This window comes from Pinus tabuliformis, chromosome 9 (assembly GCF_031772625.1).
Source record: "Pinus tabuliformis cultivar Carrire ecotype Pingquan chromosome 9, CPIR1, whole genome shotgun sequence".
NCBI classification, from domain to species: domain Eukaryota; kingdom Viridiplantae; phylum Streptophyta; class Pinopsida; order Pinales; family Pinaceae; genus Pinus; species Pinus tabuliformis.
The window spans coordinates 1834922505-1834994593 of record NC_142307.1 but is presented as its reverse complement, the minus strand read 5'-3'; the positions used below and the strand labels follow the sequence as shown (position 1 = coordinate 1834994593).

Genomic DNA, 72089 nt, shown 5'->3' with positions numbered 1-72089 from the left:
TTTTTTCCAAGCTAGATTCCTGTGAAATATAACCAGAATAATTAGAGGCTTTGCTCAGCTATTGTTACCATCATTCAAATAGAAAAAATACATTCATTCATTGAAATAGCAAGTATAAAAAGGACACTTATCTTATATGTTATGGGCATATGAGTCTATGACAAGGACTCTCCACCCAACCATAGACAATTGTAGCCAAGCTCACTTGAAACTATCACCCCCGAGCCAAATTCCAGAGACTGAGGGGCTTGCTCAAGGGATTGAAACACCAACTGCCAGCTGAAACAGGGACTCCAAAGAACCTCCTTCCTCCACCCACTAACCACCCAACAGTGAAACAAAGCACAGGTAATGCAGAGGCCAGCTGCCTCCACCTTCTAGCTTCCCAATGACAACCAATCAATACATATAGAGAATCTAGAGGCTTACCGCCTCCACCCAAAACACAAAACGGAATTCAAAGAAGCAAGTCTCCACCCTAAACACAATGGTTCCACCCACTCTAGGGAATCCATAACCCACTGCAAAATCATAACAAGAAAGGCTTCAGAGGTCCTCCCTCCAGGAATCCAAGGACACAATCCTCCACCCATACCATCAAGGGAATCCAGAGAAAACCATATCCACCCTCTAGCTTTACAGGGACCTGAGAGGCATTGTTCCTCACCAAAGAGATACCATCACCATGTTAGTCATTCCAACCGAATTGTTTTCATTGTCTTCTCTTCTCTTGAGTAAATCCTTGCTCTTCTCTCCTCTTCTCCGCTGTGTTGTTCTCTGCTGAATGCTGCTCAAATGGATGCTATGCCTTCATGAAAAATGAATGAGTGAATCGATCCTTCATGAGTCAAAATCCTTTTCCTCTGCAATTTCACAGTCTCCCAACTCCATTAATTCTTGTCCTTTTTTCCTTGTAAGTGTTTCCCAAGACAACATGGGCTTGTGTACCTCTTTTGCAACCCAATTTGATTCAAAAAATAAGTACATTAAGACACACCCGCCAAATTTTAATGGTTGTCCAACAATTTAGATTTTCTGCACAAGAAAACTTTTAAATATCCCAAGCCAACAACCTCCCCAGCTCTGGAATCTGTGTCCCTTGACTCAACCCCTTTTTTTAAACAATATATATATTTTTTTAATACTTACATTGCATTTCATGAGAAGACCATGATTGGGGCTATTACAAACACAACCAAATTAACCTATAAGCTGATGTTCTTGGCTCCATACAACACCACTAACTAATAACAGAGTATACATAATCAAATTAGTGATACCCTCTTATGTCATTGTATGCATCAATAACCACCAATTTAACATATGCTATTATGTTCTATGATTGGTTCTTCATTTTTTTTTTACACTACACTTAGACAATAGCACACTACAATATAATTAGAAAACTACCCACACCACATAATAAAACTACATAAAACCAATGGCCATTGCACCATCTACAACCACTATTGTTCGAACAATCAAATTTTATTTTTTTAAGTTACAAAAAATAAACAATCAAAGCATAATTAAAACCCTTGTCCGATGCAAGCTACATATTTCACTCGAGTGGCAGAGTCAGGTTTTTCATGAGAGTCTTATGGCACCTCTTGCTGGAAGCAGTGCCTGGGGAGATTGGTTGATGAAGCTTGTCACCAATCCTGTATGACGAAGAGGGAGACATCCAACTCAAGAAATTTCATCCAGACAATGGTTATAGTATGGCATTCTTGCTCCAAGTCTCTGAGCTCCAGATGTTGTTTCTCAACATCAACTTTGAATTGATCACAAATTTTGGTGGATTCCTTGGTCTAGGTTTTGAAGTGGTCTCTCCATCTTTCTGTCGACATTGCCAAGCGAGACACGTTGGGCTGCACTTCCACAATTTTCTACACACACTGTGTTAAACACTGATTCAACCCTTAGATCTACACAACGCATCCATCGCTGGTCTTCGAATCAATCAAGTCGACAACTAAAGGCAACTTTTCCTTCAATCCTTATAAGAATAATATGATCGGCATGACAAAAAAGCACTTGCTAAGGCCCCTTCCAAGACGTCTAAACCTACAACACTTGGATGATTTGATTTGATCCATGCCACAACCTAACCACAACAGAGATATAATCCCCTTTAAAAACTCATATATCAACCCTTTGGCTCTTAGATTTGGAGCCCCCTATTTCAAAATAGCTGTGAAAAATTATTTGTCTGTAAGCATGTGACTCTCTAACCCACACATGTACAAGCAGACATTTGAAATCACTGACACAAAACCCTAAACTATTTACTCTCACATAGTAATATCTAGCCTACGCCTACTCTATGTACATATGTGTATCATGGCTAAAATTGCATGATATCAACCCTCTCTCCTGAGAGAGTCTGGGCTAAACCAACTCTCATACCAACTTAGAAATAGAGAGAGTGGATATTTTTACACACAAATCACACACACTATTTTATTAATCACAGTGGTTACATATATATAGGAATAAATGACTCTTCTAGATATTAGAATAATGGATCTAGATTTCTAAAAATAGCTAATACAACTCACACATAAGAAAACAACTACTTCTATAATAACTCCTCGGGACTCACAATAACCTGTAAATCACATGGAAGCATTACTTCCAAGTGCTATACCATTTATAGCCTCAAAACCCAAATATAACGATTGAATCACCAAGCTCGAACAAATTTTATAAAAATAGTTAACCATTCAAACACTACTTTTGAATAAACACTCTCTTTTAGGAAATTGAGACACAATTCCAAAAAATAAAAATAAAATTTTAGCATTTTATAGTACTTGTAAAAGTGATTAAGGTGATTCATTGCGTGAGAAGGTGAATCACATATGAATCTAGACTAAAAAAACCTAGCTTGAATAATAAATAAATGATATAGAGGTTTCAAACAAATCAATTCACTGTAGAATCACAAGTATATATAGATTACAAATTTGTTTCATCGCTTAATAACCAAAATAATCAATTTTTATGAAATTGAGACATGTTTTGATAAAATCAATCAATGAATAGAACCATATATTATTTGAAGAATCCTAAGCAACAATTACATTTTCTCTATATTCTACCTCCAACCATTCAAATAAACTATGATCACACTCACCATATTTTGACTTTTAAATGGAAATAAAAATGCAGAGTATGTAAATTTTTTCAGGGTGTCTGGTGGAGAAATTACACCCGGAGTAATCTCAACAGGTGTACATGAAACCTTAGAAATAGACCATAAAACTTATGGAGAATTAACCCCACACGTAGTCGTTGGACCAAAAGCCTTTAGCTTCAGAATATACAAATTTATTTGCACTTTGCCCATGCAAGTGGTGATAGAATAACTATGAAAAGAAACTTGCTTTGCACTTGGCCCATGCTAGTGGTGGCTGAATAGCTATTTCAATTTAAACTCCAAGCATATAACAAAATCTTTTCGAGAAACAACATACGTAAGGTTTTTCCAAGTGCATGCTACCGTGTAGGAATATACTTATATTTCACACTTTATAAAACGTTACCATTATGTTTATTATATTTGTGCTCAATCCAGAGTTGAACTCAACCCCTTCTTGCTTTGGTAAGGTTGGTGGGAAAATTGATGTTTGGAAGCATTTGATGAAAGAAAGAAAGAAAATTATTTTAACGTCTATAAAGCTAAAGATAGCTTATGGGACATATTGCTTTTTCATCTGGTTGATATATTCGACCCTTTTCCCGTGAAGCCTCACAATAAACGCTCCCATCTTCTTGACAAACCCATCGCTAAATAGATTATCCTAAGAGATAGTTGTGAGAATATCTGCATAACTTTCCATGTTGCCTTTGAATGCCTCACATTCTAAAATGAAATGCTTTTCTATTTCCACTTTTATGGAAGAACAAAAAATACATACTCTTTCCTCCCACACTTCTTTTGGCTTTTTCCAGCGCCCTGTTTCACAATGGAGTTGATGAGAATTAGTCCTTGTTCATCGCATTCATGATTTTATTGTATTGCGAGATTAGTTGTCCAATCTGTAGGGAACCTCTATTGTATGATGTGGTTGAATTTTTTTGCAATATGAGGTGCAAGAATCAATGAGCCCCACTTTAGATACTCTGCGTAGAGTTTAGCTAAGTTTTAGCTAAGTTTTTGGCTTTTCCAACACCCAACTTCTACATGTTTACTGAAAGAAGATAAATGAATACCGCTTGTAGATGACTAACCCTAATTGATTGCCCTTGTAAACACATATCTTTATTTTGATATTTTACTTTAAATTTAAATACTTTTTAACTCCAAAATATAAAAATTTGGTATATTTTTAAATAAATATTTTTATTTTGAGATTTTGCTTTGAATTTAAATATTTGTTTTACTAAACTTTTGATCTCAAGTTAAATATTATTATTATTATTTTATTAATTTTGTAATTTGTTTTGAGGTATAGTTAAAGATATTCATTTTACATTTTATTACGTAAGTTGATATCTTTATTTGGAAATATATATATTATTTTGGAATTATATACTTTTAATTTAAAATTTGTACTTTATATCAGAATTTATATATATATATATATTGATTGTTAGTTAATGTGAGTCCTAAGATGAATGGCAAATTTAACCTGTGGTTTGAGTAGCCACGATCCAAGGGCATCTAAGCCATCAAAATTACCACGGGATCACACTTGTCCTGGGCCACACTAGCTCTTAGCATAGTTGGATTTTTGCAAACTAGCTCTTAGCATAGTTGGATTTTTGCAAACTAGCTCTTAGCATAGTTGGATTTTTGCCCAAGAAATTTCTAACGGATAACCTTCTCACCATACAGTGCCTTAATAAAACACCATCTCACCATCTATTCTACATCCCATAAACTAAATATTTTTATTTTTTGATTTATAATTATATCTTTAATTTTAAATTTATACTTCACATTAAAATAAAATATTTTTATTTTTTAATTTTTAATTTCTTTTCTAATAAAAATTAAAATCCTAACTTTTATTTCTGTAATTTATCATAAAATTTATAAATTTCCATGGCATTAAAGAGTTTGAATTATATATTTTAAATCCAAAATTTTCAATTTTTAGATTATAGATCATTAATTTAAAAATTTTAATTTATATTCCAATTAAATATTTCTATTTTCAAATTTGTAAGTTTCGTCAAATTAAATATTTTTTATTTTAAACTTTATTTTAGAATTATATATATAATCGATTCCTATAATTATTAATATAATTTTTAATTAAAAGTTAGGTCTGTAAGACTTATATATATATATATATATTTTAGTTGAAGGTTAGCTAGGTCAAACTCTCTCTCTATATATAACCAATTTCCACCAGTGCCACTATAATTTTTAGTTGAGGGATGGGGAAGTGGGATACTAAGAGAATTTCTAATGGGTGACCATGACACCAGTGCACCCATGTACCAACTATTCTATATTTTATAGTCAAATATATTTTTTTTTGTTTACTAGGTAATGTGAGTCTAGAGATGACTGGCATGCCTAACTTATCGCTTAGGTAGCCACGATCCAGAGGCATCTAAGCCGTCAAAATCACCTAGGGATCACAAGCAATTTGAGCCATACCAATCCTTAGCATGACTAGATTTTTATCTGTAAATCAAAAGCAATTTGAGCTATACCAATGACTAGATTTTTGTCTGTAAAAATTTTGAACGAGTGACCTTTACATCACAAAAAGCCTTACCAGAAAACCATACCATTGTCTTCTCCATACCCCATAAACCATAATCAAATATCATTATAATTAATTATATATTTATTTTAATTAATAAAAATATAATAATTAGAAAAAAATAAATATAAACTTTTAAAAATTATTTGATATTTTCATACTTTTCATGACGTTTCAAATCAAAATAATTTAGTATGAAATTTAAAAAATATTATAATATTTCATAATAATCAAATATTATTTTATATTAATATAAAAATTTAATTTTTAGAATTCTCATATGTCCGCTCTTCATATTTCCCCATATCTCCTTTACCTTTATATACATTTATTCACATAACTTCTTTAAAAATACCCTTTTTCTTTCTTTTATATATTTTGGGTTTATGACAAACATCTTTTAATTTTTTTCTTTTTTACCACATGATAAATCGGTAATTATTTGGACTAATCTAAGGGAGGCCCAGGATCAACCCTAGTTGTGGCCACTATAACACCAAGAGTATATCCAACAACCTACTACCACTATAACACCAAGAGTAGGACTAATTTAAGGGAGACTCAAGGATTCACTGCCACTATAATGCCAAGAGTATATCCAACAACTTGCTGCCACTATAACACCAAGAGTAAGACTAATCTAAGGGATATCTAGGATCAACCCTAGTTGTTGCCACTATAACACCAAGAGTATATCCGAGTAAGACTAATCTAAGGGATATCTAGGATCAACCCTAGTTGTTGCCACTATAACACCAAGAGTATATCCAACAATCTACTGCCACTATAACACCAAGAGTAGGACTAATCTAAGGGAGATCCAAGATCAACCCTAGTTGCTACCACTATAACACTAAGAGTATATCCAACAACCTGCTGCCACTATAACACCAAGAGTATATCCAACAACCTGCTGCCACTATAACACTAAGAGTATATCCAACAACCTACTGCCATTATAACACCAAGAGTATATCCAACAACCTACTGCCACTATAACACCAAGAGTAACATCAAGAGTATGATTAATCTAAGGGAGATCCATGATCAACCCTAGTTGCTGCTACTATAACACCAAGAGTGTTTCCAACAACCTGCTGCCACTATAACACCAAAAGTAGGACTAATCTAAGGGGGATCCATGATCAACCTTAGTTGCTGCCACTATAACACCAAGAGTATATCACTATAATACCAAGAGTATATCCAACAACCTGCGACTATAACACCAAGAGTATATCCAACAACCTGACAACCTGCAAGCCAGATATACCAAATTCTTATATCCAACAACCTGCGACTATAACACCAAGAGTATATCCAACAACCTGCTGCCACTATAACACCAAGAGTATATCCAACAACCTGACAACTTGCAAGCCAGATATACCAAATTCTTATGATTTAGAAAAAACCGAGACTCAGACAGGTAAAGGAGTCTACTCCTTGAACCGAGATCATAACATGACACTATACTCAATGAAATTTGAACCACGGTCTCATAAGCTTCACCCAACAAAACTTATAATTAAAGCACAAATCACCATATAACCCCTTAATCCTTTTTACACCTCAAAAAATATCGATTTTATACTTCTGTTGTTCGTGTCTGTACCATAGATTACCCGTCTTGAAAAATACGTACCATAAATTTTCGTATGCTTCCTTGGATAACCCCTTACCCCTTAATCCTTTTTACACCTCAAAAATATCGATTTTATACTTCTGTTGTTCGTATCTGTACCATAGATTACCCGTCTTGAAAAATACGTACCATAAATTTTCGCATGCTTCCTTGGATGTATAACCCCTTAACAGGGGTTAAATTTGATGCCCGTCTGCCCGTTTTTAGGTCTTTTACACGTAAAATACGTTCTAATTTCAAATATCCACGTCAGCGGTAACGTGCTATTAATTTTTAATACCGTCAATATGACGGGCATGTTTGAAAATGAAAAGTTTTAAGTTTTTTTTAATAATTTTTTGATATATATATATATATATATATATATATATATATATATATATATATATATATATATAACATCCAAGTCGGGATCGGGATTCGGTATAAATAGTGAAGACTGAAGTGACTGTAGTCTGTGGCTCACTCACTGGCTGTAGGCTGTAAGTTGGCGGCCCGCGGGCGGCGGGGGCAAGTTGCAACTGCCGTTACCCAGAGACTACAAATGCGTGACGCGTCACGCGTCAACCAACTTTCACGAATGGAAATAAATTCTGAGCCTGGAGCATTTTCAAGTCTCAAGATATGGAAAGATATCATATCATGTGCCGACGATTTAGAACCTCGAACCATTAACTGTCAACTTTCAAGTCATATTTTTATACAAGCAAACCATACGTGCGATTTTCTGATATATTGAAAATGTATAGCTCCTACGGTTTGGAGCGAAAAACAAATTGCAATATTACAATTAATAGCGCTTCGGTTTCTAATATGAAGATCCTACTTACTATTCTGGTGTGTCCCTGCAAGGGCTTTTGTACCCCAAATCTGGCGGCCTGTTGCTTATCCCCGGGACCTAAATATTTACATTGACCCTCTGCTTGGCTCGTTGCAAGTTATATGGAAACAAGAAACTTAATTAACAAGTTACAAGCCTCTTACAAGGTGAATCGGGATTCGGAATGTATGCTCGAGCGGCGACTGCGAGGCCGAGTTGATCATAGATGCTACTGTGCTACACAGTGAAAACCAACATCAACCCTGGTCCCCAACAGAGTTCTGGTCGTGTGTCTGGTGCGATTTCTGTTGGGTTTTCAGCTTCTGTCATCAGTTTATATACATCACCGATTCGCCAACGTTGCCAGGTTTTTGAAATCCCTCCCTCTCTCTCTGTACAAATAACAATAACAATTACACCATTCCAAAAACATGCATCCTGAAAGTCCACAATTTCAGTATACATTTAATGGGTATTTTATTCTTATTAGAAGTGAAAAATTTGCAAAATTTTGCCCGGAATGCCAACTATTAATGTTTAGGTTTGTAACAGTTTTCATTATAAATATCTACTAAGTTTGATTTTTTTTTAACCGCTCTTAGATTTAATATATAAAAAAACCAGTACAAACCTCAATCCATGTATCCTACCTGTTGGGAAAGGAGCAAAGGACTTCCCGCATCCTTCATGTAAGATGGTTGGTTCGTCAGAGAAAACGAGCGACCCATCAGCCGCTGTCCCCCAAAATAATGGCACTCAGGGGTTAAATTTGACGCCCACCTGCCCGTTTTTAGGTCTTTTACACGTAAAATACGTTCTAATTTCAAATATCCACGTCAATGGTAACGTGCTATTAATTTTTAATACCGTCAATATGACGGGCATGTTTGAAAATGAAAAGTTTTAAGTTTTTTTTTAATAATTTATATATATATATTTAACATCCAAGTCGGGATCGGGATTCGGTATAAATAGTGAAGACTGAAGTGACTGTAGTCTGTGGCTCACTGGCTGGAGCCTGTAGGCTGTAAGTTGGCGGCCCGCGGGCGGCGGGGGCAAGTTGCAACTGCCGTCGTCCACCAACTTTCACGAATGGAAATAAATTCTGAGCCTGGAGCATTTACCACTGGTGACTGTTCCGCCGCCCGCGTGTTCAAGTCTCAAGATATGGAAAGATATCATATCATGTGCCGACGATTTAGAACCTCGAACCATTAACTGTCAACTTTCAAGTCATATTTTTATACAAGCAAACCATACATGCGATTTTCTGATATATTGAAAATGTATAGCTCCTACGATTTGGAGCGAAAAACAAATTGCAATATTACAATTAATAGTGCTTCGGTTTCTAATATGAAGATCCTACTTACTATTCTGGTGCGTCCCTGCAAGGGCTTTTGTACCCCAAATCTGGCGGCCTGTTGCTTATCCCCGGGACCTAAATATTTACATTGACCCTCTGCTTGGCTCGTTGCAAGTTATATGGAAACAGGAAACTTAATTAACAAGTTACAAGCCTCTTACAAGGTGAATCGGGATTCGGAATGTATGCTCGAGCGGCGACTGCGAGGCCGAGTTGATCATAGATGCTACTGTGCTACACAGTGAAAACCAACATCAACCCTGGTCCCCAACAGAGTTCTGGTCGTGTGTCTGGTGCGATTTCTGTTGGGTTTTCAGCTTCTGTCATCAGTTTATATACATCGCCGATTCGCCAGCGTTGCCAGGTTTTTGAAATCCCTCCCTCTCTCTCTGTACAAATAACAATAACAATTACACCATTCCAAAAACATGCATCCTGAAAGTCCACAATTTCAGTATACATTTAATGGGTATTTTATTCTTATTAGAAGTGAAAAATTTGCAAAATTTTGCCCCGGAATGCCAACTATTAGTGTTTAGGTTTGTAACAGTTTTCATTATAAATATCTACTAAGTTTGATTTTTTTTTAACCGCTCCTAGATTTAATATATAAAAAAACCAGTACAAACCTCAATCCATGTATCCTACCTGTTGGGAAAGGAGCAAAGGACTTCCCGCATCCTTCCTGTAAGATGGTTGGTTCGTCAGAGAAAACGAGCGACCCATCAGCCGCTGTCCCCCAAAATAATGGCACTGATCCATCTCCATCCTGCCAACAAATACAAACCCAAACCAATTGTAGATTTTGGAAAATTTCAAAAATATAATGGAAATCAATTCTCTCAATAACTTATTTCAGTTAGCTTTATCATTTTTTTGAAATATTCCTAAATTTAAAATAGTTATTAGCTTCAATTAATATACAACAAATTTATGAGGCTAGCCCCTGCCCCAACTCAGCCTAGTGAGCCTACCAAAGAGAGAAAACGATGCCATAAAACTTTAAAAGCAGTACTCACCAATTAAAGTTATGTTTTTCTTGGTTGTTTAAGATTTATTTTTCATATAAAAATGAATTTAGTTTTTGAAAAACCTAAAGCATATAATACATACAAAATTCATAAATCAAATTTGGAATGTCAACAAATTTATACTAGAAAACCACCCAGTAGTAGAACAATGAGACCTAGGTAGACTATGGCAAAATTTATAAACAATTACACCAAATTATCAGAACTTATCTTAAATTAATATATTCTGAATACTGATACACTTAACTCATAATAACCTTAAGTAAACAACATCTCCATAAAATGATAGGCATTATAAAATATAGAATTAAGTAGGGTTAAGATAACTCCAAATAGAGGCACACCCCATAGTCACCTAATTTGCCAAAACTGTCCAGGAATAGAACCTGGTTCTAATTCCCTGCAATATTATATGACTCTGTCAGGCGATCAATCTGCATTTTGATTACCATCAGTGATGGCTGTAACTACCTGCGTTCAATCCACTGAGTGGTCTGTCCAGAACGATGCGAATACCACCAAACGTTTCATCAAAGCGTCAGATACCTCTTCGTTATTTCAGATTGTAAAGGCGATTGACGGAGATGGTTACAATCTTTATTTGTGCCCTTGCAATTGCAGACTTGTTTGTAGCCCAGTCGGAATTTACGTTGACGATGGTGGGAACAGATGGCTGCTTATCGGTAATTCAGCGGAGTCTCTGCGAGTCCACTTTCATAAGAATGATTGAATGAGAGACAACCGATTAAAAGAGAGTCGTGGTGTCGTAGAGAGCTGTGTATATGTTGTTAGTGCTATTCCACCAATAAATAATGCGCTCTGCAGTTTTTTTGGGCATGTAAATGTCTAGAGAATGACTGTGTGGTCATTCTCTATTTATCCAATTTACAATAATAAGAAGAGATTTCAATTAAATTTATATGATAATGATTTCTTGTTTTCGTTTTCTTAAACAGTGGGAAACCTATCAGATTTGAGCAGTTTGAGCAGTTAATCTGGCCTAGGAGAAGTAATTTAATGATTTTTATTTATAAATTAAAAAATAATAAACTTAATTAATTTAAAATTAATAATATTTAAACTAAATAAAATAATTTTTTAAATTTGGAAGAGAGATTGAAGCATCCTTGGTACTACCATAACCGTCGAGTAAATGCCCCTCCTAAAGTTGTCATCCTCTGTGAAAAAGCCGCATACAATTGGCAGGGATTCATGATCAACAGGTCTCAAAACAAAGTGTAGCAATGAGACTTGAGCCGAATTGTACAACAAAAAATGAAAAATTTGAACAATTATGAGTACAATTTGAAATTAGATAAAACTTATACAAATAAATTTTAAAAGTCATATGATAGACAATTTAAAAATAAAAACATCATAAAAAAATTCCTTGACAGGTAGGGTCACCCGTAAAATTTAACCCCTGCCCCATAATCCTTTTCACACCTCAAAAAATATCGATTTTATAGGTCTGTTGTTCGTATCTGTACCATAGATTACCCCCCTTGAAAAATACGTACTATAAACTTTTGTATGCTTCCTCTGGATGATAATTTGTTTTTATGTGAACCACTCAACCTAATCTAGAGTCTCATGTTTTTACAACATCTCTTTCTCCGCATGCATTCCCCCATTTCAACCTGGATTTGAGCTTTTCCGGGCTTAAGATTGCGAAATCGTTTAATTCAGCTGTCCAACTAACGTGGAGTGAAGATCCCTTCCCCATTCTGCGCTGCACTGTGATGGCGCTGCTGCCAGGTAACTGTGGAGTGGACAAATTATTCAAAAGGAATGCAATACCTTTTAGTGGTTTGTCGCTTAAACAGCCTGCATCGTTCCTACGGCTCCGCCCTCTGCCAATTGCATGCCTTCCTCCTCCCACAAGTACTAGAAATAACAAGCTCTTCGTTACAGGTAGGCTCGCTGCCGTTTTTCGTTCTGAATTTTTTGGAGATAAACACTGTGCAGGCTTTGATGTAAATCTCTTAATTTGGGCGAATATTTCGCATTGGTGGTTATTTCTCAACATGGTCAAATGATAAGTTTAAATAGTCGAGGCCATGAGGGTGAAGAGAGCTGATGGGTTATAAAATGCTTGAGAGTGAACGGTGGTGTATTTTTGCCTGAAGGATGAGCACATACATTTCTATCTCGAGTTTGCACCACATATAATGATAACTAGCAAGGTCCAATCGATACCTCAGTCAGGACATAGACAAAGTCGTGACTGAATATCTATTGCAGTTAATCGGCATTGTAGACATTTTGTCAAACACTTTGCATAAAATAAACGCTAAACAACTAACCCAGTGAAAAATCAGAAGCAAAATATCACAGCAAACAATTTTATCCAAAATAACACATTTGTTTATTAATACCAATGCAAATGCTAAACAACTAACCCAACGAAAAATCAGAAGCAAAATATCACAGCAAACAATTTTATCCAAAATAGCAGATATGTTTATTAATACCAAAAATACCATAATAGCGGTAAAACCCTTCGAGCACAATGACAATATACCCAAATATTGATATCAGGAACCTGACACGATTTGATTGGAAAAATAGATGGAGATGACAGCAACAGCACTGAAATAGTGAATAGGCTATTAAGTCGTTCTCCAGAAACGATCATTCAAAAAAAGACATTACAATATGTTATCTAGAGACAACTAAATTGAAATCAGAATGTAACATTATAACCAACCAGCATAATCTCTTCCTGTATATTACAAATCTGTTTTAAATGCCAAAATTTCTATGAGTACTGTCTTATCCAATCAATCAATAGCGAGCTTTTGATCCCACTTTGCTGGTAACCAGATGGCAAAGACTATAATCTCGTGTTTTGCCTACCCTGTAAATTAGCTTGGGGGAGAGTAGCGGCTACCAGCCTAAGTAGTACTGCGCTTTGATGTAAGGCCCCCTCTGATTCTAAAACCTATGTACAAAAAAACCATGCATGGATGATTCCTAACTCCCAAACAAATGGGAAAATCCCGAAATGGATCAAACAATAGCACTTTATAAAGGGAAGTACTTCAAATTTTGAAGTCTTGCATTAGCTAACAAGACATTGGAATCCAGACTAAATACCCACAAAATGCTCTTGGCAGGTCATCTGGCTTTCATAGTAATCTGTTAGGGTGGTCCAGGGAAACTTGACTCGGTCAAATTGCCAGTGGTTTCCGGGCAGGTATATGACAACCAATGGTTTTGCCCATGGTATTTATTTTTAATGTAGCCTATTTAAAGACTCAAAAAGCTCCATGTTAAATTGTCCCAATAGCCATTGAGAACACAATGGTGTCTTTAGACACGACCACTTTTCGACCCTAAACTGGTATCCACATTGAGGACAGAAGACATATGAAAGTCATGTGCGAGATCTAAAAGGTGGCTCCAAATGGCGCAAAGACGGCTACTTAGGCCTCGCTATCTAAGCATCAATAGAACTCCCAAGTGGCAAGAGAGAAACACAAGGTTTGAATCGTGGGAGTCATGCGTAGATTGAGCTTTGGACGAAATCTATAGGCACCGACAACGGTGTGCAGAGTCCTTGTAGAGTGCAATTCCTACAAGGCCAGAATCTTGGTGAGCCCGAAGAACGATCGTAGGCATGGTATTGAAATCAAGGGTTGAACAATTTCCATATGGTAGAACCAGCGGATGAACTGGTGTTTTGATTGTGGATTCTGGGAGCCCGACAAGTGTTTGAGGAAAAATGAGGTAACATTCTTGACAGTAGTGATTACAGCACATACAAGTCGAAGCAAGATGCAATTGAGTCTGCTGTCAAGATAGAATGTAGAAGACCTAGTGGTTTTGTTGTCCTGCGTGGAGGCACAGTGTGCAGGAATTGTGGAGTTGACGAATGGTCAGATTTCGTGTAGGAGTCCCCGCGATGGTACTTGGTGAAGGGCAGGCTAGAAGAGGTCATAGCAATTATGAGAGTTGGACCAACAAACTCAAGACAATTGGAAGCGGGAAGTTGAGTACTACGAAGAGATATTTCGAGGAGGCTGTGAATTAGAATGTCGTTGCAAATGACAAATAGAAAGTGATCGAGCTATATGATGGTTGACTCATGGGCATGAGTTGTGCTGATAAGATATTGTGTGGATTTAGTGGTAACAAAGACGATAAGCATGATGATAGTGGTTGATAGCCATGTAAGGAGGACAGTAGTGAGAAAAGCCTAGATCAAGGTATGGATCATGGAAGATATAGTAAAAGAGAGAGGTGGTATGAACAAAATGAAGATGGAGTGGCATAGAGTGATGGAGTTAGTGTGTGATGTGTGAACAACCTAAGGGTTTTGATCCAAGTTGTGAAATCCTGTCATAGGCAAGTGTATTCCCCTAGGCAGTTGTAATACCTAATGTTTGGGCTGTTAAATTTCTTGAAACTCTGTGCTCTACTTAGATGAATTACGAAAAAGAAGGCAACTGAAAACTGAAACCAATTTTATTTTCACCAAGATACAAAGTTTCTTAACTTTCAACATGCAACGGAAAATAATTGAGATAAAAACACATGCACACAAAATTGACACGCTTGTTTTACCTAGGAAACCCAAAAGGGAAAACTTGCTTTCTTTGTTGTGGTATTTTATTGATTGTTCTTTGAGCAAATGGATCTATTACAGTTCACGTTGCTACTGCAGCCATCAATTTGTCACTGAAAAATCGCTAGACTTCTCCTCACTAATATCAATTCTACAATTGATCTCTTCTTGCCTTGATCTCGGCCTTGCACAATTGATCTCTGTTGAAGATAGTGATAGTCTCGACTTGCTCTATGTGAAAATTTCCTTAAATTGCAGCAACTGGAAATTTATTCTTCTAATTGATTAATTATGTAGTTTATTTGCTACGACAAACAACGAATAAATCACGCAATTTTTCACAAATAAAAACATTGCAGAAATAAAATGCAAGAACTAAGAAATATAGAGCACACACACAATGAAATTTGACATAACGATTTTTGGACAAATGTCCTCGAAAAAACCCAATGCAGGAAAACCAGTGCAACAGATGAGGGTTTTATTATTATGCAACAGTGAAAATCTGAGTACAATTTATGGATGCCCCACTGGCTATCCAATCAACAAATTAGTGACAAAAATACTTTGAGAGAAAATTCTCTCTCCACAAGCAATCTAGGCCTCTGGCTCCCTCTGAAAATTGGTCATCCACCCCTTACGTAAGCCCTTTTGCGCTGCTTCTGCACAGACCCTCACACGTGTGGCTCAGATCACCCACATATCAAGCCGTCCCGCCTGTCTCTGTTGCAGGAAGTGACTCTCCGGACCTTTAGAGGTCTTTCTTGGGCTTTGGAGGCTGAATTGACCTCCTCTCGACTAAATCAAACTGCTCTGTTGAATCTATTGCACAACTTCACTGTGGAATACTTCTGTCACTTGCCGCTGCCTCGTCGTAACTAGAAATCTTCCTCTGGACTCACTATCTCTGCCTCTCATTGGCTTTGCGTCCTCTCTGGCTTGAACTCTCTCTGCTGAATCACTGCAACTGGGAAGCTCGATCTCTGCCAAGGAACTCAACCTCTAGTGTCTCAAGTGTATTTTGCTCCAACCCCATCAACCTCCTCTTATAATCTCTCGTTGGCGAACCAATGACCATGATTAAATCCTCATCAATGGCTAAGATTGTCTCTAAGTTGATCCATGTGAGTTTCTAGAGAAATCTCACCTTACTCAATTAATTCTTGTTAATTAATCACTTTTCCTAAGTTAGACTTAAGAAATATTAATTATTTACTAATTAACTTAATTGAGGCATCTTTAGGTGTTTTCTCCTAAAATTTTTCTATGAGTTTTGAAGCTTTATTGTTTCTAAGCCTCTCTCACCAAAGTCGAGACTAGAACACTTGTCCGATGCTACCCAATCATAAAAAACTAACACTCCCTCTTAGCGAGGAAGGTGTTCTAAACGATCTCATAACATCCTCCCATACACGCTGTTGATGTCTGACAACTGTGACAACCTGCCACTGCCCACCAACTACTGTGCAACTTTGATTCATCTGCTACTCTCAGCTGAACCATCCTGCATCTGCGCTGCCGTTGACACTGCACTGTACACCCTGTACTGCTGCCAACTCTGCACAACATTGCAACTGATCTTATGTTATTGTTGCTGCAACTACAACAATTGAGAACTGACTCTCTGAATCAACTGTGCCACTGGAGTGGTTTTGCAGTTGCTTCATGAGTCTCTGATTGCTACGCCTTGTCCACTGAGTAACTGTCTATGTTGCGACTACTCTGCGCCCCTTAGCATCTTACTGCCACTAGCACTGCAATTGTCCCTCAAGAACTAACTGCGCCATCTTGAACACTGATCCATCTGCTATTGAATACTGTGGGCCCTTGTAGCAAGGGTAATGATACAAGAGGAAACATCTGCTTAATGCTCTTCTTGAAGGATCCCGCCCAACTCTGCGTAACGCTGGAGTCTAGAGTTGTTAAAAAAGGCAACTAGGGTCAAACTCCATGTGGGTCATCTTATTTATGGCCATCGATCTTGGACTCCTCTCATCGAGAGGTGTAGGATTAATCTAAAGATCATCCGGTTCCGATAAGTATTCATGGAGTTATGAATTTATTTGTGTTATAAGACAATTCCTCAAGGTTGGCCAGTAACCAAATAACCCACACATGTGCTCAATGTTTTAATATAAAAGGAGGTGACTTGATAGTCATTTCTACACACACTTCACTCTTGATTTCTCTCCACTTATTCTGGGTTTTAGTGGCAAGAGAAATCTAGATGATGAAGCCCTAGACGCAGGAGGAAAGGAGACTACGGAAGTTTCCCTAGGAGGATGCCCTAGCCGCAGTCCTAAGGAGGATGCCCTAGACACAATCCTAAGGAGAATGCCCGGGCCGCAATCCTAGAGTGGAGATCTAACCCTAGACGCAGTGATAGAAAGAGCCCTAATTGCAGACACCTATATGCTACCCAAATAGGTCTTAGCCACAACAAAGTCATGGGTCTTTTGGAGGACCGAGTTGTTGTAAAGGAGGCCGAGGAGATTTTGGGACAGCGTGGGAGAAATCTGTGGTTGAAGGTCGAGTTGCTGAAGGTGCAGTGGATGTATTTTGAGGACTGTTCACACTTGCATGGAGGCCGAGTTAGGAAAGAAGAATTGCGGATTGGTTGAGGGCAGCAAGAGGTAAGGATTGACTGTTTTGGAGGGTTGTTAGGGTGCCGCAGAGATCTGTGGTAGGCCGCAGGCCTAGCCACTCCAAAACAGGGTTGCATGTAGACTTGAGAGGCTGCCATATGCCCAGAACAACATGGTACAACAATGTTACAATGGGACAACAACAATAGCATGATGCTGCAAATATAGTGAGACAACAACAATAGCATGGCGCTGCAAACACAGTGGGATAGTAGCATGGTACAACAATGTTACAATGGGACAACAACAATAGCATGGTGTTGCAAACACATTGGGACAGCAACATGGTACAACAATGTTACAATGGGACAACAACAATAGGATGGTGCTGCAAACACAATGGGATAGCATGGTAAGCATGGTGTTGCAAACACAATGGGATAACATGGTTAGCATGGTGCTGCAAGCTCATTGGGACAATAGTATGGTAAGCAAGGTGCAACAATCACATGGTGGCAAGCATGGTGCAACAAGCACATGGGACAACAGTGACAAATATGGTGCAACAATGGCACATGATGCAGTACAGTGATGGGTACAGTCATGATTGGTGAAGCATGATGAGATGCAGCATAGTGATGATGGGTGCAACATGGTGCAACATGATGATGAGAAGCAGCACAATGATAGGTGCAGCATGGTGATGGAGTCACCTGGGAGAATTAGTTGAAGCAACATGTCTTCAACTGAGTTCAACTACCTCATGTATCATCTACTTAGAGATGATCTATGCTCTTATTTAGATAAGTCAAAGTGTTGACTTCTATTGTAAATGTACTATCTCTCTCTCTCTCTCTGCTGAACTATTGAAGAACATATAAGAAAAATTGATCAAGGGTTTCCCCACATTGGGGTTTGTCCTTGGCTGGCTCCACATCTTGTGTCCTCTTGTCTTCTGCAATTTATGTTTATGTTCTATTTGCAATTTACTATTATGCTGATGTGATTGCTAATTTGGAAAAGATATTGAGCTAACTGTGAAAATTGAAATAAATTGCTCTAAGCATAGAACATACCTAAAATTAACATGGTATCAGAGCTGAGGTGAAGACAATGCTCAAGAAAGAGTGAAAGAGCAATCACCGAAGACAATTGGGAAATGACAAAAGGATCAATGGATTCCTCATCCCTCATCAAATTCACCAAGGGTGAAGTCGAAGTAGAGAATATTATCAGAATGGTGCAACGGAAGCTTCTGATGGCCTACCTAAAGAACACTTCAATGGGAAGTCTGGATCTAAGGGTAGAAGGAAAGGCAGATGCCTTGTTCGTAATAAGTTAGGCCATTATACGAAGGAGTGTCCGAATGGTAGGGACACACACTTGATGATGATAACAATCATTTCAGGGACATCTTCAATGATCGGAGGAATGACATGTAATGCAGGTCATCAAAGAAACGACCGACTCTTCAAGAAAGCAAGGAACCCCAAGCACTTCATCGGATAGAAGGGTGCTCTCTCTAATTTGGTAGAGATGGAAACAATCGTGGGATTATACTTGGAGTCGATGCCACCTATCCTAGAAAGGGTGTAGGGAATGTCACCCCTCAATTGAATGAGGGTAACTCGATTCATTTACAAGAATCTCTTTTATGTACTTGATCGCAAGAAGAACATGGCGTCCATTTCGGCAATGGAAATCAAAGGTTTCAGGGTGGCATTCATCGATAGAAAGGTATGTGTTTGAAAATAGAATTTTCAAAGATGCTTTTATCTTTGAGTTCAGGATTGACAATTTGTATCAAATTGCAGGATAGTCCATTGGGGACCATGTCAGTTGACACATCTCATCTATAGCACCAGAGGTCTGCTTATTATGGGGCCCTACCCAATGTGAGTCAAATATTGACAGGGATGCTTGAATTCAAGAAGAGCATAAAGGTACATGTCCGAGATGTACCGAAGGAAAATCTTACAAGGAGACCATTCCCCTCATGTAGTAGGTCCACAGGTTTGGAACAACCCGAGGGGTTTGAGATTCATGATTGGGAATCTCATGTATGTAGGTGGAAGAAAGCCCTCTAAGGCTTGAAGCAAATCACCCAGGCTTAATATGAGAGGATTGATAGTTGTCTGATGAAGCTGAGATTCACTAGGAGTGAAGCTGATCCAAACCATTGCTTGAAGGTTGTAGATGATAGACCTATCATACTAGCACCTTCTAAGGACGACCTCTTTCTGACAGGTGCAGACCCTCTCATTTGCAAAAGTAAGAGGGAGTTGGATTCCGGAGTTGGACTGGTGAACTGCAAACCCGTGACTACCTCTATGGATCTTAACTTTAAGAAGTTATGTGGTAAGGATACCAGACCTGATTTGGGAAATGCCTCTGAGTTTCACAAACTCATTCTAGCATTGATGTTATTGGTGAACTCCCGTCCGGAAATATGTTTTGCAGTTAGCATGGTGAGCTCATATATGGTTGAGCCTCACTAGATTGGTGACAAGGATCTTCTAAGATATCTTCGAGGCACAATCTCTCATAGATTGAGATACACTGTTAGAAATATGAAGTTGCATTATTATTCGAATGCTGACTGGGCAGGCAGTGTGGGGGATCGCAAGAGCACTTCTGAGTGTTGGTTCTCTTTGGGTTCTGCTTCGATATCCTAGATGAGCAGGAAGCAGAAGTCGGTTGCTATAAGCATCGCTGAGACCGGATATATAGCTACGAGTATGACCTCGTGTGAAGTTGCCTGGTTGCGGAAGCTCTTCAATGAGCTGTTTGACACATGATGGATACCACTGTGATCTTTTGTGTCAACTTGAGGGGGATTCGATTATTGAGGAATCTCGTATTCCTTGATTGCTCCAGCATATAGACATCAGGTACTACCTTATCTGGGATATGGTACATCGATGAGTAAGAAGGCTCCATTGCATTGGGACTGATGTGCAAGTCGCAGACATTTTGTCGAAACCCCAAGGAAAGGTCAAATTTGTGACTTTCCTGAATGACTTGGAGTCGCTGCGAGACCCTCTTATGAGGGTCATGCATGATGCATGCATTGAGCTCTGGGAGCTCCGAGGGGATTGGGGTACTTCTTGGAGCAACAAGCGACCATAGGGCGACTCACCCTCCCCTAATGGTGCATTATGTACAGGGTGAATGGTTTAACCTTCCCTTGTGATACCCTGTGGCGAATTATGGAGAGGATGAGTGGTTCTCCTGTAGAGGCATCCTACCCATGTAGTCTGGGACTCATGGGAAGTACCTCTCATTTGGCCAATGAGTAGGGAACTGGCGTTAGGGACCATAGTAGTACTATCAATGGACACATCATTGTATCTACTGTACTCCCTATGCTAGGATGACCTCGATTGATCTGGGATCAATTAGCACTGATTTCGGGTCAGTAAGAGTATATAGCTCACTCTCTCTTGGAACTGATTTGGGATCAGTATGAGTGGTTTGAGACACTCTCTTGTGATATTGATCGGGGATTAATGAAACTAACTTCGAGTCAGTAAGAGTGACATAATTCGCTCTCTTTTGGAACTGATTTGGGATCAGTAAGAGTGGTATGACACACTCTCTTCATATGGAACTGACTTCGGGTCAATAGAGAATGGTATGAGACATTCTCGATCAATTCTTCTTCTTCATGGTTCAATAGAGCAGAGTAGTGCAGGGCACTGATGGCAGAGATATTACGACCTGGCAGATGGATCATCAGATGGAGTTCTCCCTAGTTGAGAGGGGGTGTTAAAATTGGCAACTAGGCCAAACTCCATGTGGGTCATCTTATTTATGGCAGCTGATATTTTTCTTGGACTCCTCTCATCGAGAGGTGTAGGATTGATCTAAATATCATCTGATTTCGCGAAGTATTCATGGAGCTATGAATTTATTTGTGTTATAACACAATTCGTCAAGGTCGGCCAACAACCAAATAACTCACACATGTGCTTAACCTTTTAGTATAAAAGGAGGTGACTTGATAGTTATTTCTACACACATTTCACTCTTGATTTCTCTCCACTTGTTCTGGGTTTTAGTGGTAAGAGAAATCTAGATGATGAAGTCCTAGACGCAGGAGGAAAGGAGACTAAGGGAGCTGCCCTAGGAGGACACCCTAGTTGCAGTCCTAAGGAGGATGCCCTAGCCACAGTCCTAAGGAGAATTCCCTAGCTGCAGTCCTAGAGGGGAGATCTAACCCTAGATGCAGAGACAGAAGAGCACTAATTGCAGACACCTATACGCTGCCCAAATAGGTCTTAGCAGCAGCAAAGTCATGGGTCTTTTGGAGGACCGAGTTGCTATAAAGGAGGCCGATTAGATTTTGGGACAACGTGGGAGAAATCTGCGGTTGAAGGTTGAGTTGTTGAAGGTGTAGTGGATGTATTTTGAGGACTGTTCACATTTGCATGGAGGCCGAGTTAGAAAAGAAGGATTGCAGATTGATTGAGGGCAGCAAGAGGTAAGGATTGATTGTTTTGGAGGGCTGTTAGGGTGCCACAAAGATCTGTGGTAGGCAGCAGGCCTAGCCACTCCAAAACAGGGCTGCATGTAAACTTGAGAGGCTGCCATATGCCCAAAACAGCAACATGGTACAACAATGTTACAATGGGACAATAACAATAGCATGGTGCTGCAAATACAGTGGGACAACAGCGTGGTACAACAATGTTACAATGGGACAACAACATTAGCATGGCGTTGCAAACACAGTGGGACAACAACATGGTACAACAATGTTACAATGGGACAACAGCAATAGCATGGTGCTGCAAACACATTGGGACAACAGCATGGTACAACAATGTTACAATGGGACAACATGGTAAGTATGGTGCTGCAAGCTCATTGGGACAACAATATGGTAAGAAAGGTGCAACAATCACATGGTGGCAAGCATGGTGCAGCAAGCACATGGGACAACAATGACAAATATGGTGCAGCAATGACACATGATGCAGGACAGTGATGGGTGTAGTCATGATTGGTGAAGCATGATGAGATGCAGCATAGTGATGATGGGTGTAGCATGGTGCAGTATGATAATGAGAAGTAGCACAATGATAGGTGCAACATGGTGATGGAGTCACCTGGGAGAATCAGTTGAAGCAACATGTCTTCAACTGAGTTCAACTACCTCATGTCATTGCTGCAGTACAGTGATGGGTGTAGTCATGATTGGTGAAGCATGATGAGATGCAGCATAGTGATGATGGGTGTAGCATGGTGCAGCATGATAATGAGAAGTAGCACAATGATAGGTGCAACATGGTGATGGAGTCACCTGGGAGAATCAGTTGAAGCAACATGTCTTCAATTGAGTTCAACTACCTCATGTGTCATCTACTTAGAGATGATCTATGCTCTTATTTAGATAAGTCAAAGTGTTGACTTATGTTATAAATGTACTATCTCTCTCTCTCTGTGCTGAACTATTGAAGAACATATAAGAAGAATTGATCAAGGGTTTCCCCACATTAGGGTTTGTCCCTGGCTAGCGCCACATCTTGTGTCCTCTTGTATTGGCTTGTCTTCTTCGATTTATGTTTATGTTCCAACTTCTATCTGCAATTTACTATTATGCCGATGTGATTGCTAATTTGGAAAAGATATTGAGCTAACTGTGAAATTTGAAATAAATTGCTCTAAGCATAGAACATACCTAAAATTAACAAGAGCTCAATGTCGCCCCACCTCTCTCCTGTAGGTATAGTTGCATACAGAGCGAAGTCTTCCTCCAACCTAGAGGACAACTAGTCAATCTCTGTCGAAGTTGCTGCCTGCTCTTGCTTCTCTTTCTTGTCCTTCTTCCTTTGAGGACACTGGGTACTATAGTGACCAAACTCACCACACCTGAAGCATTTGATCTTCGACATATCCTTCTTTTTCTTTCCTCCTCCCTATGAGCCTTGTCTTTGACTGTAACCTTTCTTTGCCTTTCCCTTCGATGCAATGGCTACATTCTCCTCCTCGTTCACACTCTTTGATCCTTTGCTGTTTCCACTGAGATTACTCATGACTAGAGCAAGTCACATCTCCTCTTGCGTGAAATCTGTCCACAATCAATCCCATCTAGGTAGCTGATCTCGTCTAGTAGTACCTTAGATGACAGTAGCCCACTCCTCGATGAAACCGTTGATAACTATATGCAACAGTTCAACTTATTGAGGCGTCTCTCCTATTCCGGCAAGCTCATTCTGAATATCTTGAATCCTGGTGAGGTAGGGGGTAACTCCTCCTCCCTTCTGCATCCTAGTGGTTCTTAGCTTCTCCTTCAGGAACATTTTCTGATTCTCAGAAGGATTCTGGTATAGTGCTACGAGAGCATCCCACATTTCTTTCGTTATATTCTTGACCGCAATATGTGAGACTACAAGATCTCTAACTCCATCGAGAATCAACCGTTTCGCCTTGGCCATCTCCTTATTGCAGTTCTCTAGTTGTTGCGGGTCTGTCGGTACGACTACAAATTTCTCTGCATACGTCTTCAGACCATGCTCATCTAGTAGGAAAGTCATCCTATCTTTCTAGATACAATAATTTGAGGCTCCATCTAGCCTATCTTGATCTCGAAGTCCTGCTGAGGCCATTTCTGCAAAACTCACAACTGGGAAAATAAACAAGAATCTCCTCCTTCCTGCTTAGCTGCTAGCAATGCTACTTGTACTCCCTCCTGGAATGCGTAGATCTGCCTGCTGCTTTTGCTACCTACAACTGGAAATCATGGATTTCCTCCTATAAATTATATCTAGAAACCCTCTAAGAAACTCCTCCGATGTGTGCCTTTTCTCTTCCTTGCCCATCGTTGATCCTGCTCTACGAATCTACTGCAAAAAAAACAGCGCCCAGATCAAGAATATGCTCTGCAAAAACGCTGATCTGCTCACCTACTGCTTGCAGGAATTGCTCCTGGGCAATTCAAATTTCCTACAACTTGCCACTAGAAAATCGAACTTCTGCCCAACAACTTGAACTGCCTGGCTGGATCTACGCAAATCTAGAAGAAATTCATTCAGACTCCCTCTGAATTGTGAAATTTCTCCCTCTTTGTCTCTTCGCTTTGATACCATGTGAAATTTTCCTTAAATTGCAGCAACTAGAAATTTATTCTTCTAATTGATTAATTATGCAGTTTATTTTCTATGACAAAAAACGAATAAATCATATTGCAAATTTTCACAAATAAAACCGCTGTGGAAATGATATGCAGGGACTAAGAAATATAGAGAGCACACACAAAATAAAATTTGACACAGTTATTTTTGGACAAATGTCCCCGGAAAATCCCAATATGGGAAAATCGGTGCAACGGATGAGGGTTTTATTATTATGCAACAGTGAAAATATGAGTACAATCTATGGATGCCCAACTAGCTATCCAATTAGCAAATATTTGAAAAAAATAATTAGAGATAAAATTCTCTCTCCACAAGTAATCTTAGCCTTTGGCTCTCTCTGAAAATTGGTAGTCCAACACTTGCGCGGGCCCTTCTACGCTGTTTCTCCACAAACCGTCACACCTGTGGCTCAGATCAGTGATAGATAAAGTCGTCTTACCTGTCTCTGCTGCTAGAAGTGACTCTCCGGACCTTTGGAAGACTTTCCTGGCCTCTGGAAGCTTAATCGACCTCCTCTCGACTAAATCGAACTGCTTTGTTGAAGCTACTGCACAAATTTATTGTGGAATACTTTTGTCACTTGCTTTTGCCTCTTCGGAACTGGAAATCTTCCTCGGGACTCACTGTCTCTGCCCCTCACTGGCTCTGCGTCCCCTCTGGCTTGAACTCTCTTTGCTGAATCAATGTAATTGGGAAGCTCGATCTCTGCCAAGGAAATCAACCTCTACTCTCTCAAGTTTATTTTTCTCAAACCCCATCGACCTCCTCTTATAATCTCTTGTTGGCGAACCAACGACCATGATTATCCTCATCAATGACTAAGATCATCTCTAAGTCGATCCATGTGAGTTTCTAGAGAAATCTCACCTTTTCCAATTAATTCCTGTTAATTAATCACTTTTTCTAAGTTAAACTCAGGAAATATTTAATTATTGACTAATTAACTTAATTGAGGCATCTCTAGGTGTTTTCTCTTGAAAAGTTTTATGGGTTCTGGAGCTCTAGTGTTTCTAAGCCTCTTTGACCAAAGTCGAGACTAGAATACTTGTCCAATGCTACCCAATCACCAAAAACTAACACTCTATGAATCTTGATCCCTTGCTCCTAAATCCTTGTGCACTTTAGCTCCTAAATTCTTGTGCACTTCTAGCTCTTAAATCCTTGCGCACTTGGGCCCCTAAATCTGTGCGCACTATTGCTCATCAATTATGCGCACTCCACACACAAAGAATGATCTATGATCTTGTGCCTTTATCCTTCTCTTTATAGATAGAAATCGATGCATGCAAGAGGCCTAGTCAAATTTCAGTTCACACTAGTGTCACGAGTTTCCTTTGCTAGTTAACTGGAGCAAGTCCCAGTTACACTTGGACTAGCTCTTAGTTAACTAGCTTGAGTTCCTCCTTGATTTACTCTAGTTGTGATTGCGAGTTAACTGAGAACTCAACTCGTTCTCTCTCCAATCAACATTGAAGTCTTAACTCGTTCTAACTCAACTTGTCACTGCCACCTCATCTTGTAGTCTAACTGAAGAAGACTCCAACTAATTGAAGCTCCAACACTACGCATGCAAACTTGATGACCATTCCAGTAAACTGGAAATCAACTCATCGTAACTGAAGTCTATCTCATGAACTCACACTCATGTGAGAAAGACTAATTCGTGGTCTTCACTGGTTAAGGCATAAGCTAGAAAAACTTCCATTGCTACATTTTCAACACAGGAAGACATGTTGCACGGGAGCACGCATTGTTGTAAGGCCTTAACACGCATTGTTTTAGGGCCTTAACACTTTGTTTAGGAATACATGCAATGCAGCGGTGCATGGAGTCATCAAGTTGTGGAATGGACCACTTGGAGAGGTACTAGGGTAGCAGGTGTATTGGTATCTGGCTTGAGGGGGGGAATGCGAAATCACATGTGTGAGATGGTTGATGAATGACTAGGACCAAGTCAATCTCCCCGAGTCAAGTTTAAGGGGGGGGGATTGTTAGGGTGGTTCAGGTAAACTTGACCCAATCAAGTTATCAGTGGTTTTTGGGCTTCAACTATATGACAACCCATGGTTTTGCCCATGGCATTTATCTATAATGTAGCCTATTTAAATGCTCAAAAAGTTCCATCTTAAGTCATCCTAGTGGCCACTGGGAACACAACAACGGTGTCTTTAGACACCACCACTTCTCTCGATGCTCTATGACCCTAACCACGTTCATGGAAGCCAAAGCCAATTTGGTGAACGATTTGGGAATCCCGGGAAGGGCTCGTTTACTATTACTAGAGACGTTAATGGAGAGCCCTTGGGTAGTGGAACTAAGATTACTCTGTTTTTCAAGGAAGACCAACTGGACTACCTGTTGGCGGAAAATTGTACAGGATAGAGACCCTGGGTTCGGGCGGGGGGGCCAACAAAGATCCGCTATAGTTTGGTGCAACGTCTACATTTTCACCTTACCCAAGAGGAGTAAGGCGTCTCACCCTAGGCGTGCCGCGACCTTACTAAGATAGGGATTAGGACAAGGCGTCAAGGAGAGTTGTGCAAAAACTATCATTCCCATCTACTCTAGAATTCATAGCATCTTACATTTATCACTGCAAAGCATCCAAGCGAAAAAAGACATATACATTCATGCGATTAACACATATATGCATAACATGCAAAGCATCCATGCAACTAACACACCCAGAACCATAAAGCAATCCCGCAACTCTTTCCATTAACCTAAAGCATCATTACATCCGGCTCTAAGGCCATTCAGATAGAAATAGGAGAACCAACATACAAAATAGCCTAGAATCAGATGAGCACAGAACAATGCTAGTTCGATAAACTTAGTGGCAGCATCTCGGCATACGATGTCCTCCTCCCCTGGTTTCCTTTTCCTTTAACTTTTATAAACCTCGCTCGCTTGAACTGCCAGTTTCTTCCTCGGATGCCACCCGCTCCCTTTCCTCCTTGGCTACTTATGTGGCTTGGTTGCGACTGCTCCATCTCTTGACGGTCGTTACGGCTCGGTTGCGCTTGGATGCCCTCATGTTTTCTGCTTGCCGACTTCAGTGTCTGACGGATTTTCTTTCTTTCCCTTGGTTGTTTTCTCCGCAACTACCTTTTGGTCAGACTTGGTCAAAACCTGACTAAACTCTGTTCCCCAAAAACGAAGGATCCAACAGGCCCCGACCACAATCGATTGACTCACCCCTGAGTCAATCCTTTGTTGACGCTGTTGTTTCTTCTTGTTGCTGTGGGGCTCTTGCTTGTGCTGCTTCTTCTTGACTATTCCTTCACGTGCTGCAGATTATCCTTTAAATGAAGAACCCATCTCAGGGATAGATTGGATGGCTGTGGTCTTAAGTTGTGTATATTCAGTAAGGGCCCACCGCCAGGGATCGATGAGAGTGTTAGCTTGCTCAATGAATTGTGCATTGAGTTCAGCTGTTGGTTGGTCGGGTCTTGCATGCAGGAGAGCATTCCACTGAGTATCTGCTTTTGTGCTGAGCTGTTGTAATTTATGGAATGAACCTTCGCTAGTGGCTTGAGGTTGCGAAGCAGAGCGTTGGTGGCGTGCGAGTCATCCTCAATCTACTGGATCTGCTTCTCAAGCATGTCAGTCTGTGCAAGAAGATCCTGTTGCTGGTTGAGGTCGGGTGTGGTCAAGGCTTCATTGAAGAAATGGTGAGACTATTGTCGCAGAGTATAGACCGGTTGATTTTTCTTGGCAAGGAACCTCAACCAGTCATGGACCTAGTGAAAATTTCTTTTGCCTCGCCTGTATCCTAATGAAGGTAGGCCTTCAGAGAAGCCACATTAGTGGCCTTTTGCTTAATATCATTGGCATACTGGGTTGCTTGATCAAGGAGCTCTCTTTGGCTGGTTGCAATAGTTCTTTGAAGCTCCCTGTTTGCTGAACAAAGTCGGTGCATGCAGTTCTAATGTGATCACAACAATATGAGAGAGTGAAAGCTGAGAAGTCCTCTGGTGCGTTTGGTACTACCTCAGCAATGGTAGGCTAAAGAGCCTGGAATTTGGCATCGATAACATCAACCCGTTGTTGTAGCACTTGCTTTTCCTGGAGAGGTTGATCCCGTTTGACCGCAATAGAGAGAAGCTACTACTGCTGCTCATGTTCCACTGTCAAGGTATTGTGCAATGCCTCTACTTGGTGAGTAGCCATTTGAATAAAAGTAAATAACTAAGGGGATGACTAGTTATGAAGGTCATCGGGTGTCATGGTAGCAGGTGGAGGGTATCGGGCTGGCAGCCATTGTCCACTGGCAACTAATTTTTCGGATTTCTCTTGGGGTGAAGTTTCTCGCTGTAGGGTCTCTGCAGTGTGGGCGCTGGTGTGATTTGGAACAGAATGTGGTGGTGGAATGGGAATGGGGTTGGATGTTGGAGGTAAGATGTTCATAACTTCTTGGCCCTGCGAATTAGAGTGAATATGCTAACTGGTTGCTAGTTGTGGGCTTGATGCGAGTAACAAAGATAACAGATGTATGTTAACCGACTCCATGGTTGTAAAGGGAACAACAAGTGTGTCTTGGTTAGTGTCAGTGATGGGTTGAATTACGGAATCAACCTCCATCTCGGTTTTGGCACTGAGGAGGTTGTCGGTTGGAGGAAGGTTTGAAATGGTTGCCGAGGGGGAGGCCATGCGAGTCGATAGGTTGTGAGACGTTGGAGACGCGGTGGAGATAGATTGCGAGATTTCCTCTATGATTTTGTTGCTGGCAAGAGAGTGTGGTTCTTCACCGGTGAGATTGATAACCTGGGCAGAGTTAATTGTAACAAGTTTTCGGGGAAGTGTTGGAGGTCGGGTAGTAAGCAAACGGGTGTCCTGAACTGTGGGTTTGGTAGTAGAATGAGGGCCCACTGGGGGAAGCGAGGCAACTACTGGGTTGAATGACAAGGCACTAATTGAACTAACATTTAGAAATTCAGAGAACATGAGCAGGGAACATATTGATGACGTGAGACCCTCCAGGGTGTTGCGAACTGATATCATCATTGTCTCGAATCTCTTCAAGACATGATTGAGCGTCTCTTTTGCCACTCGCTTTCAGGAGGCTGAGGGGGTTTCACTAGGTAGTGGTTGTGGCAACGTCCCTTCAAAAGAATATGTCTTCTTGTTGTCCTAGACCTCATCAACAAGTCCGGGCCAAGGATAGGACTTCAGTGTGGAATGCCTCTACTGAGAGAATGAAAGGCAACGCGCACATTTGGAATGTGTTTGGGTTGACAACCTTGGGCGAATCTAGGTGGTGTTGTGCAGAACACCAAACCATATGGCATGCGAATAGTCATCTAAAAGCAACTGCAGGATTCTGGGGACGAATTTGGTGACACCGAGCATCTTTTCATACCATCCCGCGAAGGAGACCTCGTTGATTTCCTTGCTATTTGGGTCCCCTGAGGTCTGCCATGGGGAGTACCTGAGTGCTAGGGACTGATCTTTAGAAAATGGGGCTAGCTCTTTGTCTTCGGGAGGACACCATTTCATCATTGCTAGAGAGACGATGAGATATCCATAGATGAAGTATGTCACCTGCTTGTACACATCCTTGTAGGCTTCAATAATTCAACAAGAAACTGCACCATTTCAATTGTTCCCCCCTTTCACAAGCTTCCACCACTGAGATGGTATCCAGAGTGCATTTGCCCTTTGTGTAATGGCGCATTATTTTCCTAGCAATTATGTAGCAGGCGCATTTGATGGAGGGAAACGTTAATTGGGTCAATATTGGCTCCTTTGCCATCGCGCTGAGTAGCATACTTGGTGTAATAGTTGTTGTCGCCTATTTTCTTCCTATGTTTTGAGGTAGTTTGGAATGCAGATGACACTGTGGCTCTGGTAGCAGATAGCCCTGTCAATTTTTGAATGTCACTAGCTTGAATGGGGTATTCCCTGTCGAGCCAGAGGGACCTCCATGCAGCAGGCTGATAAGGAACTTAGTGCATTGCATGGCTGCGCCTGAAGTGCCAAGACTGGTAAATTCCGCAAATTTAGCAATGTGGACCTCTGTATTCCTCGGAATCCTCTTTTATTCAGGAAGATTGGCTGCCATCTTGTCTGGTTGTATTCTCTTGAAAACTTCGTGTTTGAGCGCGGGTAAATAGAAGGAATCTAGTTGGTCGTTGTCGATGAGCGTGGCCTTCTCGTATTTACCAAGGAGATTTTCAATTGCTGTCACTCTGAGGTTGGATGGAGGGGCGGGAATAACAGTTTTGGATACCTTAGTCATGACTGTAACTCGGCGACTATACACAATAGACATAGGGGGCTTGAATTTGGACTTAGAACCAGGGGAATTCGACAAGGAAGCTAGATTGAGCAGTTTGACCACCTAAGCCTTTACAATGAAGAGCTTGATGTTGCCATGCAAACTATATCGAAAGGCTTGACACAATGCTTGTGATTAGAGCGTTTAACTAATTAATACAACAACTTGCTATACTCAATTCATATCATGGCATTAATGATGACCGTGACTTGGACCTGATCTGGATGACGCAAAACATTCAAAAGGCGGATGATCACGATGGTCAATTATTACGAGATGATGGCAAATTCAAAAAGCTAATGACTAGACTGTGTCAGGGATATTACGAGGGAGATTTAAACCAAATTCGAAAAGACACAGGGAATTATTACTAATTATGACAGATAGGACCACTGCCACATGCGTTTCCCTGAGCACAATCAGTGGCAGCCGGGTGTGCTCAACTAATTAACAAACCTGATGCAAGTAACTTTATTTGTAACTGACATAACTGACACAACTGACATTATTGACTCAACTTCAAACTTATCTCACTGACTCAATCCTAAACCTAACTACAATCCACTTTCGGAGATCAAATCAATTTGATTAAGACGAGATTGGGCTATGGAAGGGCTTCAGGCGTGTGCCATTCACCCACCTAGGCAATAGAATTCTGTCCAGATTCGTGAGTCTAACAACTACCAACTCTCGCACTTCCGTAAGAATAAATGGTCCCAACCAGTGCATTTGGAGCTTCCGAGGATGTTTCAGATACTTACTGTCGTATAGGAGAACCTTGTCCCCGACTGCAAAGGACTTCCTCTTGATGTGTTAGTCATGCTACGCCTTTTGTCTCTCCTTCTCAACGGTCTAGTGAAAATCTGCCAGAAACTTGGCTTCATCCAACTCCCAGAGTTCATCGAGCCGTTTTGCAATTGACTCATCCTCTGACATTTGAGTGGTTCGAGCAATAAAGAGGTTGGGAATGATGAACTCGACAGGTACTATGACTTCTCGGCCATAAACAAGATGGAATGGCGTATATTTATTCAGGGGTTTGATGGTTGTACGGTAGGCCCTAAGGTAGTTGGTAACCGTTCGTCCTAGTCGTCTCGGTTGGCAGAACATATCTTGGTGAGACCCTTCTCTAGGATTTTATTGAAAGCTTTGATATTGTCGTTTGCTTAGGGTGGTAGGGGCTGCTTTTATGATGCTGGATCATGAAGTTTCTTAGCAATGCGATGACTGTTTCATTAATGAAGTGGGTCCCTTAGTCATTGGTGAGGCTCCGGGGGCACCCAAATCGAGTGATGATATTTTTGAAGATGAATTGGGCGGCGATTTCTACAGTGCAATCTTTAATTGGTGTGACTTCGGCCCATTTGGTGAGATAATCTATAGTAGTGATAATTTACCTGGCATGTGAATGACACTGATGGATTAATAGGTCCCATAAAGTCCACAACCCGCTTTTCGAATGCTTGGAGTGCCTGTACAAGCTAGTGAGGAAGTTCATCTAGGTGCGATGGCTGTCCCACCTGTTGGCAAACATCGCATTGCTTGACATATTCCTTCGCATCCTTGAAAAGCGTGGGCCACTAGAGTCCATCTTACAGTACTTTTCTCGCGGTGGCTTCCCCCCCTACGTGACCTCCCGCAATCCCCGAATGGCATTCCCATAGCACATCTTGCTTTTCATGGTTGAGGACACATCGTCGTAATATTTGGCCGAGACCCATCTTGTACAACTACCTTGCAATCCACTAATAGTTTGTAGCTCGAACCACCGTATGCTTTCTCTGTTGTTGTGTACTCGTCTGGACATTTTCTAGTGGTTAGAAATAGTACGATGTCTTCTAAATAGTCGGGGATGGCCTCAACTTGGAATGGATCAGCATCCGACAATTGGTCATCTATTAACCCCCCAGCTTCGCTTGACTCTAGACGGGAGAGATGATCAAGCCCTACATTCATCCTCCCTAGCTTCACAATGACTTCGAATGTAAACTCTTGGAACAATAGTAGCCATCTACAAATTCTTCCTTCGAGCATAGGCTTATTCACCAGGTACTTTAGTGCAGAGTGGTCAGTGAAGAACTTGAATGGACCACCTAGGAGGTAGTGCTTGAACTTTTGCGGCGAGTACACCATCGCAAGAGCTTCCTATTCGGTAGTGGTGTAATTTCTTTCTGTCGTGGAAAGTTTCCTGCTGGCAAAATAAATCGGGTGATCTAGGTTACTGTTTCCAGGCTGGACCAAAACAACTCCCAAAGCGATTCTTGATGCATCAATATGGACATTAAATTCTTTATTCCAATCTGGGTAAACTAGGATTGGTGCACTTGCCAGTGTCTCTTTTAGCATGTTGAGGGCAACGTCAAATTCATCGAACCAGGCAAACTGCTCATATTTCTTCAATAACTTCTCCACAAGTGTAGTGATCTAGGCATAATTGTGTATGAACCTACGATAGTATCCTGTGTGGCCAAGAGTCAATCTTAGCTGCTTGACACTGACTGGTGGAGGCATATTCAGGATCACCGCAAGCATGGCAGGGTCGACACACACCCCTGCTTTGCAGACTATATGCCCCAATAGTGTTCCAAAAGGGACAACGAAAATTATTTTCTTCAAGTTTAAAGAAATCTGCAGTTTCCTGCAGCGATTAGACATCACTCTGAGCAAGCTGGAGTGTCTTTTCAATAAACTTTATAATGTCCAATTGTCCATATATACCTCCACGAATCTATGGATATAGTCGTGGAAGGTAGCAATTACGATCCTTGAAAATACTGCTGGCGCATTTTTCAACCCAAACGACATGACGTGGTAGGTGTAAGAGCCCCATTCAGTTGGGAAGGTAGTTTTCTTCTTATCTTCCTTTGCAATACGAACTTGGTGATAGCCAAAGAACCCATTTGTGAAGGATTAGGCTTCATTACTTGCAATGTTATCAAGGACTTTGTCACTAAATGGAGTGGGAAAGGGGTCGTGGACGTAGACATTGTTCAAGCTTCTATAATCTACACAGACTTGAATTTCTTCAGAATCTTTCTTGTTCTGGATGACAATCAGACTGACCCACTCAGCTTCATCAACTGGGAAGATAAGTCCTGCTGCCAACATCTTGTCAATCTCCCTCTTCACCTTCTCCTTGACCCTTGGGTTCAGTCGATACGGTCGGTGCTTCACTTGTCTTACATTGGGTTTTAGCACGATCTTCATTTCTCCCAACTCCCTCTTAATTCTTTTAAGCTCTGCAACAACCGAAGGGAACAGGTCCTCATACTCCCTCAGAAGATCAAAGATTTCCTTGGTGGTCTATTCGTCCCAATAGTCCCCAATGGAAGCTAATTTTGGTTTCTCTTCAGTGCCAATGTTGTGCTTCCGCAACTTCAGAGGTTGTAGTTGTGGACTATCTGTTACAGGCCCATCTTCTATGTTTCGTTCCCCTTCAGATTCCTTAAAGGTCAAGTGTCTTAACCCTTCTAAGTCGTCTCCATCAGGTTCAAGATTTATCTTCCCGCAAGCCACAGCCTCATGAAATCCAGATTTATATATATGATTTAAGGTATCTTGGTCACAATAATCTTCAGTAAGGTCTCCTGCTAGGAACATGACCCTTTTGACTGCTTTCAAGGCAACTGCTATCATCTCATTATCGTCAACAAAGAAGAAATAATGGATGAACTGGGCTGTCATGCAGTCCCATTCACTGGTCTGCCTCCTTATTTCTTCCTTAAGGTACCACTCTTGGGGGAATGTCCCAGAGTGTGGACGAATCGATGTACCCACAAACTCTCAGGAAGTCCTTCCTTGGTCCATTTGTTTACAACTCTGTATATGTTGGTGAGGATTAGTGTACCCTTCGTACTTAGTGAGATGGGGCGAGCAGTCTTCTGGATACCCAAATCTGCATACCAATGCAGATTTAACCGTCTCCCACTCTCGAATATGGTTGCGATGGGAACCCCACCACCTTGCTGGCGTCGCTTGGAGGGCAACATCCAGCAAGGGCACCTTGTGTGCTTCCAAAATGTTTGAATCAACTTCATTGATAAAATCAATAACAGAACCCATACCATTAAAAACAGGAAATTCTCGTACCTCTGTACCAACCCAGTGGATATGATGGATCGTTGCACATCGCCTAGAGTGGATCTCATGGCCTCCTTGCTGCCAATCATCCCACACAACTTCTGATCCGACTTCGGAGCTATGAACACTTCTCCAGCTAATCGACCCATCCGCTATAGGATTGATGTAGTCTTCTCTCTTTCCTGTTGTGAGCCGGTATAATTGATCCAATAACTCAGGTTCTTCCTTGTCGTCCACTAGCTCAGTGAACCTAGGGTCGTGATAGGGATCTAACGGTTGAATCACTCTGACTCCATCCACCTTGAATGTCATTGTTTCCCTCTTTAGGTCAATCACTGCATAATTTTCGAAGGTCCAATCTATCCCCAATAATGTCGGATAGGGGTCCTTATCTCCCATGATGTCTATGACCTCAAAGTCTGCATGGCTCAGTGAACCTAGGGCCTTGATAGGGATCTAAGGGCTGAATCACCCTGGCTCCATCCACCTCAAAAGTCATTGTTTCCCTCTTTGGGTCAATCACTGCATAATTTTTGAAGGCCCAATCTATCCCCAATAATGCCGAATATGGGTCCTTATCTCCCATGATGTCTGCGACCTCAAAGTTTGCATGTCTTCACCCTTGCTATGTCTACTTCTACATCTTCCAAGCGACCAACTGGGAGGATACAGTACTGATTCGCATGCGCAATTAAATCAGGAAGAATGCTAGCTTAGGCCTTCCCAGGTCTTTCTTGGTAAAATGTTCACAACTGACCCCAAATCTAACATAGCGTCCTTAATCTGGAACCTTGCAATTTGGGTATCAACACGAAATTCCCTCTGTCCTTTTCTTGTTCCTCCGCACTCACCTAGAATGCCTTTCGGGTAGATTGGCAGAGATGAGCCCTTCCAAGAGCTCCCCATCCTTGACAACAACTTTCAACTTCTTTTGCAACTGCCCCAACATATGTTCGTTGTTCATGATTTGCAAGAACAACTTGAACCATTCTTCTACAGGTTGGGAATTGCTTTGTGGCAGCTTTGGGATTTTAGGCTCCAAAAGTTCTGGTTGCTCCCCTTAGGGCCCATCAGTGGGAACCAGCTGGTTGAAAATCTTCGCGGCATCTTTATAGTATTGCTTCTGCCGGTTGGAATCATAAGAATGCTTTGGTGAGACAGGCTTTATGATCCTTGGTTGTTTGGCAACCCCATGGTCAGCTCCAGTTTTCTTTCCCCCCTGAGTGACTATGTTAATGTTTGACATCAAAGCTGGTCCAGATTTCCACGGTTCTGCATTGATCAAATTTGCTCCCCTCTACTGGTTGCGCTCCTCCCATCTGGCGATTAGTTCTGGGCAAACCTCTATTGCATGTGTGTTGGCTTTGCATTGTGAGAGCCAGGGTCTTTTGCGTAGCGGGCAGTCTCTTGCAACATGCCCCTTTTGATCACAATCGCAACATTGGATTAGACCCCAACCTCCTGTTCTGCCCCCCCTTGTTCCGCCATCTCCTCGGCCTCGAGGAGCTTCATTAATCCTGAAGGCAGAACGATCCAACCTGTCGGCTAAAGCGTCCAATGCCCTACACTGATCAGTGTGGTGAGTTGGCGAGCCACAAAATTCGCAGAAAACATTGTTTGGGACATTCAAGTATTTCTGTAAGATTGGACAGACTCATGGAAGATGCCCATATGTTCGACAAATTTCACAATAATCATTTTTAGATGCACTCTACTGATTGGGAAAGGCGTGAAACTGTGTGCGGCCGGGATATAAACCTTGCGTACCAATTTTCGCAACTTCGGCGACGGGTAAGGATGTAGATAGCCCCGTCGGTACAGAGGGAGTGCTCGACCCCCTTAGTCTTGGGCATTTCGTGGCATGATGCCCTTCAGTGTGGCAGTTGGTACACCACATGTGAGGTCGCATGAGTTGCGATGGGTGCATGTCCCTCAGCTTCTTTGTCAGATCAACGATTTGATGCTACAATCCTATGAGAGTTGGATCATGGGAGACTATCCCTCCTCGATGTTCGTGTGGATATCTCGCCATAGCCTTGATCCTGGTTGCTTGTTCAAGCGCATCTTAGAGGGTGTCAATCTTCTACTAAGTCAGTAGCGTGTGGGTGAGTGGAAAAAATACTTTGATGAATCAATCTCGTTGGTGATTGGGATCAATGGGGTAGCTTAACTTGCTAATGGAATCCTTAAACCTTTGCATCATTTCCCACGCGGTCCCTCCCTCCCGCTGCTTATCTCCCATAGTTCATATAACCCCTGTTGGTTAGTCTGTGGACATTTGAATTCTTGAATGAATTCCCGTCGAACTTCATCTATTGTCAGATTCTGCTGCAGGGCAAACCACGTGATGAATCATCTTTGTGCTCTTTCTCGGAGAGTGTTTTGAAATTCAATTAGTTTCGTGGTATTTGGAGTTTGGCGAGCCCTCTAAATAGCCTCACACAAATACTGATGTTGTTCGATATCCTCATTCCCTTTCCCAAAGAACTCAGGATATTGGGTAAAAGACCTTGCCATGTTGCCAACCATACACAGTTGAACCGTCGAGACAATTATGAATTCTTGTGAATCGGGTTGTGATGACCCTTGGAGACCTGAATTAGAATTACTATTGCTACCACCAGAGATCCCAGTGTTGTAAGTATTATGCGCCTTGTGAACCTTTATAATTTTAACTAGCTTAGAAAGAAATTGAATAGGATTTTGATAAAGTACCAGGGGAAGGTCAGGGGAAGTGCTACCTGAATTGCTGGGCAATGAGTTACTATTCTTGGGAGACGCATCATCTTCATAAAACAACCTCCTCATAGTGAAGTGCATGCCATCATTCGAGCCCTCTCTTTGGCTTGTAGGGCCCGATCCATTTGGCGACTCCATCTCGGCTGGCGGGAGGAAATCTCTAGTGCTTCTTTCAACTTGCGTCACCGTAATGGTCCCGACCTCTTCTGCTGGGCCAGGCTTCACTTTATCTCTATCCCCATCATTTTGCAACTCCAGCCAACTTACTCCTCCTCGTGCTTTCGGGCTACTCAACAATACTCTTACTTGGTGTAGCTCCCTTTGTCGTCTATGGATCTCCTGCAAAGCCTTCTCTCGCCATTCCTCAACTATCCATGCCCATCGTTGCGCCCTCAGATCTCTAGCCTTTCGAAAGTCATCTGCGTCCATCCCTCCAACATTCTCATAGCTCACAGCCAGGTAATGTTCCTCGCCAGTAATGGGGCTTTAAGTGGCCATGGATTGGCCCTGAACCACAAGAAGGTTCTCTTCTATCATTAAAACTTTAACCCACAATGGAATCTCCTTCAACAGTCTTCCTTGCAACCCTAACTTGAACATGGCCTCAACCTTGGAAAAGGATAGATGGCCTTCTGCAACAAACTCAATAATGTACCCTTCTAAAGTAGCTTGTACCCAAAAATCGACGGCCCGAGTTAGGTCTGTATCGAGCCGGTGTAACTCAACTAGGTCAGCTTGAGTCCAGGTACGGGGAGATCTACTCTAGTTGCCAATCTTTTCTTTTTTCTACAACTTTCAAAGGTCTTTTGGGAACTTACACCAGAATATCTCGTACTGATCACTCGCAGGCTTTGCATACAAAACTTCTTCCTTCACTCGCTTCACACTTTTGTGACGGAGTTGCGCTTGAGAAATAAACTGCTCCACTTGCTCATGCCACCAATCTTGAAGATCTTTCTTAAAAATCCTTGACACCATATCTAGATCCCTTCAAGAAATTTCATGTCCCGGCAACGGAACCATTTGTTGGTGGAAAATTATACAGGATAGAGACCCTAGGATTGGGCATAGGAGCCAACAAAGATCCGCTGTAGTCTAATACAATGCCAACATTTTCACCTTACCCAAGAAGAGTAAGGTGTCTCACCCTAGGCATGCCGCAAATTTACTAAGATAAGGATTAGGACAATGCGCCAAGGAGAGTTGCGCAAAAACTATCATTCCCATCTACTCTAGGATTCATAGCATTTGACATTTATCACCGCAAAGCGTAACATGCAAAGCATCCAAACGACAGAAGACATATACATTCATTCATAAGAATTTTTTTTAAAGACTCCCATGCAACTAACACCCGCAATGCAGTCACTGAGCCTGCAACCATTGCTAGCTGAGATTGCGTATTGCGCAACTCCAACAGTCAACAGCTAGACTGCACTGTGCATTGTGCAGTTCCAGCAGTCAATCAACCTCCCAGCAGCCCAGACTATGCCTTGCGAAGTCTTGGCAATCAGTGTCCCGACCTCCCGACATAAATTGTGCAACCTTCATGATCAGTGACACAAGTATGTTGCAAGTCAGTTCTCAAGTTCATTTTGGTTTTCGACTGATAGATTGCTTGCCATGAGTGTTGCCATGTCTCCAGGTATCGCAGGTGTCCATCTGCCTCTCAGCAGTACAGGTACAATGGTTCCCAAGGGAGTAGAGTTGAAGACACCGTTTAGAACACAATTGGGGATGGAGTCGATCAAGTGTTTATGGACTTGCCTACCAACGAAGACATCAAGCAATCCCGCAGCTCTTTCCATTAACTTAAAGCATCATTACATCTAGCTCTAAGGCCATTCAGACAAAAACAGGAGAACCAACATACAAACTAGCTCAGAATCAGATGAGTACAGAACAATGCTAAGTCCGATAAACTCAGCAGGAGCATCTCGACATACGAGTGTCCTCCTCCCCTGGTTGCCTTTTCCTTTAATTTTTATAAACCTTGCTCGCCTGAACTGTCAGTTTCTTCCTCGGATGCCACGCCCTTTCCTCCTTGGATGCTTTTGTGGCTCCACTGTGACTGCTCCATCTCTTGGTGGTTGTTGCGGCTCGGCTGCGCTTGCATGTTCTCATATTTTCCACCTGCCGACTTCAGTGTCTGATGAATTCTGGCGGATTTTCTCTCTTTTCTTCGGCTGCTTTCTCCACAACTACCTTTTGGTCAGACTTGGTCAAAACGTGTCAAAACTCTGTTCCCCAAAAACGAAGGACCCAATAGTACCTGGAGGTGCGGCAGCTGAAAGATCTGATTTAAGATCTGTATGACAGCTAGAACAGGACTAACCTCGCGGATTTGCTGAGATATCACTGCGCGATAATCGCCAGGATGTAATAACCAGACTGTTCCTAACATAATCATCTAGGTCAAAGCTCCTGTATTCTCAAATTAATCTTCCGCAGTATTAACTTGCTTTTTGGTGTGTTTTCCATGCTCCAAATGCCACATTCTTTCTCTGCAATTATTCTGCAGATGCGCTACTTTGCTACTCCAGATATTCTGGATTTGCTTTTACTTGAATTTATATATGCCTTCTCATTTTTGTCTGTCTCTCCTCCTTGCGTATGCTTTCTTTCACCTTCACATCCATTAAACAAACACTTTCAAAGGCAGCACTACTACTTCCAATTCTTTTTGGGTTGGAAAATACATTTTATATTAAAAAAAATGAACAAAGATGGAAGGGCATATATAATGGAAATCATAACCTTTTCCTAAGCACAAGAAGAGCGGAAATAAAATCAAAATTCTCAGCTTGATCCAAAGATGGGCATCTTTTATTAAAAGAATCCATTTAGCAAGGAGTTGATGGTATACTCCATCCCTACAGATAGAATAAAAGGGGAGATAGAGAATTGGTCTCATGTCCAAAAACGGCCCTGCACCTAAATTTCCAAAGAATAAATAAAGTAGAGATGTTCAAACAATGCCAAATCCCTGCTCCCTGAAAGCAGGACAGACTTTAAAGCAATAATTCCCAAACAATGTAGAGTCTTGATTCCCAATGAATCATGTCCTGAAACAACCCTGAGCACTGGTCCTCAAGAAATCTCCAACACTGCTTGACAAACTGACACTTCCAAATGATTCCAACACTGCTTGACAAACTGACACTTCCAAATGATCTGTTTAACTGTCTTTGAATAGAAGCAAACGGCAAACAGGACAAGGGTCATTGGAGAGTCCACTTGGCCAACGTGTTACATGGCCTTGGATGGAGTCCCTGATACCAATCCTTTTGGAGGGATTGGGGGTGGTACTACTTACAAATTGCTTCTTTCATCATTCTTTATGTAACAGTTGGCTACACAACTTCTCAGACTCCATATTGCTAGCTTTATAAATGACATTAATAGTTTCTACAAAATTCTGAAATGATGGGGGCAGAGTTTTTAAGTCAATTACAATCATATTTTCTTCATTTACCTTTCCTCCTATGGCTTATAATAGATCTCTAATGTCTTTCAACTTCAGTAGATGCCATGAAATTGAATCTCCTTCATTTGCATCAAAAACATGTTTTCTGAGTTAAAAAGCTCTACCTTTATATGAAGTTTTGTGCATCTTCCATAGCTGCTTCCACACTGTGGATGAATCTTTCGCATTTTGCACCTGAGGAAACATCTCCAGTGACTGACATCTTGATGAGCACGATGCTTCTTTGTCCTTGTCATATTCCTCTTGTTGCGTCACTATTTTGTTCAGCTGTACTTCATATCTTCCATCTGGTTTTCTCGTAACTTTCCCAGTTATTACTCCCAATTAGGTACCCATCCTGGAAAATGGTGATCATCCGTTGCTTCCATGTCTTGAAATTGTGCCCATTGAATTTTTGATTGGCATCAAGCATATAATGTGAGAGTATTCGTCTTCATCATTAGAAGAAAAGTTGCCAAACACACAAAAAAAAAAATAAATCAACTCAGGAAAAAATACCTCAACTGTGTCAAACTTCAACATGCTACAGATTTATTTTTTGATTTTCTGCGAGAATTTACCTCCAATTTTTTCTACCACTTGGAATTACTTTATGCTGCTACAAAAAATTACTCTGGCAAAAAGATATTATTTTCATCTGGAATTTTTGTTTTGCTTGCTACAGGCAATTGTTTTGCAAACTGTCTCGGGGTTCACACCTTGATTTCTCTGCATAAATTCTATATCTAGGAGTTAGTGCCTTGATTTCTCTGCACAAAATATCTTTAACTCTGTTTAATAAATGATTCAAATTCTCTCAACAAATTGACTTAATTTGCCCATCGTTCTGTGTCAGGTTGCGTGACTGTTGCCTTGAATATTAGCCGGAGTCTATCTGTTATATGTTTTGGAGGGTTTTTTGGTGTGTTTTCTAGTCTAATTTGCTCACAATCCAGCAGGGATTTGTTGGAATCACAAGTTTGAGTTGTGAACTCTCCACAATGTGAGTACCTCAGGTTTTTCAGGGTGCTGAATTTATATATGCAGTCAAAAACTGATTTTAAACAACAAAAATCAAGATTTGGCCAAAATGTTTTTCGTAAGATTCCAGCAAAAGAACTCTAAAACATTTAAAAAAAATTCTAAAACATATAATGTTTAGACAATGCCTGAATATTATTCATGACTGCATCAATTTCTTTGCAACAATTTTATTGAATTTTGTGCAATTTTTTTTTGGTTTTCTACCCTGTTTTTTTGCCTATTCCACTCGTTGGCTTTCATGTCTAACCTGCACTTTTTTGGGGTTGTTCCATACTAGTCCATACAGTTTGTTTTGGCATGCACGTCAGTTCTGCTACTCCCATTGAATTCTCCTCGGGGTGCATGCTGCTTGTACACACCTGTTCAGCATCTTTTTGCACCTGTTACAATTATGTTCCTAGCTGTCACGGCACCTGTGAATGCACTTGTTATGACCTTGGGCTGCATGTTGCCTTCAAGAAATCACAATTCTTCTCCTCTTCGCCTACCAAATAATTTCTTGGCCATGCTACCTTGTTTCTATGCCACTACAGTGTTCCATCACACTTGTTCAACCTTCACCACATCATAGAGGCCAACTTTTACCATGGCTCAAATACCACATTGGTAATTTCAAATTTGCATGCAATAAGAGCAGAGAATTTACAACGATTGAGAGAGGGCCCATTCGAGTACCATTTTATTCAATTTGCGAAAATCCTTTTATGTCTTTGTAACTTAATTATGTAATAATGAGAATGACCAGTACACATATTTTAATGTTGGTCTACTATGCCTTTGTTTCTGTCTTGACCCTCGTCTCCCCACTTTCCCAGTACTATGTTTTCTGATTTATTTATAGTGGCACTAATTGAAATTCTTTGTTCTTGATCTCTAAAACTCATTGCAAAAACTATGCGTGTATTCTATTTCTATTTCCATCACTGCTACCTTTCGAACACTAACTGTATGGGGTTCCTAATCCTTCGACAAATATTGCAATGGAGTAACTGTTTGCAGTATCTTTGTTCTCTACGATTTCTTCTCTGTCCATAGGGTATTTGTAATTCTTGTTCAAAAATAATTGATGGTTGTGTTCAAGCAAGGCAGTTGTAAAAGAGTACTTTTGGTTGCAATTCCCCTTTTATCTCGCTTCTCATACTAATAGACGGGTTAAATCAGTCCCTTTGGAAGCAAACTTTAAGTTTTGTTTGTGATTTCTGGCTACTGACAGCCAGTGTTGAGGATTGTTCCATGGTCTTGTGGCTTCCTTGCCAATAATTCGAACTGCCATAGGTGGCATAGAGTTAGGGGATCTTCTGACCTACCTATTAAATCTGCTGGGATGTTTTTGGAATGCTATAAAGAGAATTTGAACCCCAGCCGAGTATTTTGTGACTTCCTAGAAAGCTCATTACTCCCCTTTGTCATTCCAGGTTCTCTGGCACTTGTCATTAGTTGAGCGTGAAACACTGTACAACATAGGCTTTTAAATCAATGTCACTAGACTTGGACACTTCTAATATTCTTTTGACCGGTGACTCGGGAAGACTTGTGACTCTTTTCAGACCCAACAAAGAGAAAAAATACTCAAAATATGGTGAATTTTGTGTATAAAAAACTATGCCAATTATTTTGTGCATAAAAATATATATTAATTATATTTCTAATGCATATAAGTTATAAAACCACAGTCCATGCTGAAATTCATAGGATTATCTCATAAAATATCATAACACAACATTAATGCATGTAAATTATAAAGCCACAGTCCATGCTGAAATTCATAAAATTATCTCATAAAATACTATAACACAATATTTGAACTGAAAGGTGATTCCATGATCAAATTCACAAATATTACTCAATTGAACTACATAACTTATAGTCTGATAACATAATTAGAAATTCGAAATAGACAGTGTCTCCAAGTCCAATGTTGAATCTCATGCATGATTACGAGAACACCTAGAATAAGCCCTTGAGAAGCTAGCGCTAACATCACTAGACTGAGACAACTGTGATGGAGGTTTATCTGGATACGTTTCCATTTGAGAGAATGAAACACTAGAGAGATCCTAAATCTCTCATATGGAACACTAGAGAGATCCTTAATCTAATCATCAGTAGGAGATCCATCCTCCAAGTCCCAATCAGAGACTAGATCAATCTTATGTAATAAAGTTGGATCCAGATCCTTAGCTCACAATTGTTTTGTAAGCATCGGAAAGTTGTAGTAGTCGAAGACCAACTTCTCCAGCTGCTCATGCTCTAACTTCTTGTGCTTTTTGGTATCGATATATTGACCAATTCCACTTGAAACCTGAAGCACTGCACTGATGACTGAGAATTCTGAAGGTTAATTCTTGTAGTTATGGTGTCTTAGAGCCACAATCTATCGACCAATGTGTTAGTATAAAAAAAAAACCAAATATTACAATTTTTGCAATGGCAAACTTGAAAAAGAAAACGAGCAAAATTCTAATGTAACAGTTTACAAATTGAATTTTACCTAGATTTTTCTTCTCCCTGAGAGATTGGGTTGAGCAGTCCAAACATTCCAGATGATTACTTATACATATCTTGCTGCATATTGTTTTGGTCTTGTGCGTCTTGATATTGGGTACATCCTCTCAATGGATATCTGTTGAAATAATACTGAGAGGGGGGGTGAATCAGTGTTATCAAGCCAAATATTTCTTTTTCAAATTCCAGATGATATACGCTACTTCAGTTAATACAACCCGCGTATATACGCAACTACAGATAAAGAAACCCGCATATATAAATCAGACTTATAATTTGAATTATCTTTCAGATGTCAGTTATTAATCTGTGATTCAGATGCACATAAACAGTACCAGAAATAGTGAAATAGAGCAGAAGACAGTCACACACAAGAACACAAGATATAAGGAGGAAACCCAATGTGGGTGAAAACCCCCTGCTGCAATTCGTCTCTATCTTCTTTTAATTAGAAACTTCTCTTTACAATGTCTTGTACTGGAGCAGACTTTACCAGTACGCAGGCTGCAACCTGCAGAGAGCTACAACTCTCTCTCTCGTTTTCCAGCTTCCCTGGAAGGGAGCTTCAACCCCCTTAGTTCTTGTACTAGCTTGAGATACTAGTACGCAGGCTCCTACCTGCAGAAGGCTGCAACCTTCTCTTTGCTTTCAGGGACCTCGTTTCATTAATTTTCAGACTGGATCCACAAGTAACATCAATCAGACATCAAGAATTTCTGCATAACCCAAACTCCTTTTCACCAATCAAAAGTTGAAACAACTAAGCACTCCTCTGACCACTGAACCCAGAACACAGTAACTGTAATCAAACACCAATTCTGAACCCAGAACACTGCAGCAATAAAACAGAAGCAGCTAGAACATAAATCAAGACATATACGCTACTTCACTGTTCATCAACCTGCGAGTATACGCTTCTGTACCACAACCAACCTGCGTATACGCGTCTTTCATTCACAGAAAACGCGTATATACGCACCTTCAATTCACTGAACCTGCGTACAGATCTATAAAGGATAATTTATTCTTTTAAGCATTCAGACATTAGTTAGCCCAGATTTATAGATCAAGAGTGCGCCACATATAACAGATCAAAATCATACAGAGATACCAATGTTCAAGCCTTGAGATTTAGATCCATCAATAGTCCTTATCCTTCTTGCGCTCAGGTTCCACCTTCATTCAGATCTAGATCTGCACCATAACCCAATCACCCGTATTCCAGATCCATCACAATATCAGCTATTCAATCATTCAGATGATGCCTTGCCACATGATCTACTTCCTCTTTTATAGTTTTAGGCCTTCCTCAATACCACGGTCCAAAACCATAATAAACCAATACCAAAGGCCAAAAACCTGGGTTCAACTCTTCTGCCGAGATACCATGGTCCACAACCAAAGGTTCAAATTCCAAGGACTAACAACCACGGACCAAAAATAAGTTTCCCATCATGTACAACTTTTATGTGCATAAAAGTGCGTGTATACGCACACGCGACTTCAGAACGTATAAATCGCGTGTATACGCGTCTTCGGCAAGATGTACTTGCGTATACAAGATTTCCTTCATTCTGAGCACTTGAACTGAGATCTGTCACCAAAGTGAGTTGCCATCAAGGACAACACCTGTACCATAGCGCCACATCTGTGCCAAAATGCCAACAATCTCCCCCTTTGGACTTGATGGCAACCCCAAGATCCTCAAAGTCATTCTCCCCCTTTGTCATCAAGGGCAAAGGGTTGTGCTCCCCCTGAGTACATGCTGATATCTCTGCTCTGCTGTGCTGAACATGCTCCCCCTGACTGTAGGCAGGATCTGCAAAAAGATGTTCTTCAAGAAGAACCATGGCTTATACATCATAAAAGACCTTTCTATCCAAAAAGACTCGATACATACAATCATCACCCAACCAAGTGGGGATACATCAGAAATTTACATATGACAACATAATACAACAATCATCCCAGGCATAGTGGGGAAACCAAAATAGGCCGTTACATGACCTTGATAAGCAAATATACATGACATAGAGACGAAATATCAAGACTTATGACCAATAACTACTATCAGCAGCATCTGACAATCACTGTACATATCAGCAATCATGTTCACCTTCTGACCTTCTTTCTGCAGCTGATCCACCTGAGCCTAAAACAACTTGAGTATTAGACCCAAGCTTCTAAGGTAATGCCAACAATGCATTATTAGAAAATTATCTGCTCCCCCTGAATCTGTACCTGATGGTCTCTGACAGACCCATCTCAGACTCTCTCCAACCAGAGTCTACCCTTGCTGATTTTCTTCAGAACTCTATATACGCGACTACACCTGAATAAAACGGCGTATGTACGCGGATATCCCTCATCCAACTCGCGTACACCAAATTTTATTGGAACAGACAAGCTTCAATAGCAGGATGAAGCATCAACGACTCCCAGCTTCTGTCTGAGATATTCAAAAGTTTCCCTGGGCAGTGGTTTGGTGAGTATATCAGCAACTTGTTCCTTAGAAGGAACATACTCCAATTTGACCTTTTGTTCCAACACTTGTTCCCGGAGAAAGTGATACTTGATTGGTATGTGCTTGGTTTTTGAATGCATGACTGGGTTCTTTGAAATGCTTATTGCACTTGTATTATCACATAAGATAGAGACAGGTGGATTACAAGTGATTTGAAAGTCCTGCAAGGTTTGCATCATCCAAAGGAGTTGTGTGCAACAGGATGCAGCAGCCACATATTCCGCTTCAGCTGTAGATAAAGCAATCGAACTCTGTTTCTTGCTGAACCAAGATACTAATCTGGAACCCATAAAGAATGCACCGCCACTTGTGCTCTTCCTGTCATTCACGTTTCCGGCCCAATCTGCATCTGTGTAAGCATGAAGAGTGAGATCTGTATCTCTAGGATACCATAGGCCATAGTTTTGAGTTCCTTGAAGGTATTTGAAGATTCTTTTGACTGCCTGAAGATGAGTTTCCTTTGGGTTGGCTTGAAACCTTCCAACTATTCCCACTGCATGCATAATATCTGGTCGTGTACCTGTCAAATAAAGCAAGCTCCCAATCATGGATCTATAGGTTGGTTGATGCACTGCTGCTGATTCATCATTTGCACTAAGCCTGCATCCCGTAACCATGGGGGTACATACTGGTTTCGAATTTTCCATGCCATACTTCTTTAAGATCTGCTTGAGGTACTTGGGTTGAGACAAGAAAATACCGCCTTCATTTTGTTGGATTTGCAATCCAAGAAAATATGTCAATTCTCCAAGTAATGACATTTCGAATTCTTTCTGCATCACCAAGGCAAAGCTTTAACTCATAGCTTCTTCATTGTTCCCAAAGATAATATCATCTACATACACAACAAGTATTAGCAATTTGTTATTTTCAATTTTTATATATAGATTGCTATCTGCTGATCCTTTTGAAAATTCTTGTTGATGAAGGTATTTGTCCAACCGATAGTACCAAGCCCTTGGAGCTTGTTTAAGCCCATAGAGAGCCTTTTTAAGTTTGCATACAAGATTTGGATCATTTCCAAGGATAAAGCCATCTGGCTGCTCAATGTATACTTCTTCTTCCAAGTCTCCATTCAGAAAGGCTGATTTCACGTCCATTTGAAATACTTTGAAGTTTTGAAAGCTTGAGAGAGCAAAGAACATTCGGATGGCCTCAAGTCTTGCAACAGGAGCAAAGGTTTCTTCAAAGTCTATTCATTCTTGCTGCGCATACCCTTTACAAACAAGTCTGGCCTTGTTTCTAATTACTTCTCCATTTTCATTCAATTTATTTTTGAAGACCCATTTTGTTCCGATAACATTCTTATCCTTTGGTCTAGGAACCAGCTCCCAAGTGTCGTTCTTTTCGATCTGCTCAAGTTCTTCATCCATTGCTTTCACCCAACATTCATCTTTGCATGCCTCTTTCACATTTTGTGGTTCAGTGGAGGAGAGTAATGCCAAATAGCTTGAAGCTTCTGCAACTGTTCTTCTTGTTTGTACACCTGCTTCTTTCTGCCCCACAATCTGAGATTCTGGATGATTCTTCTGAACATATCTGGATGGAGTCTTCTCTTCTATTCTTGTCTGCTCCTCTGATTCTTCTTGAGGTTCTTTTTCTTCATCATTCTGTCTTTGAGGGTAGCCTTCATCTTCTTCGATGTCTTCATGATGTACTTGCCTAGGAATGTATCCCTTCTCATCAACCACTACATCAATGCTGTCAACAATTCTGCCAAGTCTTTTATTGTAGCACTTGTATGCTTTGCTATGTGGAGAATAACCAAGAAGAATGCCTTCATCTGCTCTAGGTTCAAATTTGCCAAGTTGCTCATCAGTATTCTAAATATAACATTTGCTCCCCAAGATTTTGAAGTGCTTTACCGAAGGAGTCTCACCACACCAGAGCTCATGAGGGGTTTGAGTGCTGTTCACCCAGACATTTGTTTTGTTGAGAATAACAACGGCAGCATGTGCAGCTTCACCCCAGAAAGTTGCGGGAGTTCCCGACTCATCAAGCATAGCACGAGCCATTTGTTGGACAGTTCTGTTCATTCTTTCCACAACTCCATTCTGCTGAGGAGTTCTAGCTATAGAGAATTCTCTTCTTATCCCATGTTCTTCACAGAAATCGAAAAATTCATTTGAGGTAAACTCCCCACCTCTGTCGAATCTGAGGCACTTAATTTTGTATCCTAATTCATTTTCAACTAAGGCTTTGAAGGATTTGAATTTTTCGAATGCTTCATCTTTGTGCTTCATAAGTTCTAACCAGACAAACCTGGAGAAATCATCAATGAATAATATCAAGTATTCTTCTCCTCGAGGTGTCCTTTTCCTGAATGGACCACATGTATTTGTATGAACTAGCTCAAGAGGCATGCTAGCTGATCCTTCATTTTCTGGAAAGTTAGTTCTGGTTTGCTTTCCAAACTGACATGATTTGCATATGGTTTTGTCTGGAATTTTGATATCTGGAAGATCGCGAACTGCCTGATATCTGCATGCTTTCCTTATTTGTGAAAAGCTTAGATGCCCCAACCTTCGATGCCATAACCAGTGTTCATCATCCTTGCTTAGATAGCATTGCTGTTGTCCTTCTTCAAATATGTATAGATTATTTGGAGTTCTTTTACCTTTGATCACCGTTTACCTGTATCAAGATCACGAACAAGACATCCATTTGTTCTAAATATCACCTCGGTTCCTTGATCACACATCTGGCTGACACTTAGAAGATTATGTTTCAATCCATCAACATACAAAACATTTCCAGCCTTGACCTTTTCTTTTAACTGAGCAATGCCTTTTCCTTTTATAGTTGCAGGAGTATCATTTCCAAAAGAAACTTTCTTTCCCTTTTCTAGAGCAGAATATGACTCAAGTTTTTCTTTATCACCTGTCATATGCTTCGAACATCCACTGTCAATGTACCATAGATTTTCCTGTCCCTCTGCATAAAATGCTATCCCACATCTTTCTGTTTGTGGTTCCTTTATTCTCCATGTTTTGGTGCTTGAGGCTTGTTCCTCTGTCTGCTGAAACCTGCTTCTACATTCAGAATCTTCATGACCAAAGTTATTGCAAATAGAACATTCAACTTCATTTTCAAGAGCCGAAAAGTTGTTATAGGTCCTTTTTGTAATCCCAGTGATACTTCTTTGCTTTTGAGCTTCTCTAGTCATGATTGTTTTATATGCGACAAATTGAGCTGCTTTGTGACCAAAGTTATGGCAAGAGAAGCATTGTCCATTGAAGAAACTTCTGCGGTTATCAAATCTACCAGCCAAATGATTGTAATTTCTATTGTCATCCATTCTTGAAGCAAATTGAGAAGATTTTACCTGTGGCTGGTTGTAGCTTTTGTTCACCCTTAAGAAGGATTGCCCCTGGTTTACCTGATAGTCTTTGTTTGTTCTTGATGTAATTCGTCCCTGCTTTACCTGGTGATCTCCATTGTGCTTTTGCTCATTTCTTCTTGCTGCATCAAGATAACTCTTTGAGGTGGATGCTTGAGAAGTTTCTCCATTATACCCCAAACCTGTTTTGTTTAGTGGAGAACGCTGTACATTGATGATCTCATCCAGAGTTTCAGATCCTTTGAAAAATTTAAGATTAATAGCCTTTGTTTTCTCAATCTCTTTTCTAAGGCCAACAATTTCACCTTCTAATTTTTCAAGATGTTTTTCCTTTTCATCAATTTGAAATTGTAGAGTATCAATGATCATATTCTTTTCTTCTATACATCTCTTGAGTCTAGTAATTTCTTCATAAAGGCTATCCACATCTATAGCATCCATATAATCATCATCTTCAAATGCCATTAACAGTTTATAGTCATTACCTCGTTCATCTTCATCACTATTTGATAGACCATCACTATCTTCATGAGTGTAGTAGCTCTTCTTATTTGCGTTCTGTTTCTTGTTCCATCTAATAGGTTCCTTTCCTTTGTCGATCTTATCCTTATGAGGACATTTGGCAGCATAGTGACCTACTCTTCCACAAGCAAAGCATTTGAAGGGCAACTTACCTCTGAACCGTCCAGCACCCCGTTGAAGATTTTTGACAAAATTTGATTCTTCTTCTTCTTCTGACCCATGTCCTGATTCATAGTACTCTCCTTTGCCTGAAGCCTTGAAGGCAGCTTCTCTCCTGTCAGATGGACCTCCTTTCCTCATTTCATAAGCAGTTAGAATTCCGTGTAGCTGAGACATAGTAAGTGTTTGTAGATTTTCCTTTTCTTCTATAGCAGACACTTTAGATTCAAACTTGGGGGACAAAGATCTTAGAACCTTTTCAACCACAATGGCCTCTTTTATTTCTTCACCCAAGTTTTTCATGCAATTAACAATCTCATCTACCTGAAGGAAATAGTTAGCCACACTTTCATCATTATACATTCTGAGATTCTCATATTGAATTCTGAGGGTTTGAAGTTTAGCACGCTTTACCTGTTCATCTCCTTCGTAGCTCAAGACAATCTTGTCCCATATTTCTTTTGCAGATTTATATTGCATAACCTTCACAAATTCTGTTTGAGATAAGCATCCTAGTAGAGTATTGACTACTTTAGCATTTGTATCATATTTCTTCTTCTCGGCCGCATCTGTAGGAGTAGCTGAAGGAAAAGTGTAGTCTGTATCTATGATATCCCATACTTCTGTACCAAGAGATTGAAGATAGGCAGTAACTCTTACCTTCCAATAATTGAAGTTTGTCCCATCAAAAATTGGAGGCCTGATTGATGCTTCCCTCTCGTAGTTGCTCATGATGAATGATCTTCCTTCAAGCGATCAAGCTTCTCTGAAGGACCTACTCTGATACCAATTGTTGAAATAATACTGAGAGGGGGGGTGAATCAGTATTATCAAGCCAAATATTTCTTTTTCAAATTCCAAATGATATACGCTACTTCAGTTAATACAACCCGCGTATATACGCAACTACAGATAAAGAAACCCGCGTATATAAATCAGACTTATAATTTGAATTATCTTTCAGATGTCAGTTATTAATCTGTGATTCAGATGCACATAAACAGTACCAGAAACAGTGAAACAGAGCAGAAGACAGTCACACACAAGAACACAAGATATAAGGAGGAAACCCAATGTGGGTGAAAACCCCCTGCTGCAATTCGTTTCTATCTTCTTTTAGTTAGAAACTTCTCTTTACAATGTCTTGTACTGGAGCAGACTTTACCAGTACGCAGGCTGCAACCTGCAGAGAGCTACAACTCTCTCTCTCGTTTTCCAGCTTCCCTGGAAGGGAGCTTCAACCCCCTTAGTTCTTGTACTAGCTTGAGATACTAGTACGCAGGCTCCTACCTGCAGAAGGCTGCAACCTTCTCTTTGCTTTCAGGGACCTCGTTTCATTAATTTTCAGACTGGATCCACAAGTAACATCAATCAAACATCAAGAATTTCTGCATAACCCAAACTCCTTTTCACCAATCAAAAGCTGAAACAACTAAGCACTCCTCTGACCACTGAACCCAGAACACAGTAACTGTAATCAAACACCAATTCTGAACCCAGAACACTGCAGCAATAAAACAAAAGCAGTTAGAACATAAATCAAGACATATACGCTACTTCACTGTTCATCAACCTGCGAGTATACGCTTCTGTACCACAACCAACCTGCGTATACGCGTCTTTCATTCACAGAAAACGCGTATATACGCACCTTCAATTCACTGAACCTGCGTACAGATCTATAAAGGATAATTTATTCTTTTAAGCATTCAGACATCAGTTAGCCCAGATTTATAGATCAAGAGTGCGCCACATATAACAGATCAAAATCATACAGAGATACCAATGTTCAAGCCTTGAGATTTAGATCCATCAATAGTCCTTATCCTTCTTGCGCTCAGGTTCCACCTTCATTCAGATCTAGATCTGCACCATAACCCAATCACCCGTATTCCAGATCTATCACAATATCAACTATTCAATCATTCAGATGATGCCTTGCCACATGATCTACTTCCTCTTTTATAATTTTAGGCCTTCCTCAATACCACGGTCCAAAACCATAATAAACCAATACCAAGGGCCAAAAACCTGGGTTCAACTCTTCTGCCGAGATACCATGGTCCACAACCAAAGGTTCAAATTCCAAGGACTAACAACCACGGACCAAAAATAAGTTTCCCATCATGTACACGCTTTTATGTGCATAAAAGTGCGTGTATACGCACACTCGACTTCGGAACGTATAAACTGCGTGTATACGCGTCTTCGGCAAGATGTACCTGCGTATACAAGATTTCCTTCATTCTGAGCACTTGAACTGAGATCTGTCACCAAAGTGAGTTGCCATCAAGGACAACACCTATACCATAGTGCCACATCTGTGCCAAAATGCCAACAATATCATCACACGTCTCATAACCGTGGGATATTTTTGAATTTTAGACCCCTCATTACAGAGTATTTTCATTATTGAGATATACTCTTGTTGCAAGCAATAGTGAATGTAGTTTCTTGTCCCACTTGTAATCAATAATTTCCCATATAGGGAGATATTTATATGAATCCCCCTTATAGAAAGTCTCTTTGGCCCTGCCCACACCCTCATAAATGTATTCCATTGGAGGTGTGTCTCATCCATGATCCTCAACACTTTCACAAGGGGCTCAGTCATGTTGACAACCTAAGTGACTTTCTCTGATAAGTTATCCTTAAAGAAAGACCTATTCACATCAATTGCTTCTAGTTTTGTGTTGTCTTTTCAAATAACCAAAACATCTGTCTCAATGCTTAATACTCATTCAGAAGGCTTTGGAGGGAGATAAAGTTTGTGGCAAAGAGTGTGACAGCAGAGTGACTGAGCTTCCTATGTGAACTCTCTCGTAACGTTAAACACCCGAGCATGGTTATAAATGTACTTGTTTATTCATTTGCACTCATGTACAATATCTTGCACCCACTCCAACTTCCCTATGTCCTCCAAAATTAGATCTATGCAATGGTCAGCACATGGGGTCTGAAAAATAGTAGAATATTTTGCACATAACAATTTTTCAGTTGCTACATTATTTGCGGCGTTGTCCATGTTTACTTGGACAACATTTTTAACCCCAACTTCTTCCACAACATCTGGTAACAATGAATATATCAGATTTGCGTCCTTTACATGTGAGGATGCATCAGTGGATTTCAGGAACATGGTTCCTTTAGGGCAAGCCACAAGAAAATTGATGATTGTTCTATTCATCTGATCTAATTACTCATTTGACAAAATTTGGCAACCTGTAGTCTCCATGAGCTTTTAATGCCTTCCAACTGTGCCTTCAAACACTCCAACTCTTCATCCAGAGCTTTCCCCCAAAGTCCACCATAAGAGGGGGCTTTGTATTCAGGGCCAGCGTTTGCAATTGCATCTACCACAAGCTGATAAAATGGAGTATTTGCAAGGTTAAATGAGAGGTTGTGGTACATATCTGCCTCCTTCCTTTTCTTTTGCTATAACTATTTAAGGCTGGTCGACACCCTGGAGCTACGCAAAGATGGAAGAAAGGAGAGGAGATACTTGGACTTGCCCCAGCATTTGATGGGCAACTAATTGAAGGTGCCATTTGAGATCTACCCACTGCCCCAACTTCAAATTTGTCCTAGCTCTCTCAGTATTTTGGTTTTTGATGGCTTGCAATGTAGCTTGCATTTCAGTTGTGACTTCTGCAGGGAACCCATAAAAAACAGTGACATTTTTGCACACAACTCTAGCTAGGTGGTGTTTCAAGCTGTTTATGCCCCCATACATAATGGAACAGTACTTGCACTTTACTTGATGGTCATCATCTGAAACCACTCGGACACAATGTTCCCATGCCTTATCAAGAGGCCTTTTGGACTTTTAGGTTCCATGGATGAGAATGTGGATTCGAAAAACGTATGGCAGAGTTAGAATTGTGGTTGTCTAGACTACAAGTTTGGCATCATTTAAAATTTAATTCTTAAATTTTATTTTTTTATAGCCCATCTTACAGGCATGTAGGAGGCCATCTCTTCTCACAAGCTTGGTGGCTAAGGGCCTGTAGGATGCCATCTCAGCCCATAGGCCTGTAGACAAAGATGCCATCTTACAGTCCTGCAGGATGACATCTCTGGGGCTGTAGGATGCCATCTCAGAGGATGGCGTCCTACAGCCCTATAGGATGCCATCTCAGAGGATGGCTTGTAGGATGGATTCTGGGCAGAGATGCCATCCTACAGGCCTTTAGGATGCCATCTTAGCCCACAGGCTTGTAAGCTTCTGGACAGTGATGTCATCCTGCAGGCCTGTAAGATGGCATCTTTGTCTACAGGCCTATGGGCTGAGATGGCATCCTACAGGCCCTTAGCCACCAAGCTTGTGAGAAGAGATGCCATCCTACAGGGTTTTAGAAAAGTATCTCTGTCTACTCACAGGCCTGTGGGCTGAGATGGCATTCTATATGCCCACATGCTTGTGGGCACAGATGCCATAATACAGTATATACAGAAAAGCAAAAAAGCACTAAATTACTAAAACAAATAATTGCCCACTTGCCTGAACTTTGAATACTGAGAGCCTGAGAGTCCGAGACCTCCTTCAGACAACGATCTCCTTCACATAACAATCTCCTTCACACAGTAGATAGTGATGAATTGTAGCCTACATAGAACAGCCAGCTTATGATGATGAAGCCTCCTTCAGTTGCCCTCTTAAATGATGATGAACTGAGCCCCCTTAGTGACAAAGCACAACAGTCTTTTAAGGAAGAAATGGCTTATGAAAATAAATGGAATGAGAAAGAATGTCTTTATAAATACTACAACGCTCTCAACTATCTCATTCCGCTCTGAAGCAATGCTGATATGGTCAAAACGCATGTGCGGGCCTTTTGTGGCGCACTTTTGAGTTCAGCTGAGCCTGGGTCGGACTCCCAAGTTTGAATCAAGACTCCCAAGTCTGAGGCAAAGCTCCCAAGTTTGGTGAGCCTTGAGGAGTTTCAGAGGAGTCTTGCGGAGTCAGGAGTATTACAGAAGAGTTTGCAGGATTGACTCTTGTCAATGGTGACTCATATAGACTTTGGAGTCCGAAAATCATCTAACAACACTGTTTTAAACTATAGTATAGTAGATCTTAATATTTTATCCAAAGAATCGATTATCTGATGTTTTCCTTTTAGAAGGTCAGTAGAATAGGTTTTCAGTATATCTTGATTAGAGTAGGATAGACACAAGAATCAGATGTTCCATGTATGTATGTTTGAGTAGTTCTTGCAATTTTAAAAGAATTTTAATACAATAAATATTCTGCCTTTTGACCATGCGTGTTACGGATTGCAGGTCTTTCCATCTATACAACCGAGAGAACTTTGCAAAATGCTTTTTCAAACCATGGGAAAGTTGTTGATGGTATGTGTGTTTATGTTTTTGTTCTCTATGAGTTTACGCATCATGTCCTTAGTGCACTGGTTGAGTACACTACAATCTTATAAAAAATAATTTGTGCAATCTGGTTACTGCAATCTCTTTGGAATATATGCCTTGCAGTTAGAATAATAATGAATAAAACTACTAGAAGATCAAAAGGATTTGGGTTTGTGGAATTTGCTACTGAAGAAGAAGCAAGCACAGCTCTGAAAGAGATGAATGGCAAGGTACGAAGGTGTTTGTGTATCTTGTTAAAAGTGATATTGACCTCTATTTTGGTTTTTGTTTTTCCTAAAAGTGTATGGAAATATATGCAGATTCTGAACGGCTGGCTTATTACCGTGGATTATGCGAAACCTGCGCCTCGCAGTGGTCGGGCTCCTAACATGCCACAGAACACACCTGATATGAACAAAGAAACAACTGCTGAAGCTGCGGATGATTTAACAAATCCCTAATTTTTTCTTCTGGATCATTAATATCTTTTTGCATCTACCATGTGTTTGAAATCAGGCAGTGGTACTTGCCCACAAGAATTGTGCAAATTATGTTAATTGTTTTTCTGACGTATCAATCTAGATCATTAAAGGTAACATTCGTGATTTTTCCCTGCAATTTGTTCATATTCTAACAAGTGCCCACATTTGTTTACCATAATCAGGAGGGAATGCATTTTAACAATTTTATTATTCTTCCATTGTTGTGGAAGGATCAATATTAGATCAAGAATGTACAAATATAGATGTAGTGGCACTGCGAAAGAAAAAGGGCAAAAAAACTGCGTTGAAGCAACTAACTTATGAACATACCTTTAACAAGGGCAGCCTCAGCATATAGGTGAGGGGTTTTACATATGTATTTTCAAAGGGTCATACATATTATCTATATATATAGATGAGGGGTTTTATATAGGTATTTCCAAAGGGTTACATGTTTCAACTAGGTTTAGGCTAAAGGGTATTACCAAACTATGTGCGTGCAAGTTGTAAGTTCTATGTGTTTGAGGGAAATGTGTTTTTTATTTTTTTCCGTGGAAAAAGTACGTAATTTTATTCATAAAAAAAAATTACATGTTGTAGATGCTTATGGCATATGCAGATGGCTGTCCATGAAGAGGACAAATTACAAATGAAAAATAAAATAAAATCAGCAAGCCTATACTTTTCTGCCCTTCTTTTTCTCCACCCTTCGCCAACCCTCAAAGTCGGGAGCGGGTGCAATGATGGCCTGCTGGTTATCCTGAGTGTTCAATGGAAGTTCTTTGTCGGATTCTGATCCTTCAGATCCATGAGTTCTTTTTATGCCACTAACTTCCAGCGGTGGTTCTTGACGCTGATGTATATTGTTTGGCCCCAGATGAAGGTCTAGGGTATTTACATCCTGTGTACAACTCTGTTCCATATTTATATCAGGTTCTGCTTGGTTCCCTGTAGGTTCTGTCTGTATGTCCTCTTCTTCCATCAGATTTGTATGCTGCCATCCTTTGGGCTTTTTTTGTTGTTTTTTGTTTCCTTTAGGGTCCTTTCTGGCCAGTGGGCAGGTATATTGAAGGTGTCTTGTTTGCATGCAGCTGCGGCATCTGAATGCAGTGTTCTCATAGTCAAGGGGTTGAGTTCTCAGAGTGTTGTTATAGTTCAATGTAATGTGATTAGGGAGTCCCTGACTTAGGTCCACTTCTATGCAAATTCTAGCGAATGAGAAGATTCCTCTGCTAACTCTACCTTCATCGACTTTTAGGAATTTCCCCAAGGAATTTCCAATGGCAGATAAGACTGTGAGATGCCAGAAGTGAAGAGGGAGGTTATGTAGCCTCACCCAAACAGGCATAGTTGAAATTTTCATAGAGTTTGCATCAAATTCAGCAAACCAGGGAGTAATAAAAAGGCCAGCGTTGCCCCAAAACCAAGGCCCATGATTGATAATATTGTCACGTTCTTCTTCTATGTGGAAACTAACAATGAAAAAACCTTTTGAACATAGGTGTATATCACAGTCAAGTGTCCATGACAAGTAAATCCATTGATGTAGAGCATCGGATTTTGGCCAAAATCCATTAAATCTACAAATGACAGCATTTTTGGAGAGTTCAGTGTGTAGATCAGTTACCTCTGGTAGAGTCACTTGGAGCATTGGGGATTCCAGTTTTTGTTCCACTATGTAGGGACCTGGTAGCTCTGGTGCTGACGCTGATTTGTGCTGCATTTTTTTTTTCCCCTTGACAACATCTCAAAAGGAGCATGGAGTCTTTGAGCTGGTTCCATTGCAACCTCCACGTAGTCTCAAAATAAGAAAAATGGTTGAATCATTGTTGATCCTGTTAGCCTCCTGTTGCAGCAGGGGTTCATCTTTCATGATTGACAGTTTTACATGCCAAACATGTCGTCCTTTGCATCCTGCAATGCTCCATATTTCCAGAAAAAGGCCAAAGAAGAGGCCATGAAAGTGTGACAGTCCAAATGCCACTGTTGTATTCCAATTTTGATGACTTAACCATCTTTGAAGAATGTTCTGTTAAGGGAAGTCCAAACAGCTTAATCTTGGCTTCCCTAGGTTTCAATTGCTTGTTTTAGAATATAGAGAATTGATATTTGTCCAAACAGTTTAATCTTGGCAGATTTATAGATAGGTAGAGAATCAAAGGAGCCCAACTGCTTAATCTGGGCCCTTGGAAGAAATAAGTGTAGATTTAGATAGGAGGGTAGTCAAAAGAAAAATTGTAAAGCAGGGTCTACAAGTCTAAGTGCACCCAAAACAAAAAGAAGAAAAAATGCTAGGTAAGTAGGCTGGGTAGGTAGTTTTTGAGGTTGCAGAATGTTGATATGTGATCAGTTTTGTATTTTAAAGTGATATTGTACTTCAGATCACAGGTACAAGGCAATTTTCATTTGGAGGAGCTCAAACTGGACATCTCTAACCTCCCCTTCTTCTTCTTCCCCAAAATCACTCACTAATTTCTCTGAAGAGGTCAAGATCTGCTTCATTCCTCTTAGTTTCATCATTTTCCATATCATTTGCCTGTTGAAGATCTGCTTCACTCAAAGATCTCCATTCTTCCTCTATGAATCACTTTTCCCCCTTTGATAGCCTAAGATCCACATACTTAGTGCTTTTTTGTCACTTCCATATTAACTACTGACTCTGTTATGTAAATCCTTATCTGTGTTCCCCTTCCTACTAAAATTATGTTAATAGGTCCCCTATATACTTATCCCCTCCCCCTGGTTGAAACATAACCATAAGTTCATTGGGAATTGCTAAGTTTATCTGAAACTCAGCAAGAACCCTCATCTCCACCCTCAAACTATCTCTTCATGCATATTACTCCACCACACAGCATAAAATTCCTTTCATGTGTATAAAAAACCATCTTATTTGACTTATTTTCACCCTCCCAAGGCATAAACCCCTCGTTTGCCTTAAAACCATTCTCAAACTACACAAATCCACCATTCTAGGCTTTTGGACCCCTTTCGATGCCTTAAAAACCTGTTAAAAACCCCCCAAACTCCGCAAACCCAAGGTTTTGGACCCCCGCGGCGCTGTATTAAGATTCGAATATTCATGGGCCCCGTCCCTAAACCTCCGTCGCCTCATCTTTGCCGCCAACCGTTAGATCTGGCGCGTCGTAGATCAACGGTGGGCGAGTCTTTTCCCCAGCGAAGCCGCTGAGGGTTTAACGCCCAGGAGATCGGCGGTTTTACCATCGTACTCTCACCACGCGTCACCCTCTCGGCTGTGGCGGAGCCCCCTTGCCAATACCACTTTTGCCCAAAGGCAGTGCGCCCAAAACCGAAAACCGCCTCCGCCCCGTGACGTCATCCTGCTACGTCATCAACATGTGTCAGGGCTCCTGCCAAGTCGTCACTGCCACCGTGTACCGCCATGTCACCTCCTCTGCCGTATCGCCACATCACCTCCTCCACCATACCGCCACGTCACCTCCTCCACCATACCGCCACGTCACCCGGCCGTACTGCTGACGTCACCCTGCCACGTCACCTCCGTACTGGGACCCACTACTGACGTCACGCTGACGTCATTACTCAAAAAGGCGCAAAAGGCGAAAATCGTGCTTAGGAAACCCAGATTCAAAATCTGAGGCAGTTTTTCATTTGCGATTAGCGCTGCGCATGGCTACGGGAAATGGGCCAAAACGGAAAGCCCCTCATCGTGCAGCCCCCAGCAAGCCCGAAAGGTGCAAAATGACCCGTTTTTTTTCGCGAAGCATTCAGAAAGAGGCAAACACACTTTTAAAGCAACAGAAGGCCGAGCAGCTGCCATGAAGGATCGATGGGACAGTCTAAACCATTCAGAAGATATTAAAGACTCTAGGATCAGCGCCAAAGAGTATCAAGAAGCGGCAAAGAGTATCAGTTCAGCAACATCAAATCAGGTAAAAATTAATAACCTTCATCAAAGTCAGCAAAGCAGTTAAGACCATTTAAAAGCCTATCTGGTCGGGATTAGTGCACATTAATGCTAGCAAAACAGCAGTAAAACCAAGTTAGAGGTGGAGATAAAGGACAAATCACAATTATTACAGGAGGACTGCACCGAGCTACCCAGGACAGACATTAACTCAATTTTGATACAGCTGCCCTCAACGCAGCTCAAAGAGATTTTCATGCATTTATTTATGGATAAGATTAGGTTAAAGTAATCATTTTCTTTCAGACATGTTTAGGTCGGCTGTAATAGATTAGTTTTTGGATAATTTTCCCTATATATACCGACCCTCTGTATTGTTTAAAGGGTTGGTTGGTTGATAATCCTCATTAGAGACTTGCACTGGATATTTGAGATGTTTTACTTAATCAAAGATTGCTGAAAAGCTTTGGAGGAATGACTGTCTGCTCTGTGTCTAATGGTTTGAAGAACTGAATGCGGAATTCTTGTGCTGCTATATGAATCAATAAGTTTTCCTTACCTATGTTATTTCGATTTCGCATATGCTCAAGTCACAGAACAAAGGATTGGTTTAAAATTTGCTTGGTTGCACTCTATGCTCAGTTTCTGTGGCTTCTTGATGTTTTCTCTTGAATTAGGCATAAATATGAATTCTGTTATGGCTCATGTTTGACCTATTTTCATATATGAATGACTGTTATCTAGGAATTCTTAACTGCTCCTAGATAGGGCTCATTTGTCTTCTTTCTGCTAATATGAATTAGAGATTCTTAATTGCCCCTCATTCCTTAGCCTTTAATCCATCTCTTTTACCTTGAATGATTGTTTCATACGTAGTTAGCTTGCTCCATATTCCTTCTTGTGACCAAGAAAACGCACCAGCAGTCCTACTCCTTGACTGCACGCCCAATGGTTCTAAAACTTTCATGTTGTCCCTGCCTCTTTACTTGAAAACATCATCCTTCCCACCAAAAAACAAAACAAAACCCCTTGAACTCAATAACTAGCCTAAAAACATTATCAACAAAGCTAAATCTGAAAGAGAGAGCCCTCTCTGATTGCAGGTGGGCTAGAACCTGCAGTCCAAAGATTGGTCTGTGGTTACCTCGGCTGTATCCTTTTGATGCCGACCATAAGGACAACCTGAGTGATAACATAATGGCGACTCCGCTGGGGACCTCCTTAGTTATTTTCACAAATCAAGTTGGAAAACTCCGAAGGAACAAAAATCAGTGCTGTCTGTTCCTTAAAACTACAGATGAAGTCTGAATGTCGGCCAGGAAGCCTTTGAAACTGTTCTTGCTTTGCAGTTACAGGAGTAAATAAATGCCGCTTCAGTCAATCTTCATGCTAGGTTTAAACTACAGATAGCTATCCGCGTAATTTAATCAGTGCCTTGCCAATTCTAAAAATATTCGCAGAAAATACCAAAACAAATTCAAAATCTGGCTCCCAAAAAGAATTCTCGTTATACTAGGTCAAATCCAGACCCAAATCCACCCACTTCTTTTGAAAATCCGAACATAATCCCAAAAATCCTTAGGAAGCAAGAACAAAGAGAAGATTTTGCTGATAATAGTCCTCAAGTAGTTCGCCCAAGCAGTGTTCCAACCCCTGTCAAAGTCTTATTTCGTTCAACCCCTGCTTCCCCTTGTTCATCATCTAATTCCCAAAGCACTCCCTCCACACCTCCATTCACTACACATACTACCATTGCCACTACTGTTGTTCCAATTGTCCCGGTTGTTCCACTCATCCCTGTTGTTTCGGTCGTCCCTGTAAACATGGCCAATAGATATGCACCCCTGCAATTACCTGCAAACCCTGGGGCTATGCCTCAGGATTATCAAACTAAAATTACATATTTTGATGGAACTGGCACTTGCACAACCCTTCAACATACAAAGAAGATGCAAGACTATTTTGAGAACTATGAAATAGATGATGATAGTGTGAGAATGAAAATTTTTGTTCAAAGTTTAACAGGTGATGTAAGAACTTGGTTCAGATCACTTGCTGCAAATTCCATAACCACTCCGGATGAGCTTTACCAATCTTTTACTAACAGATGGGAGAAAAAGAAAGACCCCTTGCACATGCTTGCTGAGTACGATACAATAAAAAGAGGCCCTCAAGAGTCTGCCCTAGATTACTGTGCAAGATTCAATAATGTCTATAATGCAATACCACAGAACCTGAGACCTCCACCTGACCTTGCCTTGTATAAATTCCCTGATGGATTCGACCCAGATATGGCTTACCAGTTAAAAGAAAGAGCCCCTCAAACCCTTGCAGACATGCAAAATGTTGCTGTTAGCGTAGAGGCCAACCTGATTGCCAAAAGAAATAGAGCTAGAATGGAGAGAAGAACCACTTTCAAAGAAGAACCCACAGCCTTAGATCAGAAACTTGATGCTATTATCAATGGCATGCAAAGGCTGGGAGACAGATTAGAAAGTGTTGAGAGGAATTCATCATGGGAAGGACAACAGTCCAATACAATAAGAAACCCAAATTTCAGGAAAACACAGAACACAAATGCTGGTAGGTCTAGTCCAGACCATGATATAAAACCACCTTTTCATGAAAATTATGCGGAAGCATCTACATCTAGTGAACCCCTAGAGGACACTCACATGAACCTGGTGGATTCGAGGGCTGAGCAACAAATTTTCCTAACTCAACAAGACCAAGATGAGCATGACTTTAATCAATTTCAGACTAAGTCTGGTGAGTCTTTTGATTTTAAATAAGGCTATGATACTGCTGTGTATGAGGTCTACAAACAATATAAGCTGAGAACTAGGACCATTGAAATTCCTGAACCTAACAAACCAAAGGATGGCAAACAACCCAACAAGATTAAAGGCAAGACTGTCATAACAGAACCAGCTGATATACCTGTCCCAAACCCGCATCAAGTAACTGTAGAGGACATAACACAAATGCAGCCTTCTATTGACTAGCCTCTGCCACATTCTTCCTCGAAAGAAAATTTGAACAACATTCCAAAAAGCCCTCCTAAAACAGAAAAACCGTAATCAGACACTTCCCATAACACTGATAAACAAGGCTAAGTTGCTGATACTCCAATGGAAAAAGGGAAACTTGCTTCTCACATTACTAAAACCCAATCTGAAAAATCATTTGTTATGAAACCAGCTCACAAAAAGATAGAAAAGAGAGATCCACGACTTAGAATTCAGCCTCTTCGAGGGGCCAACCTCCTTTACATTACATAAATGAACAATTCTTGGATGATACAAATGAAAAAACCTCCTTTCTATATATAGGAGTCTAAGGGTCACAATATAATCAGAGCCTACATAACAATAATATTATAAGGCACAAAAATAACAATAGAGGGATTCTATGTGGCACAATAATAACAATATGGGCACTACATGGGCACAACAATATAAATAAGGGGTATAACTACAATAGTAATGGGGTAATCACTAGTATTATAGGGACCCAACATGCCCCTCTCCTTCAAAAAAGTGTTGTCCTCAACGCTTGAGTAGTTCTGGATACTTCTGCATAAAATTCTCATCCTCCCATGTGGAATCTTCAGCGGATAAGTTCTTCCACTTGATAAGATACTCTGAAATTGATCGATTTCGTAGCTGTCGAGTTCTTGTTTCTGTGACTGCTTCCGGTTCCAATATAATTTTTCCTTCCTCGTCAAGTTCTGGCAATATTGTTTGAACTGGGAGCTTGTCGCCTATAACCTTCTTTAAACATGAAACATGGAAAACTGGGTGCAATCGAGAAGCTGCAGGAAGCTCCAATTTGTATGCCATAGTACCAATCTTTTGCAACACCTTGTACGGACCATAATACTTTGGTGATAATTTATTATCCTTCTTAGCTTGCTTGAGGGACATTTGCTTATATGGTTGTAGCCGTAGGAATACCCAATCACCTACATCAAAACTTCTTTCACTGCGATGTTGATCTGCCTGTTGTTTCATTCTATTTTGTGCCAACACGAGGTTATCCTTTAAGAGTTGGAGGACTTGTTGTTGATGTTCGATGTGATGTTCCACTGCCTGAACCTTAGAATTTTCTCTTAAATATGATGTGATGGATGGTGGTTGATACCCATAAAGTGCCATAAATGGGGTCATTTTTGTTGCTGTATGGAAGGAAGTGTTATACCACCATTCAGCCAGAGGCAACCATTTGACCCATTGTGTCTGTTTATCAGATACAAAGCAACGAAGATATCCTTCCAAACATTTGTTTACTATCTCAGTTTGCCCATCAGATTGAGGATGATAAGATGAGCTATGAGCTAACTGAGTACCAAGACAAGAAAATAATTCTGTCCAAAAATTTCCAGTGAAAATGGGATCTCTGTCACTTACAATAATCTTTGGGTTTCCATGTAGCTTTTGAATTGTTTCCATAAATGCAGTAGAAACTGTACTGGCTTTAAATGGATGTGATAATGCACAAAAGTGTGCATACTTGGTAAGTCTGTCAACTACCACCATGATGACACTCTTTCCCTCAGACTTGGGTAAACCTGTGATAAAATCCATTGAAACCTCCTCCCAACGTTGGCTTGGAATGGATAAAGGTTGTAATAGACCCGGTGTCTTAATTGTTTCAACTTTATTTTGTTGGCAAACCAAACATTCCGCCACAAACTTTTGAATATCTGATTTAAGGCCATCCCAAAAAAATTCCTTCTTAACCCTGTGGTAAGTTTTTAAAAATCCTGAGTGCCCTCCTAAGGGAGAAGTGTGCAATTCCATAAGAATCTTTTGTTTTAGCTGGGAATTCTTACAGAGGTATAAGCGATCTTTGTACCATAACGAATCATTTTTCCAGCTAAATGTATCAGAAGTACTGGAATCTTGTTGTAGCTTTCGAATAAGTGCCCACACTTCTTCGTCATTCTTCCATTCCTCCCTTGCTTCGTTTATCCAATCTGGTTGGATAATAGAAATGGCACACAACAATGCTTCCACATCCTCATCCTTTCTTGAGAGTGCATCTGCCACCACATTTTGCTTCCCTTTTTTGTAGATGATTTCAAAGTCATAACCCAACATCTTTGTGACCCACTTTTGTTGCTCTTCAGAGGATAATCTTTGTTCTAAAAAGTATTTAAGGCTATCATGATCCGTTTTTACCTTGAAGTGTCTTCCCATTAGGTAGGGTCGCCATTTCTTAAGTGCATGGAGTATTGCCAACATTTCCTTCTCATAAATAGCTTTGCTTAAAAACTTTCCCTTGATTGGACGACTTTCAAAAGCAATGGGTCTTTCATCTTGCATTAGAACAGCACCAATTCCATTTCCTGAAGCATCACATTCCACAATAAAGGTTTTTGTGAAGTCCGGTGTAGCTAAGACCGGTGCTTGGCACATTGCCTCTTTAAGATGTTCAAAGGCCTTTGTTGCTTCCGAAGTCCATGAAAATGAATCTTTCTTCAATAATGTTGTTAGAGGTGCTGCTATTCTCCCATAATTCTTAACAAACTTGCGATAATACCCTGTCAACCCAAGAAATCCTCGCAGATGCTTTATGGATGTGGGGATTTTCCATTCCTTAATGGCTTTAATTTTGCTAGGGTCTACCTTAACTCCTTCATGAGATACAATATGACCCAAATATTCCACCTCCTGGACTCCAAAGAAACATTTGGATCTTTTTGCATATAATTGTTTCTCCTCCAATAGTTGTAGCACCCTGTCAACATGTTCAACATGATCCTTCCAAGACTTGCTGTAGATTAGTATATCATCAAAAAATACTAACACAAATTTTCTAAGGAATGGTTTGAAAATTGAATTCATCAAACCTTGAAATGTTGAAGGTGCATTGGTAAGGCCAAAAGGCATGACCAAAAATTCATAATGACCCTCATGAGTTCTAAATGTTGTTTTCGGAATGTCTTCAATCTTCATTCTGATTTGATGATATCCCGAACGAAGATCCAACTTGGTGAAGTAAATTGATCCATGCAATTCATCCAGTAATTCATCAATGACAGGAATGGGAAACTTATCTTTAATAGTGAGCTTGTTGAGCTCCCTATAATCTGGACACATGCGCCATGATCCATCCTTCTTGTGCACCAATACTACTGGAGCTGAGAAAGAACTTTGACTCGGTTGAATTATACCAGCCTCTAGCATTTCTGCAACCATACGTTCAATTTCACTTTTTTGGACATAGGGATATCTGTACGGCCTGATGTTTGGAGGAACACTTCCTGGAATCAGATGAATAGCATGATCATGATCACGCATAGGTGGGAGACCTTTGGGAGTCTCAAATACCTTGGAATGATTGTCCAAGACTTTTTGGAGATCTGGAGAAATAGATGATTCCAATGTGGAAACATCTAGCGAACATAATTGTGCAATTACACCTCTTTGCTCCTTTTTTAGAAGCTTTGTCATACCATTAGAGCTGATTATCTTTCCTGGTTTCCCTGCAATACCCCTTAATTCAACTTCCTTCCCTTCCACAGAAAATTTCATGAAAAGTTCTTGAAAATTAAAAGCTATTGTACCCAAGGATTGTAGCCATTGGACTCCTAGTACAACATCAGCACCTCCCATTGGAATGGAAAGCATTGGGCTAGTCAATACATATTCTCCCATGGATAGCTTGATATTATGGCACTTTCCAGAACAATTTATTGTTCCTCCATTTGCAATCATCACTTGACACTCTGGTGCTGGATATAGGAAGCAATTCAATTCTTTTGCTACCCTACAATGAATAAAATTGTGGGTGCTTCCTGAATCAATCAACACTATTACCTTTTTCTTCTTGATTTGTCCTTCTATCTTGATGGTTTGAGGAGTGGTAATTCCCGCCAATGCATTACAAGATATGGTCGGATTTATTTGTTCTTCATCTAGGCTTTGTTCCTGGAATATATCCTCTTCTTTTGACCTTTCTTGCTCCTTTTCTTCTTCCTCTTCACAATCTATGTAGAATAATTTCTTCTCAGCACACTTATGACCTTTTGTGTATTTGCTATCACAATTGTAACAAAGCCCTTTTGCTCTTTTTTCTTCCAATTGTTGTGGTGTCAACCTTGTAGGTTGTGGAAGACTATGGGCAACAACACTTCCGTCTTTATAGTTGTGAATGGTATGCTTCCTAGTTGCCATAATTTTGCTTTCCATTTTTCTTGCTAACCTGAATGCCTTCTCTAATGAATCAGGTTCCCAAAGGCGCACATCATGTTGGATATTATCCTTTAAAGACCCTATGAACACATCAATCCTATGCTCCTCTGGAATATCTTTTACCCTTATGTTCAATTTTTGGAACTCCTCAATGTGCTCCATTATTGAACCCTTTTGTTTGAGACTTATCAATTGGCTAAAAAAAGTGTTGCTTTTTGTATCCTCATAATGTGCTATCAATTCTTCCGTAAAAATTGCCCAAGTGATAAATTGTTTACGAGAACAAAGCCATTGATACCATACAAACTGATTTGGTTCCAAATATAAAGTTGCCATACGTACCTTTTGTGTGTTTTGCACATTATTGAGATCGAAGAATTGCTCCATCTGTAATATCCATGTGGCGGGATCCTTGCCATCAAACTTCCTCATATCGATTTTTGGAACATGGTGAGTCTTCGATCCAACATTAGAGTCTATGGAATCATGATTAACATTTCTTTTGTTCTCATCATGAGTTTCCTTTACTACCTTTTCACCATTAGTGACCCTTTCTTGTAGCAACTTCTTCAATTCTTCCATGTTTGTATTCAAATCTATCTTCAAATTTGCCATCGAATCCTCCATCTTAGCTTCCATGCCCTTTATCTTAGATTCCACGCCATTTACCTTAGATTCCACGCCACTTATCTTAGCTTCTGTTAGCTTTTGTGAGCGTGACATTTGTTGCACTTGTTCTTGTAATTTTGATATATCATGTAGCATTTCTTCCTCTTCTTCATGAGTCATGCTAGAGCTTTCAGGTTCCTTACTAGGTGTTTGCATTTTCTTTCCTCGGGGCATCAGTTACCGATAATAATGCTTTACTATGCCCTTTGAATTCCGTTAAACCAAGCTTACACAAAAATTAAAAAAAAAACTACACACCTTTTTTCACTTTATAGAAGCTTGATATTGAATCTGATGTATCTCTGTAATTTCGGATCATTCAATTCTGAAATTGCTACCTGTAGTAGCCTTCTGCGTCCTCTTTCCAATGCCACAAGTCTGAGCCAAATTGGATTCTCCAAGGAAGAGTTATGTGAAATCTCCCACAGTGACTTGCTTTTAGACTGGTTCAGTAGAGCGAAGTTGTACGACGTGCCACGAGTCACTGTTTCGACCTTTGGATCTGAAAAACACCCAAAAGAAACTACAGTCCGTCCTCTTTCTGTACCTTCTTATGAAACTTCAATCCGATGCTCAGAAAGAAAGTTATGACGCTTTTCCCCAGGTCACCTGTTTTGAGTGTAATTCAGGAGTCATCAAAAAGACCAACTGCCTGAGATCATATATCCGAAAATATCACGCGAAAAACTCTGAAATTCGGACCCAAGGTTCAGCACGATGTCTTCTCAAATGGGTTTTTTTTGCGACTTCTGAAACGTCACAGAAACAAAGTTATAGCGAAAATGCCACGATGACCTGTTTGGAGCAGCGAAACCCTAGAATCCAAAGCTCTGATACCAAATGTTATGAAACCAGCTCACAAAAAGATAGAAAAGAGAGATCCACGACTTAGAATTCAGCCTCTTCGAGGGGCCAACCTCCTTTACATTACATAAATGAACAATTCTTGGATGATACAAATGAAAATACCTCATTTCTATATATAGGAGTCTAAGTGGTCCCAATACAATCAGAGCCTACATAACAATAATATTGTAGGGCACAACAATAACAATAGTGGGCTTCTATGTGGCACAATAGTAACAATATGGGCACTACATGGGTACATCAATATAAATAAGGGGTATAACTACAATAGTAATGGGGTAATCACTAGTATTATAGGGACCCAACATCATTTGACTTAGAGGCATAAATAGGTAAATTGAAGATATCCATCCCCTTATCCGAACTGGCCAAACATGATGTGTATAGGCAACAAATTCAAAGGTCACTTCAAATGCCGGAGGTAAAGGATGATGTGAATGTTCTTGATGATCAACCTGAGCTGCTGTTTGGTCCAGAAGTTAATGGAAAATCAACATATGGATCTGTCTTGCCCTTTTATGTCAGTTTACATATACATGACAAAGTCTTGCACAATGCCATGTTTGACTCTGGTGCCTCCCACAACCTTATGCCCAAAGCTGTAACGGAAAAGCTGAACCTTGATGTTACAAGACCCTACAAAGATCTATTCTCCTTTGACTCAAGTCAAGTCAAGTGTTTAGGCCTCATCAAAGACCTGTGTGTCTCCTTAGTCCAATTTCCTAACAAGACAATCCTCATGGATGTGGTGGTTGCTAACATTCCACCAAAGTATGGCATGTTATTGTCAAGATCTTGGGGAGCAAAACTCCAAGGATCCCTCCAATTAGACCTCTCTTATGCCACTATATCTGTCTTTGGGCAACCAAAGAGACTGTATAGAGAAACACTGATGAAATATGTGGTAACTAGTGAGAGAAACCCTGAAAAAATTTCCCATTTACTCAATCCATTCTGATATGGATTCTTTTATTTTATTTAATGATGAAATAAGTCCTCCCATTGATGACAAGCCGTTGGCTTTAGAAATGAACACACACATCAATGAAGAATCGGTTGCCCATACTGATAAAACTGTCAAAACAATCAAGGCAACCAGCTTACAAGAAGAACCTCCCCAAACAGAAAATTCAAATCTGTCCGCTGCAAGAATGACTGAAACTCTTGACACTAACCACAAGCAAGAAATCATATGGTATTTAGAGTTTGATGGCTCTGTCAACAAGTTAGGAGCAGGGGCAGGTGTCTGGATTCACAATACATATAACAATCATGCAGAAGGCCATGCCTACAGACTAAACTTCAAATGCACTAATAACAGGGCAAAGTATGAGGCTCTCCTCTTAGGCCTTAAATTGGTCAAAGCTCTAGGAGCTGCAAAAGTATCCATTTTAGGTGACTCTGATTTAATCATACAACAGATGAAAGGTAATTTTGTTACCCATGACAATAGAATGAGGGCCTATAGGATTGCTGCCACTAGTATACTCAACACATTCACTGAATCCAAGCTTGCCAAAATTTCAAGAGAGCATAACATTCATGCACACAGCCTGGCCACTTTTGCTAGTACATGCAAGCTTCCCTTTGAGCCAAATCATCATTTTATTGCTGAAATAAAACACAGGCCCGTTGTCCCAAATAATGTTAAAGATCGGCAAGTGTTCGAGAATGATGCCCAGATTAACAATTTCCTCACCCTTGAGCACGAGTTTTCAAATATTAACATTGACATGGATGCTATGACGGATGAACAACAACAAACGAATGAAAATCAACAGGCTGTAACACCAATAACGGCCAAACGAATGCTGAACCCAACTGTTTTTGATAATACAAATATAGAAGAACTGAAACTGATGCATTTGGAGGAAATAGTCGAAACAGAGGCCGAGATCGTTGATCTGAAAGATAACTTACTCCCTGCTGGCCTCACTCCATTGGAAGACATGTTTGATGCTAATGATGTTCCCAAGAAACCAAAAATGCAACCCCTAAACGCTGCTATAGAAGAACATAACATCGGGACAACAGAGAAGCCCAAAATGATCAAATTATCTAAAAATTTGCCACCT

General features: G+C 40.4%; 1 protein-coding gene across 1 annotated transcript; it reads left to right on the top strand.

The window, feature by feature from the left end:
* Positions 1-12172: 12172 nt before the first annotated feature.
* On the top strand, positions 12173-57518 carry LOC149156129 (organelle RRM domain-containing protein 1, chloroplastic-like). The gene is made up of 4 exons (XM_089441673.1): positions 12173-12502; positions 56825-56893; positions 57032-57138; positions 57229-57518. The coding sequence occupies exons 1-4, from the start codon at positions 12331-12333 to the stop codon at positions 57367-57369; spliced, it is 489 nt and encodes a 162-aa protein (XP_089297799.1). The 5' UTR covers positions 12173-12330; the 3' UTR covers positions 57370-57518.
* The last annotated feature ends 14571 nt before the right edge of the window (positions 57519-72089 follow it).

Coding starts and splice junctions, on each gene's coding strand:
- LOC149156129 (XM_089441673.1), top strand. CDS start 12,331: ATGGCGCTGCTGCCAGGTAACTGTGGAGTGGACAAATTATTCAAAAGG. Junction 12,503..56,824: donor TAACAAGCTCTTCGTTACAG/GTAGGCTCGCTG, acceptor TACGGATTGCAG/GTCTTTCCATCTATACAACC. Junction 56,894..57,031: donor CCATGGGAAAGTTGTTGATG/GTATGTGTGTTT, acceptor TATGCCTTGCAG/TTAGAATAATAATGAATAAA.